The sequence below is a fragment of the Gadus macrocephalus genome, chromosome 4 (genome assembly GCF_031168955.1).
Source record: "Gadus macrocephalus chromosome 4, ASM3116895v1".
NCBI classification, from domain to species: Eukaryota; Metazoa; Chordata; class Actinopteri; order Gadiformes; family Gadidae; genus Gadus; species Gadus macrocephalus.
Genome location: NC_082385.1, coordinates 11,039,073 through 11,104,585, shown reverse-complemented (window position 1 = coordinate 11,104,585; position 65,513 = coordinate 11,039,073). Strand labels below are relative to the sequence as shown.

General features: G+C 42.1%; 3 protein-coding genes across 4 annotated transcripts; 1 reads left to right on the top strand and 2 right to left on the bottom strand.

The window, feature by feature from the left end:
• The first annotated feature begins 7,756 nt into the window (after nt 1-7,756).
• LOC132455078 (uncharacterized) lies at nt 7,757-9,752 on the top strand. Of its 2 annotated transcripts, XM_060048788.1 has the most exons (3): nt 7,757-8,497; nt 8,581-8,666; nt 8,771-9,752. In XM_060048788.1, exons 2-3 carry the CDS (start codon nt 8,608-8,610, stop codon nt 9,723-9,725), a joined length of 1,014 nt encoding a protein of 337 aa, XP_059904771.1. In that variant the 5' UTR covers nt 7,757-8,497; nt 8,581-8,607; the 3' UTR covers nt 9,726-9,752. The 2 variants fall into 2 exon arrangements, with proteins under 2 accessions (XP_059904771.1, XP_059904772.1); XM_060048789.1 differs by having other exon boundaries at nt 7,757-8,666.
• A 15,468-nt stretch (nt 9,753-25,220) lies between these two features.
• On the bottom strand, nt 25,221-36,314 carry LOC132455076 (myosin heavy chain, fast skeletal muscle-like). The gene is made up of 41 exons (XM_060048786.1): nt 36,218-36,314; nt 35,245-35,284; nt 34,932-35,150; nt 34,709-34,852; nt 34,469-34,625; nt 34,346-34,373; nt 34,108-34,219; nt 33,911-34,003; nt 33,764-33,827; nt 33,554-33,652; nt 33,308-33,411; nt 32,873-33,011; nt 32,637-32,755; nt 32,401-32,550; nt 32,140-32,310; nt 31,748-32,048; nt 31,533-31,603; nt 31,313-31,400; nt 31,090-31,207; nt 30,857-30,980; nt 30,642-30,778; nt 30,302-30,557; nt 29,963-30,205; nt 29,704-29,880; nt 29,451-29,596; nt 29,258-29,348; nt 28,780-29,169; nt 28,511-28,637; nt 28,256-28,374; nt 27,972-28,168; nt 27,703-27,886; nt 27,438-27,603; nt 27,212-27,336; nt 26,809-27,117; nt 26,516-26,719; nt 26,281-26,406; nt 26,031-26,201; nt 25,846-25,950; nt 25,651-25,746; nt 25,435-25,566; nt 25,221-25,340 (listed from the first exon to the last, which is right to left on the bottom strand). Exons 3-41 carry the CDS (start codon nt 35,136-35,138, stop codon nt 25,320-25,322), a joined length of 5,811 nt encoding a protein of 1,936 aa, XP_059904769.1. The 5' UTR covers nt 35,139-35,150; nt 35,245-35,284; nt 36,218-36,314; the 3' UTR covers nt 25,221-25,319.
• A 10,033-nt stretch (nt 36,315-46,347) lies between these two features.
• On the bottom strand, nt 46,348-56,426 carry LOC132455082 (myosin heavy chain, fast skeletal muscle-like). Its single transcript, XM_060048798.1, has 40 exons — nt 56,387-56,426; nt 56,074-56,292; nt 55,851-55,994; nt 55,603-55,759; nt 55,480-55,507; nt 55,256-55,367; nt 55,059-55,151; nt 54,912-54,975; nt 54,702-54,800; nt 54,456-54,559; nt 54,021-54,159; nt 53,780-53,898; nt 53,544-53,693; nt 53,283-53,453; nt 52,891-53,191; nt 52,677-52,747; nt 52,461-52,548; nt 52,238-52,355; nt 52,025-52,148; nt 51,809-51,945; nt 51,465-51,720; nt 51,125-51,367; nt 50,866-51,042; nt 50,613-50,758; nt 50,420-50,510; nt 49,943-50,332; nt 49,674-49,800; nt 49,360-49,478; nt 49,081-49,277; nt 48,812-48,995; nt 48,547-48,712; nt 48,321-48,445; nt 47,917-48,225; nt 47,622-47,825; nt 47,413-47,538; nt 47,163-47,333; nt 46,978-47,082; nt 46,786-46,881; nt 46,571-46,702; nt 46,348-46,472 (listed from the first exon to the last, which is right to left on the bottom strand). The coding sequence occupies exons 2-40, from the start codon at nt 56,278-56,280 to the stop codon at nt 46,452-46,454; spliced, it is 5,811 nt and encodes a 1,936-aa protein (XP_059904781.1). The 5' UTR covers nt 56,281-56,292; nt 56,387-56,426; the 3' UTR covers nt 46,348-46,451.
• Nucleotides 56,427-65,513: the final 9,087 nt, after the last annotated feature.

The window sequence follows — 65,513 nt, the reverse complement described above, 5'->3', positions numbered from 1 at the left end:
TCGGCGCCTTGGCCAGTACCGTTCAGGCCGGATGCGCTTTCACAGGCCCACGGGACGGTGCACCACCCGCCCGATGTCTCGGGACGGCTGTTGGTTTGGCTCCTGAGAGGTTGATCCTGCAGGGCAAAGGTTTGTCTGAGACGGTTATCAACACTATTCAGAGTGCTTGTGCGCCTTCTACTTCTTCCCTCTATGCGGCGAAGTGGTGCGCCTTCTCTAATTGGTGTGAGACAAACCACGCTGTCCCATCTCAATGCGAGGTGGGAAGCGTGCTTTCGTTTCTGCAAAACGTATTGGAAAAAGCCTTCTCCACTATCAAGGTCTATGCGGCAGCCGTTTCGGCCTGCCATGCAGGCTGTGATGGTCGACCGATCTTCAGCCATCCACTGGTCAAGAGATTCTTGCGTGGGGCTAGACGGGTTAGGCCTGCTTCACGCGTGCTTACACCACGCTGGGATCTCCCCACCGTGTTGCGCGGATTGTCCAGGGATCCTTTCGAGCCTCTTTCTCAGGCCCCTTTGGATGCCCTGTCATTTAAGACGGCGCTCTTGTTGGCCTTGGTTTCTGCCAAGCAGGCCGGTGAGCTAACCGCTCTGTCTGTCAGCCCGAGTTGCTTGTTGCTAAACGAGGACAGCTCCTTCGCGTTGCTCAGACCTAATCCTGCGTTCCTCCCGAAGAACATTAATAGTTATTTTCGGTCGAGGGGTTTTGTGCTTAAGGCTTTTCACCCCCCACCTCATTCTAGTGAGGCGGAGGTGGAGTTGCATCTCCTGTGCCCGGTTCGGGCGTTGGCTATGTACGTGAATCGCTCGGCCGTGTTCCGCTCCACACAACAGTTGTTTGTGTGTTATAGCGACGCTAGCAGGGGCCGCGCTCTCTCTAAGCAGCGGTTTTCTCGCTTGGTATGTGAGGGTGTTTGCTTAGCCTACTCTCGGCAGGGCTTGGCGCCACCGTTGGGCGTTAAAGCTCACTCCACACGGAGCGTGGCCGCTTCAACGGCTCTACTCAAGGGCGTTTCGGTGGAAGACATCTGCGCGGCTGCGTCTTGGTCTTCCCCCGGCCCCTTTGTCCGTTTTTACATGTTAGACATGTCCAGGGGCTCACTCGGCAACTCTGTGCTGGAGTCCGGGACCCCTTTTACGGCTTAAGAATATAGACATGTTCTTTAAAGCGGCGTGGTTGGATTTCCTCTCGCCGGCTGGCGAGTTGGACTTGATTACCAGTCTTACTCTCCCACCTTTTTTCAAATGAAAAAAACAGGCTAGGGGGTTTTCTATTGGCTCGCCAATTGTCTGGTGGTTTTGTTTACCAGTGTGGCACTCCCGCCGTTTTCTTCAAATAAGAAACGGCCGAGAGAGTCCCATTATTGGAGAGCCGGATTCCGTAGCTCCGCCCCCGGTGGTAGCGGACCTAATGGAAACCGTGTTGCTCTGGTTTTTCTTTTCCTTTTCATGGGTTCCATGAAGCACGGATTAGAGCCGGAGTCTTTACAGACTCACTTTTTTCTCCCTTGATCATTGCCTTGCTTGATCTAGGAGGAATTCGTTTTTTATTAAGCTGTTGCGTTTTACACTTCCTTGGCTTTTTGAGTCTTAATGTGCTCTGGTGACTTAGGTCGTTTTGACTGGGGTCCAGCAGGAGTACATTGATCGGGCTCCGCTCGCGGCTTCACCTTAGCCCATAAGGCGAAGCCTAGACGGTGTAGCCTACATGAAATAGAACGATAGTTATGTTATTATAACTCTAGTTCTATGATTGTAGGCGTAGCCGTCTAGTTTCCCACCTGCTGTACCCTCCAAATGCTGAAAGAAAAGCGTGGAGGATGAGCGACGGTATACACCGCGTTACATAGACACGATACCGTGGGAAATGTGGGCAGTGCCCACGCTGTTAGGTGCATAGTTTTAATTTTGCGCGCGCACGGAACAAGCCCATAAGGCGAAGCCTAGACGGCTACGCCTACAATCATAGAACTAGAGTTATAATAACATAACTATCGTTTCCCTGCCTCCAGCGTCTGCTCTTGGGGCCGCCGAAGGGACGCCATTGGCGGCGAGACGCTCTCTCACAGGCAGGGGGAGCAATCATAGATTATCCAGAGATCGGCCAGCGCTTGTGGGCCTGGCCGCTGAACGCGTGCGCCTAGAGGGTCTTGGCCTCTCCCAGGAGGTCGTACGGACCATCCAGGGTGCCAGAGCTGACTCCGCCAGAGCGTGTTACTCGGCTAAATGGGCGGCTTTCCAGAAATGGTGCACGGAGAGGGGTTGTGATCCCATCTCCTGCCCTTTGCTGCGTGTGCTCTCTTTCCTCCGCTTCCTAAAAGGTGTGAGGAGAGAGAGACCCGTGACGCGCTCTCTCACTCCACAATGGGATTTAACACTGGTGCTGTGCGCACTGGTTAAAGTCGCATTTGAGCCTCTTGACTGGGTGCCCCTCAAGTTTGTGTCAGCTAATACAGCTTTGCTGATGGCCCTGACGTCAGCTAAGAGAGTGAGCGAACTGTCTGCACTCTCTGTAGCCCCTTCTTATCTTAGAATACAAGGAGACGGCAGTTCGGCCATATTACGCCAGAACCCGGCTTTTACACCAAAGAGTATTACTAGCTCGTTCAGATTGAGAGTAATAACACTCAATGGTTCCTCTCCCTCCTCATCAATCTGAGGAAAAGGCAACCGCCCATCTCTTGTGCCCCGTACGCGCGCTTGCCTGTTATGTGAAGCGCACGGATGCTCTGCGCAAATCTCAACAGTTATTTGTCCATTACAGAGAACATTCCCAGGGCCTCCTCCTGACGATACAACGGCTGTCACATTGGCTGTGTGATGCTATCACACAGGCTTATGTGTCAGCGGGGGCAGAGCCGCCTGAGACTATCAGAGCTCACTCGACCAGAGGAATATCGTCCTCTGTTGCTCTGCAAAGAGGGATGCCTATGGAGGATATCTGCACAGCAGCCTCCTGGGCTTCCCCATGCTCTTTTATTAGGTTTTACCTAAGAGACATGTCGCGCCTCCCTATGACACACTCAGTTCTAGGTGCTTTGTCAGAGTTAGTGTGATTGTGTGACTATTCCCCTCGCATATTAACACAATGTGAGGTGGAGTCAAATATTCATGCTGAGAGCTATTGTGTCTTATCAGACACGCTAGAGCTGCTCGTTGATGACGTGCCGTTAGACGCATGACGTATGTTATGCTACGTATGACGCATGATACTAGCGCGTATGTATCTGTGTTTCTGGTACTGATCGGGACCAATGAGGCATAGACAATCGTGCTTCGCCCTTTTAACCCAATAGCAATAGCCTTAAAAGGCTGCGCCTATACTCATAGAATCTAGAGTTACAATACGTAACTATCGTTTTCCATTTTAGAAAATGGATACATGATTATTCGCTTGATTAACGCGCCCGCAACTGTGATGAGATGGCAAACGATGAAGAAAAACCAAGCCGTCTAATCATAGACTGTAAAAAAATGATTTGTTTATATATATTCAAGACGAATATTTCACATCATTTTCTAATGCATATTCGAATATCGAATAAAAAGTGACAGCCCTACAGTGTATGTCATGGCACATACATTTTTTCCTTGGCTATAAACTGTCTAGTTTGCGATCAAATTCATAGAGTGGTTCTTCGGACTTCAAAGCGCTGTTGTGTCAGTGCACGTGGTGAGGGTTTGTGTGCGTGTTAGGGTTGGGAGATCATCTACACCTTCCATTGTCCGATTGCACCCCCCAGCAATCGTCGATATGATCGGCCGAGGGGGGGGGGGGGTCGTCAATATCACAGTTTCATGAAACACCGGATGTAACTACTCCGCTCCGCTCATTCACTTTTTTTGATTTGTTACATTATAAAACTGCCGTTTTATTTTTCTCATTTTTTCTTAAAAACCATTATCAAGGGGGTTGTCAGTGTCACCATCTCATGTAACGCCAGATGCAACTACCGGTAGTCCTTTGTAATACTTTCAGTTGATTTCATTGAAGCAGTCTGGTCAACCTCTGACAATTCAACACATCGTAACCAGTGCTTGAAATGGAAATAAATAAGTGCCAGTACTAAAAAAAAAAAAAAAAAAAAAAAAGTAAGAGGTAATGCTGAGCTTCAAAAACTATTTAATCAAAGGGAAAACCATTTCAATTATTGGAGTACACTCGCTTTAGTTCACATATGGCACCATAGGCTCTGTGGTTAAACTTCAGGTTCTAGAGCTGCTGTTTCATCTGCATCTTACCTTGCCTTTGCAGGGAGAGGCTGAAAGGGATCAGAGGTAGACAATAAGTTAGCTGTGAATTTGGTAATGAATTCAGTGAGGAAACGATAAATGGTAAATTAATAAACCATAACTTGTCAACAATTGTACTTTAGTGTAACACGTCAGCAGAGTTGACAAATACTCACAGCCAAAGACATAAGTAAACAAGAAATGTAGCTTTAACAGAAATATTGAATGTCAATCTTGATTAAAAAAAAGAAAAAAGATTGTGCACAGACTACATATTATAAAACAATTAACCTAATTAAAAAAGGGTCCAGCAGGTCATGGGGTCAGCTTTGCTTGAATGGTGCGGAGCTTCACATGCTGTTTCATCTGCAGATCTTCTTTCCCTTGGCAAGCCATGACTTTACATAACGTTGTGGATTGAACTGCTGTAAAGGTGGCCCATTCTTGCCACTGATTGTGGTGGATTCGTCAATCAACACACACAATTTTCGTCTGTTTTTGATTATGTCGTCGGCTATTTTCTTCTTCATGTATGTAGCAATATGGTCAATTATATCACCACACGTCTTGTCTGTGTGCAAAACTCGCCCCATGTTTACTCTATTTAACTCTTGCAAGGTCACATCAGTTGGCATATCTGTGAATGGACGCCCATGCTTACCGATTTTGTAGGCTGTTCGGAACCCTCGGCAACTAGTATCGTGTTTAGCCTTATGCATGTCTTGGATTTTCTGGTGAATGTCATTACGTTCTGTGTTATTTTCTATCTCCACTGCTCTTAAATGGGATCTGGAATCTCTGTGTTCCTTGATTTTCTTATGCAGTGAATGCTGTTGCTTAGCCTTGTCAGTACCAAAGGCAGAGATTGAACAGCCACTCCACTCAGGTGACAGCCTCAGTCCCTGCTCTGTGTGAGCAGCAAACGATTTTACTTTGCTGCACACTTTGCAGCCTAGCTTCTTTTCTTTGGCAATGAGCCAGTTGTTTTGTGATAAAGAATACATCCTTTGGTCACTTGACCAACAGTCAGGCCATTCATCTGCAGGACTCACCGGGTTATTATTAACGTCAACGTTATCGGCGGCCGCTGGTCGGTCTGGTCGTTTGGCTGATAGCATGTCAGGCTGTGGACAGCTAGGAGCGGTGCTAACGCTCGTTCTCGTTAGCGTTGCTAAAGGTAATGTTGACGAGTCATTTGTGTTTAGAAGATCGGACGTGTCGTCTTCTGAATCTGTTCGTTTCCTTTTACTCTTGTGGAGCCAGTTTAACATTTTGGAAAGGTTATTCTCACATTCATTACATGGGGGGGGGTTGTGGTGTGGCCCTACGGACTTCAGTGAGGGTGAACTATCCCTCGCTCCCACCTTCAATTCCATTCCAAAAGCTTTATGGCACGACTACTTTTAAAACAGTATTACCAATGCATTATACATCTATATTTTTTGTACCTGATGGAAGTATGTTTTCTTTCCCTACGGGTTTTGTACTTTTTTCATGCATAATAAAAAAATAAATAAAAATAATAATAATAATAAATAATAATACATTGGTAGTCAAGGCGGGGCCCTAGTGTTGTTAATGCGGCTGCCTTAAACATACATTGCTGGGGGAAACACTGAAATGAAATATAATTGCCATTTCATCAGCATCTTGAGACGATCGACAATGGAATCCACCTATCGTCGTCAGTCGATAGAATCTACCATCGGCCCATCCCTAGTGCTTGTCATGCGTGTCATGCGTGTCGAAGCGATATAGGGGCCTCCTCCTGGTAAATAGCCCCAGGCCTCAAAATGACTGTGTGCAGCATGATAGGTAAAATATGCTTTGCCAAGTTTTGTCCTTACTATGGGAACAGTTGAAAGGCCAGGCTCTGATGACCTTAGCTGTCTAGGGGGATCCTCATCAGTGAGCAGTTCAGAGATGTATTTTCGTAAATGATTTATAGCACACAGAAATTTAGGAAAATTCTGAAGTGCATCGGAAGTCAGTGTTGGAATCTGAGTATAAGAGTAATGTAATCAGCCTTTAAAGTATTTGCTAAGGGTCTAGTTAAATCATCTTTTTTCCTATGGCTTTTCTTATTTTCTAAAAACTAAATGTATTAAATGCATCAGTAGAAAGTAACTCGGAGTGTACGGCTGTAGGTATTTGAAGTGATTCTTGGAAATAATGCCATTTCACCAGCATCTGACTAGCCATCTGTTTGTTCGGGTGAAATAGTGACTTAATGAAGCTCCAATAGAGACATTTGTCCGGCATCAAAGTCTATTTGGAACCGAATTGATGGATGTGTCTTAATTTCTGCAACATTTTGGTTGCTGTGAACATGGACTATAGGGGCAATCTGACCCTCACATGTTCGATTTTTAGTCACCATCTTCCCTTGCCAATTTACTTAGCAAGGTATAATGTACAGCAAGCCGTTCCTTATCATGAAATAAACCCTGGCAGGGTGAAGCACGATACTAATGTGCAGCGGAGGGGTATTGAATCACTCTGAAGTATAATTTGCCTCGAATATTATATTATCATTGTATAACATAATTCAGAAAACGCTCTCACCCTGAGAACTGCTATACTGAGCCCCAGACACCCCAGCGCAGGAAAATTATAAAATACAAATTATATATTAAATATTTATATTTTGACACGTGTCAACGCATCCTTCTTTGAATAGTGTGTCTTCGAAAAAGTAATGTATGTATATCGCTCAATTAATTTAATAATTTATAGATTAGTAGTTGTAGTTACATATAGCAGGGGGAAAAATGGCCTCCTTTCAAATTTGTTATTAAATATTTTACTACTTACTACTGTCATCGCAACCCAGTATCACGCGATTGCGTGCTCCTGCGCACGAACGTTAATCCATTGAAGCGTGTTCCAAAGCACGATAGTCCGACTTTTTGCGTGCTACACAGAACGAAATGTAAACCAATGCATTCTGAATGGGAGTGTTCTCAGACAATTCGCTCGGTGCAAGAAGCTACTTCCGTTCTACTTCCGCTCCCTCGATTGTGATGCTCAGTACTTCCGGCACGATGGCGATGTTTTTCACCAGATGTCTACAAGACCTGCCCAAACTGACCATATCAGACGTCCACAGACTTGTCCAAAAAGGATGCGTTGCCCCCCGGAGTAAACGGGAAAAGGGGTACAAGATGTACCTCTCGAGTTATATTGACAATTTTGAAGGTAAGTTCCAAACTGACATCAGAATACGTTCACATTGTGCCATCGCTAGGTAGCTAGCTTGGTTCAGAAAACTAGAGACAAATCGCGCAGTTACTAGTTACTTTTCGAGCATCAGGTTGTTTGATCGACTGTACTGTGTTGAAAAGAAGTCCAGTGTGTTTTGATTCACATTACATGAATGACGTTGAATTCCCACAGTGTCAAATAAAGACCCGGCTGCGGGGAGGGTGACCGTCAGGGCCGTCTGCTATAGGTCCATGCGCAAACATGAGAAGCCTCACGACGTCAGAGTAGGGTGGAATACATGTGTTTAATCAGTTCAAGATTCTGGGGTGTTTTTGTGGCTATAGTTGGCGATGTGGATGTAGAACAACAATAATTCATCTCGAGTCTGTTTATTTTACTTAAACCTGAACTATACTTGGACATGGACACCCCAGAAACCGGTTGTTATTGCTCCTGTTCTTTGGAGCATACGTTTAAGTATGCCTTTTCATGGTGGGAACATTTGTCAGTGTGAGGTAAGAGCTGATTTTGTACCCTCAGTCTAGGCTATCGTAAATCCTCAAGTAAAGACAGAGATTCAATTAGAAAACAGGCTGTGCAGCCTAAATAAATAAAACCCTCTGGCCACAATTGAGGATTTACGGTATACTAACCTGTTCAATTCTGTACTGCTCCTGTTCTTTGGAGTACAAGTTTAAGTAGGCCTTTACATGATGGGTACATTAGTCAGTGAGAGGTAAGAGCTGACTTTGTATCCTCAATCTAGGCCATACTAACCAGTTCAATGCTCTATTAATACTAAACTGTATTATTTAAATAATAATAATTATAATACTAAAATCATGTTTTATCCATAGATCACTTTTGAGGACAGCACTCAGCCACAGATTCAAATAGCTGCGGCTGAGTGTTCTTGTGTGGCTGGAACTGCTCTCTGCAATCACAGTGTTGCACTGCTGTACCAGAGCACGAAATACTCGGCATTGCAACTGAAAGCAGTTCCGCCAGTCCTCAGCTGCACTGAAACTGAGCAGCAGTGGCATAAGCCCCGAAAACTGGTTAGTACTTAAGAACTAAGCAGATTGTTAATGTTATATGGATTTTTGAAATTTGATTGAAACTTTACCCGCTTTCTTGATAGGGTGTGAAACCTGGCAGAGTGAGTAATATGGTATTTGTCTCAACCAAACCAAAGTCGAGACAGTACACAGCTGCTGATGGTGTGAGGTAATATTCATTGTTAAGTACAAATATATTCTGCAGTCATTGTCAGATTGTTTTGTTATAAGAGTTATTGTTTTTTTTTAATTATGATGTAACTGTTTCAAAAGGAGCAAGCGCTACAAAGCAGTGCGGGGGGACTTGCCAGACCCAGATGTCCTGAAGGTCGACGAGGCATACCAGGACTTCATGGCAGACCTTGCACCATTAATCACCACGCTCTCCATAAGTCCTGGTGTCCCCCTCGTCAATTCCACTTTTGGGAGCGTTCAAGATGGAAGCCCTATTTCTTATCAGCACCCTGTGCCAGTGAGTAGGGTCATCATCCACCACCCAGACGCACCCTCTCCACCCCCACTGCCGTTACATGGTCACAGGCTGGACCCAAGCACATGTTCCTTTGTGTGCACTCACCAACAACAATGTAATGCAATGGCGCTTACCATCAATTTCGACATGGCAAGATCCATTGAGAGGGCCACAAGGGAACAGAGTGGTAGCGCAGAATGGCACAGCCTGAGGAAGATGAGGCTCACCTCCTCAAGGTTCCGGGAGGTGTGCCATGTCAGAGGTCACAGCTCTGCTGAGAACCTTGCCGAACGTATCCGCAAAGGTGGGGTTCAGACAGCTCTGATGAAGAGGGGGCTTGCACTGGAGCCAGTAGCTATTCAGGAGTATGCCCACATTAAAAACATCAGCTACTGGCCATCAGGATTTGTCATCCATCCAGATGCTCCCTGGCTCGGTTCTTCTCCAGATGGGGTCGTTTTTGATCCCACGGAGGCACCACCATTTGGGCTGGTGGAGGTGAAGTGTCCTAACGTGAAGAGCTACGTGGACTGCGGGTACCTGCGCATGCAGAATGGCGCCCTCCGTCTGAAGCCAAGCCACAGCTACTACTGGCAGGTGCAAGGCCAGCTGCTTATCACAGGGATGCAGTGGTGTGATTTTGTGGTTTTTGCAGAGGATGATGTTCTTGTGCAAAGAATTTATAAAGATGCTGAGGTTGCCAGGGTCATAAGGGAGAGGGGGGATTATTTATTTTTCTATCATTTTTTAATCTGATCTTTTTTAAATGAATGTTTCATTCAAAGACCATACCTTTCGAACTGATTGAAATGAGTGTAAAACTATGTGGATTGTTGATATAGGATCATTGAAAAAGTGTTGTTCAATCTTTCCTTATTAAATTCTACATATTCTAGTGTCATCTATGATGCATCTGGTTTTCATTTCAAGTCCTTTAAAACCCAAAGCTAATGTACATACAGTGGCAAACACAGTGACAGCAAATGCAAAACACAAAATTGGCCTGTCTCAGTTTAAAGCTCACCCACCGCGACAAGGTGCAGACCATTCGGGTGAGAACACGGGACAATACAAGCAGACGTAACGCAGCACAAAATAAAACATTTACTTTATTTACTAGTTGCCCATGCCTTCACTAAAGGCCCATTCTGGTAGTTGACCAGGAAGCAGGCCACACTGAACAGTTCATCGATGTTCCCACATAAAGATAGTGGTATGGCCTTGTCAAACAGTTTGTTCTCTTTTACTCTCCTGATACACCTCTCCACATGCACTCTCAGACGTGCAATCGCCTGTGTCTGTCTAACATCCTCACGACTCATTTGTTGTTTGTTCCTGAGAAATGCAGGCCGGTAAACCTTACAAGGAACAAGGTCGTCCACACGAAACCCTTTGTCCACCATGATTGCCATACCTGGCTTCAACAGCTTCACAATCCCAGACAACTTGAAAATCTCCCGGTCACTCATAGAGCCTGCATACAGTCCAGACACAAAGGTGACAGCACCGTGGGGTGCCATGCCAACCATGGCCTTGAATGTGGCATGAGATTTGTAGGTTGAGAAAACCTCACTCTGAAGGAGCAGAGAGGATGGTGTCTGACAAAATATTTCTGTACAATCAAGGACTACCTGTGTATCTGCAAAAGCTGCAAACTCAGGTGGCAGGTGAGCTCTCACTACCTCTGGAGGAACCCAAAGGCGCTTGCTTCCCAGCAGGCAGTACAGGAAGTGGGTCCATGTAGTGATGATACGACCTGCTGTTGTGCGGTGGATGTTGAACCTCTCTGCAAGGTCCCTCAGAGGAAAACCCACTGACAGGTACATCAGGAACAGCAGAAACTCGTCAATGGGTCTCAGTTTCTGTTGAGACATATCAACAAAAACATAAAACATAAAACTAAAAACATATCAACAAAAACATACCAACAATAAACCTACCGTTGTCCTGATGCTGGCAGAGGCTGTCTTGGCGCTGGTTGTGCGAATCATTTTGTGGGTCACAGCAGGTTCAATTAGTCTCCAAAATGCCATGAAACTTCTGTAGGAGGCAAACCTGGTGTAAAAGCGCACGTCCTCATCTGATGCAGACAGACGCTCTATTCCAAAACGCTGACGAAGATTGAGATCCTCCACCTGCTGTTGAAGCTCCCTGATCTGACGACGTAGAGCTTCGTTTTCGTCTGACAAATTACTTGCCCTCGCTCCTGTTTGGGGGACGACACAGTAATCATGATCTGGAGCCATTCCAGTCTCCATCTCCGAGTCCGAGTCTGGCTCTGGGGGGGGACTCTCGGCCCGCGGACGCCGTTCCCACACACTCGGTCTGGGCGCAGGTAGCTGGTATCCGTTCCAAGAAAATAAAACTGGTATGGCTCCCTTCTTCACCCTCCTTCGTCCACCGACAGTCACATCAATATCAGTCTGCTTAAAATGTCGACTACAGACCCGGGTGTGCTTGGTCGGCATGAAGTCATCCCTACGGATTTTCTGCTTCCACTCAGCCCGTACCGCAGCGTCAACGGGGAATGAATGGAAGCTAACTGTTTTGTTGTACTTCGATGAACAGGTACACAACGGCACACAGCAATGACGTACAGTGTTTCCCACCTGTTGAAAGCTAAGTCGCTTCCCTTGGATTTTAAAAAGGCTCATTGTGAAACTGAAAAACTAACTAATTCGCTCTCTGGCTGTTTTCGTGGTCGCTGTCAAATCTGGATGTTTAGACCGGAAGTGCTCAGCATCCTATACAGATCATTTCCGCCAACGGTCGCCATATTGTGCACAGAGCGAATTAACGCTCTCCACAAAACGGTACGAGAGAGAGAGAAAGAGAGAGAGGGAGGGACAGAGAGAGAGAGAGAGCGAGAGAGAGGCTTCAGAAAGGGTGTGCGCAGATAGTAGGCTACAGTGCACCCTAGTTATGTTTATGCCAAAAACACAAATGCTATATATTGTAGCGACCCTGGGACAGTTGAATAGTTTGTGTGTTATGTGTTGCATTATATTTCGTTGTCCGTTATGCCAGTTGTTCTATGTGCATGTATTGTAATGTTCTTCTTGTCAATCAGCGTGGGGGCGAATCATTAGGTCAGCTGGGGGAGGGCCTTGGAAGAACAGGAGGGTGGGGGCCTGCACGCGAGTGAGACCGTGTTGGGGGTTGCCGGGGTAACCGGGGTTTGTTTTGTGTCGGTTTTCTGCCGTTGGTTACGACGTTACGGGTTTCAGTGACCTGGTTTTGGTTAATTTAAACTACCTTCAACTACTAATGACTCGACATCATTATGTCACCGGCGAGGTCATTACATATCCAAGTGGGTGCTACATATTGGTGGTGGTTAGTGAGGTCCCCCCCTTTCTTTTGAGTGTTATTCTGTTTTGCTATATGCTCTGTAAGGTGACCTTGGGTGTCTTGAAAGGCGCCTCTAAATTAAATGTATTATTATATTATTATTATTATTATTATATCAACTGTCATCGCAACCCGGCATCACGCGATTGCGTGCTCCTGCGCACGAACGTTAATCCATTGAAGCGTGTTCCAAAGCACGATAGTCCGACTTTTTGCGTGCTACACAGAACGAAATGTAAACCAATGCATTCTGAATGGGAGTGTTCTCAGACAATTAATGTGCTCCACAAAACGGTACGAGAGAGAGAAAGAGAGAGAGGGAGGGACAGAGAGAGAGCGAGAGAGAGGCTTCAGAAAGGGTGTGCGCAGATAGTAGGCTACAGTGCACCCTAGTGATGTTTATGCCAAAACCACAAATGCTATATATATATATATATATATATATATTGCCTAATTATATATATTGCCTACATATATGTATAGGCTATATATATAATTAGGCTATAATTATATTATTTAGCGTGTAATGAGACAATCTATAGCCAAATTGTCGAAGATGCCCGAGAATCTCCGGGGATATCAGCATGGGAAATCTGCGAATCAGAACCTATAAAGAACCTATAAAGAAAGACGTCATCTCAAGCGGGAGAGAACGTTTGCGGTGCTGGTTTGTGTCACGTAAGTACAGGGCTCTCATGTCTCATGCATTCGGCGTGAGACACACGCAATTCAACCCATGCACACGCTCGAACCTGGGCTCACGAAAATACGTGACACTGTCACGTTATTTAATCTATTGAAACGTGATCAGGGACACGTAGGCCTATTTTCTAAATGTTGTATTTCAATTGGAAGTAGGCTAGTTGTCGTGTCACTAAGCATGACTTCCAAACTAAGGTTCTGTCCGGTCGTTCTCCTAATGTCCCTTATGGAGCTCCGTACAGATAATTAATTGTTTGAAAATTGTCTGTGATAACTAACAAATGAGAGCTTTTGGCCACCCGTTTCTACTTAAAATTGTCTGTGATAACTAACAATATGACAGCTTTTGGCCACCCGTTTCTACGTTCACCTTTGATACTGAGAAATTGTGACAATACACGGATATATTAAATGCAGGTGCGCTGCTCTGTAGGCAAACCGCGAAGGAAAAAAGGGTAGCTGCTTCATCTGTTCTTTTTAGAATTGTATGTCTTGATGTTTATTTTATCTAGCCATCTATTCTCTTGTTTTTGGCTATGTGAATGAACGTCCGCGTCGATGCCTCGATCGCAAGTCCAGTGTCGCGAGCGGACGTTGCCATGACATCTAGAAATCATACCGTATTTAATGGGTTGTAGTGAGTGTAACATAATTCACCTGCGTCCCTTTAGAGATTACGAGTTTTACATGTTTACATTCAGCACGTTTTGATTTCCTGTTTCTCTCTTACTAAATAAACGAGTCACACAACTGTGTGCTCAACGTGCAAAATTGTATCCCTCACTTATTGCAATTTCCACAGGGTTATCATTAATATTGATGTGTAGGGGTTGATTATAACTCGTGAATAATATTGTTTAGACCACGGTCTGGGGGAATACTCGTATTCTGATTGGCTGCAGTGCGTGCATTAACTCCTGATATAGCCCTACAGACACCTGCTTAGTAGTTCCAGTCAATGTTTAGATTCTCTGCCCGAGCCCGAGCCCGACGCGGGCCGGGTCGGGCCGATATTTCCCACCACTATACTCGGGCCGGGCCTTTGATCGAGCGTTTTTATTTTTATTTTACCATTGGTTTATTGGCCTAATCTGAGGAGAAATCTACGCCATAAACAGAAATATTATAGGCCTTTATTACACGGGTCTTCTCAATGCCGTGGAACGCTCCATTCACTTGCTTGGGTAGTAGTCCGGTGACTTGTCTACCCCAGCGTCTTCCGTTGCTAAGCGACGTCACCGTCTTTGCGGACAAATTATTTCTCTGCTGATCAACACTACGAATGGCCAAAAGACTATCCCCCCCCCCCCCCCCCCCCCCTTAAATAAATACTATGGCGGAATTATTATTATTATTATTATTATTATTCTCATTCAACTTGAACATGTGTTTTTACAGTAGAGTGGTGGAGGGATGACGTATGTTGGCCAACCCGGAAGTGAGCGTCGCCCTGGATTCCCTCGACAAAAAGCCAACGGGTTTTGCCATTGGATTTTGGATTATTGCAGAAACATTTGCATCTTTGAAGCACCTCCTCAAAAACTGAAAATAAATAAATATATAAAAATAACCGTGCTCCAAAGAACGAAATGTAAACCAATGCATTCTGAATGGGAGTGTTAAATTTTTTTCAACGGGGCTGCATCCAGTCATTTGACCGTTATGGTTGCTATGGTGGTTGCTATCGACCCTCTAATCCTTACATGGCTCTAAAAACCATGTAAGGATTAGAGGGGGAGGTATCATATATATGAAAGAGGGCATTCAATTATACTATAATGATAAATTAGGAGGCCGAAGCCCTAAAGGAAGTGATGCAATAGGTGACTGAGGGTCAACATTTGAGACCCCCTTTTATCAAAGGGGGTCTCAAAGGACGCATACGCTTCAACCTGTGGCTCCAGCCCTACAGGAAATGACTCAGCAAGTGCTCCATCTCGTTGCACGTGCACCCAGCGGCTCGCTTGCAAGATTTTGGCCTGAAGTTCTTCCCAGACCTACACCCTAGCCATCCAACATGCATATCTGAGAATCAGGCCTCTCTTTAATAATGACAAAAAGTAATGAGAGAAATACACATTAACTTTTGTTATCTCATAAGTTGAGCTGAGTCCAATGACACCAAGCATGACACTCTAGCAAATGGTAACATGTATTTTACATGGTACACCTACATGATCTCGGTGTGGCAAGAGGGCGAGCTTGATCTCATTGGACTCAGCTTAACGTGTAGATGCTAAATAACATGTAATTTGTCAGAAATCTCCATCGGGAAGCAAATCTATAGCTGGTCATTATTGATAAAGGCCTCCAAAATCGACAGCTAATTACTACCCCGAAACATATTCAAATATGATCATGTGTGGCACTGTTGCAATCGCCTCGAAACGTAGATGTCAAAGCACACCTTGTTTGCCCCGTTAGGCCACCGGGAAGATATTTTCATACTTCTAATGGATTGATTCATGTTTTAAGGTTCTCGGAGTGAGACTTTAAGCGGCTGCAGCTGAAGTGTTGAGACGAAAGATGATATCATGACATTTATAGAATATTCCCATTCAAATTATGATTCTTCGTCATAACATCCGACCAAACATCCTTCACATTCACCAAGCGAAGATTATGAAAGTCCAGGCCCCCCCTTCCTGCACTCGGGGTCTGACTGGGCCAAGTTTCAGGCAGGAAGGGCCCCCCCTTCCTGCCCTCGGGGTCCGACCGGGCCAAGTTTCGGTGCGGGGGTCCCAGTTAGGCCCTAGAATAAGGTATTCAAATTTCAGGGCGGTAGGACCTTCCTATCTCAAAAACTGTTTTTCCACCACATTCTGAACCATTAGGTCTGGCAGGCAACACTTCTGAGGGGCTTTGTCCAAATGACAGTCCATTTGGGATTTTTTTTTTCCTTTAAGGGCTAGAACTCCAAATCTCGGATATGTCGTTCTCGGGGCCCCGGGAAATGTGTGTAAACATTTAAGTATCCCTGGCTATCTCGAAAAGGCCGGAAAAGGGGCGTGACCTCCAACAGTACAGTAAATGTAGATAAGACTCAAATGTTGACCCTCAGTCACCTATTGCATCACTTCCTTTAGGGCTTCGGCCTCCTAATTGATCATTATAGTACAATTGAATGCCCTCTTTCATATATATGATACCTCCACCACTGGGACGTGGCAACAATTCTCCAAATCCATATGGGGAGGGGGGGGGGGGATGCTTGTGGACAGTAGGGGTGTATACTCGACATAAATAGGAAGCAAACTCAGGAGAAGTAATGACATCTCACAAATATTTATTTAATAAATTGTTTCATATAACACTGCCTCGTTAAATCAATGAGCTTGGTGTTTTGCTTTAAAAAATAGGTTACAGTAGAAGTCTAAACTGCAGAAAATAAAAACATCCAAGCTGCCTTTTAAGGATACCTTGGAATATCTGCCTATTTTCTAACCATCGGACCCTAGTTTACAACAAAAACAACACAATTGACGGCAGCTCCTTTGCCGCATGGTTTTTAGAGCCATGTAAGGATTAGAGGGGGCGGTCGATAGCAACCACCATAGCAACCATAACGGTCAAGTGACTGGATGCAGCCCCGTTAAAAAAAATGAATACCACCCTACACACTCAGGATATTAATGATATTTAAATTATTACGACCATGAAGTCTTTATTTGCATGGGTTTACATTTCGTTCTGTGTAGCATGGAAAAATCGGAGAAACACTCCCATTCATAATGCATTGGTTTACATTTCGTTCTTTGGAGCACGGTTATTTTTATGTATTTATTTATTTTCAGTTTTTGAGGAGGTGCTTCAAAGATGCAAATGTTTCTGCAATAATCCAAAATCCAATGGCAAAACCCGTTGGCTTTTTGTCGAGGGAATCCAGGGCGACGCTCACTTCCGGGTTGGCCAACATACGTCATCCCTCCACCACTCTACTGTATAAACACATGTTCAAGTTGAATGAGAATAATAATAATAATAATAATAATAATAATTCTGCCATAGTATTTATTTAAGGGGGGGGGGGGGGGGGGGCTACTCGTATTGTTGATCAGCATAGAAATAATTTGTCCGCAAAGACGGTGACGCAACGGAAGAAGCTGGGGTAGACAAGTCACTGGACTACTACCCATACAAGTGAACGGAGCGTTCCACGGCATTGAGAAGACCCGTGTAATAAAGGCCTATAATATTTCTGTTTATGGCATATATTTCTCCTCAGATTAGGCCAATAAACCAATGGTAAAATAAAAATAAAAACGCTAGATCAAAGGCCCGGCCCGAGTACAGTGGTGGGAATTATCGGCCCGACCCGGCCCGCGTCGGGCTCGGGCTCGGGCAGAGAATCTAAACATTGACTGGAACTACTAAGCAGGTGTCTGTAGGGCTATATCAGGAGTTAATGCACGCACTGCAGCCAATCAGAATACGAGTATTCCCCCAGACCGTGGTCTAAACAATATTATTCACGAGTTATAATCAACCCCTACACATCAATATTAATGATAACCCTGTGGAAATTGCAATAAGTGAGGGATACAATTTTGCACGTTGAGCACACAGTTGTGTGACTCGTTTATTTAGTAAGAGAGAAACAGGAAATCAAAACGTGCTGAATGTAAACAAATCCCGCATGGGCTCTGACGTCATGAGACGCTCGTAATCTTTAAAGGGACAGCGATCCCTGAACCACCAAGACAGTAAACGACATGCCTAACGCAATTGAAAGAACAACACATAACAAAATACTGTAGGTGAATTATGTTACACTCACTACAACCCATTAAATACGGTATGATTTCTAGATGTCATGGCAACGTCCGCTCGCGACACTGGACTTGCGATCGAGGCATCGACGCGGACGTTCATTCACATAGCCAAAAACAAGAGAATAGATGGCTACATAAAATAAATATCAAGACATACAATTCTAAAAAGAACAGATGAGGCAGCTACCCTTTTTTCCTTTGCGGTTTGCCTACCGAGCAGCGCACCCATTTGATATATCCGTGTATTGTCACAATTTCTCAGTAGGCTATCAAAGGTGAAAGTAGAAACGGGTGGCCAAAAGCTGTCATATTGTTAGTTATCACAGACAATTTTAAGTAGAAACGGGTGGCCAAAAGCTGTCATTTGATAGTTATCACAGACCATTTTCAACAATGAATGATCTCTACGGAGCACCATAAGGGACATTAGGGAGAACGCTCCCGGACAGAACCTTTGTTTGGAAGTCATGCTTAATGACACGACAAATAGCCTACTTCCAATTGAAATAAAAATTTTAGAAAATAGGCCTACGTGTCCCTGATCACGTTTCAATAGATTAAATAACGTGACAGTGTCACGTATTTTCGTGAGACCAGGTTCGAGCGTGTGCATGGGTTGAATTGCGTGTGTCTCACGCCGAATGCATGAGACACGAGAGCCCTGTACTTACGTGACACAAACCAGCACCGCAAACGTTCTCTCCCGCTTGAGATGACGTCTTTCTTTATAGGTTCATGGGTCTGATTCGCCGATTTCCCATGCTGATATCCCCGGAGATTCTCGGGCATCTTCGACAATTTGGCTATAGATTGTCTCATTACTCTGTGGCATCCCGCCACGTGGTCCTCGGCCTGGACGGGCCCGGGGTACCGTAGAGGACGGGGTGTACCACCCCCACCCACCAGCCGGCGAGAGAGAGCAGCCCTTTCGGCACCCCAATCAGGGTGATTGGGGGACACCTGGCCGAAAGCACGGGAGCCATTTTAAAAGGAGGCACAGCACAGCACGGGTCGGGTGCAGGAAGGAAGGGCTCGTGGCAGAGAGAGAGCCTAGAGGCCCACGGAGGCCCTAGAGACCGTGTCTCCTTCATAGTTGGGTTGTTCTGATTTAAGTTGAGTGTAAATAAATGCCTGAAATGGCTAAAACCCGAAGGCCAAGCGAGATTTGTCAGTGGAACCCGGACCAACCGAGCTCCGGGTCACCACACTTGGTGGAGAATGCAGGCACCATGAAGGTCCCACTACGGCTCCCCGGTACAGACGCCGCCGCCGCAAGAGACGCCGCCGCCGCCGCAAGGGACGCCGCCGCCGTCGCAAGGGACGCCACCGCCGTCGCAAGGGACGCCGCCGCCGTCGCAAGGGACGCCGCCGCCGTCGCAAGGGACGCCGCCGCAGCCGCCGCCGAAAGGGACACCGCCGCCGCCGCCGCCGCAAGGGCCGCCGCCGCCGCAAGGGACGCCGCCGCCGCAAGGGACGCCGCCGCCGCAAGGGACGCCGCCGCCGCAAGGGACGCCGCCGCAAGGGACGCCGCCGCAAGGGACGCCGCCACAAGGGACGCCGCCGCAAGGGACGTCGCCGCCGCCGCCGCCGGCGCAAGGGATGCCGCCGCCGCCGCAGCGCGAGACGAGGCCGCAGCGCGAGACCGGGACGTGACAGTGCCGTCGGCCTACGCGGACGTGGGGACGGGCCGGCCCTGCATGCTGGCGACATGTTGGGCAAAGGGAGCGTCTGGGTGCCCAACCGTACCTGCGAGAGTGATGACCAAACAGATGCAGGCCATAGTGGACACTGGCAGCATGGTCACCCTCCTCCGGCCCGACCTGGCGGGGGGAAGGGAAGGGTCACCAATGGAGGTGACATGCGTACACGGGGACACACTTACTTACGAGACCTGCCACGTGGTCGTCCGGACACCACAGGGGGTGTTTACGGCTAGGGCAGGGGTCGTGCCACACCTGCCGGTGCCGTTCCTAATTGGGAGGGATTGCCCGATATTCCGTCGGCTTTGGGACCCGGCACTAGAGTCCCGGGGCAGGAGAGATGCGGTCGCCGCCGCGGCAGGAGAGGCAGCCGCCGCCGGCGCAGCGGGAGACGAGGCGGCTGGAGACGAGGCGGCTGGAGACGAGGCGGCGGGAGACGAGGCGGCGGGAGACGAGGCGGCGGGAGACGAGGCGGCGGGAGACGAGGCAGCCAGAGACGAGGCAGCCGGAGACGAGGCAGCCGGAGACGAGGCAGCCGGAGACGAGGCAGCCGGAGACGAAGCTGCCGGAGACGAGGCAGCCGGAGACGACGCTGCCGGAGACAACGCTGCCGGAGACGACGCTGCCGGCGCCGCAGGAGACACCCGGCCCCGGCGAGACACCATCCTGGCCGGGTCCCTCGGCTACCTGGGGCTTGGACAAAGGGTGGAGGAGTGTGGCATCCTGCCACGTGGTCCTCGGCCTGGACGGGCCCGGGGTACCGTAGAGGACGGGGTGTACCACCCCCACCCACCAGCCGGCGAGAGAGAGCAGCCCTTTTGGCACCCCAATCAGGGTGATTGGGGGACACCTGGCCGAAAGCACGGGAGCCATTTTAAAAGGAGGCACAGCACAGCACAGCACGGGTCGGGTGCAGGAAGGAAGGGCTCGTGGCAGAGAGAGAGCCTAGAGGCCCACGGAGGCCCTAGAGACTGTGTCTCCTTCATAGTTGGGTTGTTCTGATTTAAGTTGAGTGTAAATAAATGCCTGAAATGGCTAAAACCCGAAGGCCAAGCGAGATTTGTCAGTGGAACCCGGACCAACCGAGCTCCGGGTCACCACAACTCGCTAAATAATATAATTATAGCCTAATTATATATATAGCCTATATATATATATATATAAATAGGAAATATACATAATTAGGCAATATATGTATATATATATATAGAGCATTTGTGGTTTTGGCATAAACAAAACTAGGGTACACTGTCAAACCAGTCGGACTCAGACCAAGAGCTGATCTGAAAGAGACTCAATTCCTACGGACAGCACTTTAGTTTTTTATGCTTTACTCCAATAGAACATGTGTTTTAACCAATTTATGCGTATCAGAAATTAAATGGAAAAAAAAAGGACGACGTAAACTAAATGTCTGCATCGCGACAGCCCTATTAGAAAGTATAGCACGATGGCGTTGGAAAGGAGTATGGTGGCACAGTGCCAGTTTGGGGAGAACCCTGATATAAATATTGCACAGTTGAGCCTAAATTGATAGTCAATGTATTTCCTTAATTTCTCCATGTGATAGAAAGCAGAGCACACCGCCCCCAACATAATAGACAGGTCAGCTCAGACAGGGAGAGAGTAAATAACAACTTAATTAATTCAGTCCAGCAGCAGTGGAAAACACAGGATAAGATGAAATACAATAAAAATACAAGTACTGATGAAAACAAAATTGAAAAGCTAAAGTAAAGACAAACAGGACGAACAGGGCCAACAAAACAGAAGGTATAAACAATATGAATTATAAAGTGTATAGTGTAAAGTGTACATCATAAAAGTGACTCAGTACCAGTACAGTTTAAGTGGGCCTAAAACTATTTCTGTATGTTGCTGTGGATGAAAGAACCTGCTTTATAGTTATTTCAGAATACCTATTTCAGTGTTATTTGATTGAAAATAAATTCAAATAATAATTGTTCATACATTTTGACCTGTGTCGCAGCCAATGATGGTAGTAATGATTATATAAGTATGCAGCAACTAGTTATTTCATAAGATGATAAGAAGTAGTGTCACTAATTTTCCATATTTGGTAGTCTGAATTGGTAAGTCAGTCTTTATTCAAATACTTGATACAATACTTATTTGAAATTTGAATTAAATGACAAACTGAAAAAAACATTTTAATATATATGTATATATTGTTTACAACATGATTTATTTAAATATGTTCAATAGCACAAAATCCATCTTATTTAAATAGATATTGTGCTATACCTCCTGTACACCAGGAGGTGTAGGACCAGAGCCTGCAGGATCATGAGGGATCCCCATCACCCTATTAATGGTCTGTTCAGTCTGCTAAATTAAGGCGGACTCCTGTGATGTCACGCAACACGAATAGAGCGGCTAAACTGTGCTCCTTCCAACAGGCCATCAGGAACATCAATGCCCACCCCAGCAGTGCCCCCTTCGATTCAATCAAACATACTCTCTGACGATGACAATCACAAACAACACTACAAGTGCCTTACAGACATTGGACATTCTATACAGTCACCTCTTCATTCATTGTTACACTGTATACATGCTGCTATAGCATAGAAATCACGTTGTATATATATTATTCTCTTATATTGCACCACTTCTGCAACACTGTCACTTTTACATTTCACTGCATACTTGTATGCATGTGACAATTACAACTTTGTGAATCTTCAGCAAAGACCTTAAGCTGGGAAATGAACAAAAACAAATCGAGTAAAGGTGTGCGTTGAAACCATGAGTTGTTGTTTTTTATTAGAATTGTAATGGTTTTGGGAACTTAACTTGACACCATCACAGATCTTAACCCTCAGCTTGTTGAACTCAGTTCAGGCAATGTCATTTATTTAAATTTTTATTTTGGTAATAAACACCAACATTATAAATCCTCATTACACAGACGCATATGTACATGATTAACTTGAAATCATAGAGCACAGTCTCAGTTTCACACGGGTCTAGTATGTTCTGTGCATTAGTTTAAATAGTAATCACTTAATTGTATGAGCTGGAGTGTATATTTAAACACGTCTAACTACTCATCATCAATATTTTCAGTTATTTTCAATTTCCAATTTAAATGAGCTATAAGGTCTGGAAAAGACTACATCAAAACTTGGTAACATCTTAGATAGTCTTTGGATCCACTAGTGTTGTTTAATTATTGTTATCGATATTATTAGGGAGTCAACCAGACGCTGGTTAGGAAAGCCAGCTCTGTTGTGGGACTTGAGCTGGACAGTCTGGAGGTGGTGGTGGAGAGGAGGATGGGGGACAAATTCAAGTCCATCATGGGCAACCCCTCCCATCCCCTCCATGCTGAGCTGTGGCAGATGGGGAGCACCTTCAGTCACAGGTTGATGTTCCCCAGGTGCAAGACGGAGTGCTTCAGGTGCTCCTTTGTGCCGGCAGCCATTAGGCTGTTCAACAGTGCCTGATGATGATTGTGTTTGTGTATGTCTATGTGTTTGCATATGCATGTGTGTGTGTTTAGGTATGCGTATATATGTGTATATATGCATCACCCATCTTGATGTTGGTTCTGTTTGTCTTGTTTTTGTCCCTATTAACTATAAGCGTCTACTTATGCATTAGCACTTTGTATTTAGTTATTGTATTTATTACATTGTTATTTTGTCCTGTGTCCTTCCACTGCTGCTGCAACAAACAAATTTCTCCTACGGGGGATTAATAAAGTTATATCTCATCTTATCTTATCTTATTAATATATTAATGTATCATCAATATTAAGTAAACTCAAGCAATTTTTGTCCCACTTTGTTTTTATTAAAATGGGGTTTTATTGAGTGTCATGGCTCAGAACATTGAGACTCATTAAAAACACAATTTGATCTAAACAAATTAAGCAGCTGAAGCGAGATCAAAAACAGGTCTGGAAACTGATCTCACCACTCGTAGGACGCGTCCAAAGTCAATCAGACATTAAATGATCCCATGTTAGAGGCCCCTTGCCTCTATGAAAACATGTGCTACTCTGCCCTCAGGGAACGAATATTAAAAAGGTGCGCAGCAAATGTTTTGTCAAATTAGTGCTTTCTAAAGTCTAGATTAGTAGAGACTTAACCACTGCAACCATTGCAGGGGTTATAACATGGTGAGACATGTATTGTATGCAAGACCTCATCTAAAGATACATGAATGGAGACGTCCATAAAAGCAAGTGAAAGTCTATAAATAAAACAGGCTCACATCGAAACATCCATAGCTGGCAACCCTCATGGGATGCCATGGGATCAAGTAAGTTTTATGATACCATGCTGTGTATCTCGCTGTGGGAACCAGATATATTTCTAATGGTGTACTATTACATTTGAAAATATTTTCTTCAGGTAGCCTCTCGTCAGTGTTAAAATTAAATTCCAAGATTTATTATTTGTTGATTCTTTTTATTTAGGTATTTAAAAATGTACTGTTTCATAATCAATATTCACAACAATAAAGTAGAGTATATATGTGGTATATTTATATATTCCAAACTCACACTGATGCAAGTCTAATGTAGGGTAGCAAGAGCCAGCCCTCGCACAGAAATTATGATGCACCTTAACCTTTTGAAAATGACCTTACAATTTTGTTGAGTTATCTTTAAATCTACAGACTGCAATCAAGCGGACTACAGGGACATGAGGTGGTCTTCAATGTCCATGGGATATCTCCATCGACCTGTGGCTGTCCATCACAGTGATAAAGTCCAAAGAGAAGCATAACTACAAAGCTGTGACAGACCCTCTTCCCCTCACATCATGGCTGGGTCCTTCACTTTACTCTGTAACCATGAGGGAGATGAATTAAAAGCTTTCAAGCCCATGTGTTTTTATATACTTTGGTCCTCTTTGCCATAGGTCATGGCCAACATATACAAGCAGTTTTTAAATGACTCTTTAACAATCCAAAGTATGTCAAGGCTGTGAAGTGCCAGTTCCACGAGTCCATGCTCTTCGTTGTGTGTGGCGTATGTGCTTCACAGCCAAAAATAGGAAGTGAATGGTTAGACCATGTAAATAGGAAGATCTTGCTCCCACTTCATGTCCTTAAGAACAAACCTACATCACCATGGGGGAAAGTGATTAGCTGTTGACCTGGATGGCCAGCCGCTAATTCCATTGTGTAAGGTACACAATGGAATGCTAAAGGAGCTCAGCTCTTGTACAAACCCGGCGGGCATGTAAAACCAGAAAGACCACACCTTGCTTTCGTTCCGTGCCATCATCCCCATTCACTATATAGATCTGTCTGTTCATTTTAGACAATGTTGTATTGCACAAGTCTGTGTTCTTGTTCTAGAAGGCCAGGCTCTGATGACCTAAGCTGTCCAGGTGTTTCTTCATCATTTAGAAGTTCAGAGATGTACTTTGGCCCAGAGTTCGTAAATGATTAATAGCAGACATAATTCTAGGTAAATTCTGAAGTGCATAGGCCAGTGCTGGAATGTGAGTATAAGGGTGATGTGATGATCAGCCTTTTAAGTATTTATAAACGGTCTAGTTGCATCATCTTTTTTGCTAATGGCTCGTCTAATGTTTACAAGCAAACTTATTGCATGCATCAGTAGAAAGTAATTCAGAGGGTATTTGTGAGACAGGCCGAATCTTGCCAGTTCACCAGCATCTGACTAGCCATCTGTAAGTTCGGGAGGAATAGTAATAATTTGTAAATCTACCAACAAAAAAAGATGCTTTGTAATAATATTTTATTGCAGCTCATAATTTATTATAAACAAGAAGTCATATTTTATGACATGCCTTTATAAATGTACAATAGTGCATTACATCTCATTCAGCTGCCTCCTTTCCCTGGGGAAGAGAATAAAAGAAGGACAATAAACAACATTTTTGTTTGCATTTAATTTCTTTTTGAGTCAATTTGCTAATAGAGTGATGAACTTACCTTGCCACCATCACGGCTCTTAGACCTCAGCTTATTGACCTGAGTCTCAGCGATGTCAGCACGTTCCTCAGCCTCCTCCAGCTCATGTTGAACCTTCCTGCACTTGGACAGGTAAGAGTTGGCCTGCTCCTCCTGTCGGAACATTCAACTTTTGTTTAAATAAGAAGTCCCAAAATGTATGCAATAACCTGATTTTGTTATGTTGTTTCTACTTACCGCTTCCTCAGCCTGCCTCTTGTAAGCCTTCACCTTCAGCTGCAGCTTATCAACAAGATCCTGGAGTCTGGCACCATTCTTCTTATCCTCTTCAGTCTAAAGTAATGAAAATGGTTATGCCACAGACTGAAATTGACTGTAATCTTTTCTGATATTCATTGATTTGAATGTTATTTTCAACATAAGCTGCCATACCTGGTAGGTGAGTTCCTTTACTCTCCTCTCATATTTGCGGACACCCTTAACAGCATCTACTCCACGTCTCTGTTCACCCTCAACCTCTGTCTCCAGCTCACGTACCTTAAGAAATCAAAAATGTCAATAAATATGCTCTTATTATGCTTGAATTGTAAATACATCCATGTGTGCCAGTATCTTACTCTGGACTCCAGTTTCTGGAGCTGCTTCTTGCCACCCTTCATGGCCAGGTTCTCAGCCTCATCCAGGCGGTGCTGCAGGTCTTTCACTGTGACCTCCAGGTTCTTCTTCATCCTCTCCAGGTGAGAGCTAGTATCCTGCTCTTTCTTCAGCTCCTCAGCCATCATTGCAGCCTAATATAAAATATAACATATTAATTGAGAGTTCAAGCAATGTCAGATTCAATGAATCAACAAATAATAGCAAGCCTACATCAGTGATGGCCTTCTTGGCCTTCTCTTCAGCATTCCTGGCTTCCTGGACGGTGTCGTCTACCTCACCCTGGACTTGGACCAGGTCAGTCTCAAGCTTCTTCTTTGTGTTCAGAAGACTTGTATTCTAAAATAAATGTAAATGTTTGCATTCTTTATGACAGACGTACAATCTTGCTAAATATTTTAGGAAACGTGGGGGTAATTCTAGGAAAAAAATGTGTTTGTTTGTTCACCTGAGAGTGCAGAAGTCCAACGCGCTCACTGGCATCAATGAGCTCTTGCTCAGCCACTTTGCGGCCTCTCTCTGTCTGTTCCAGAGCTGCCCTCAGCTCTTCAATTTCAGCCACCATGAGACCGTTCCTACGGTCTACCATGGCAGCCTGCTCCTTCAGGTCTTCACCTCCTCTGACAGCATCATCAAGATGCAGTTGGGCATCCTAAAATGAACATGAAAACACCATGGAACATGTCGCAACAGGAAACAAATGTCCATATATTATGTCCTGGACACTAGTTTGTGTCATACCTTCAGTTGTCCTTGAACATTCCTCAGCTGCTTCTGGGCCTCAGCAGCCTGGCGGTTGGCATGGCTCAGCTGGATCTCCATCTCATTCAAGTCTCCCTCCATCTTCTTCTTGATTCTCAGGGCATCATTCCTGCTCCTGACCTCAGAGTCCAGTGTGCTCTGCATGGAGTCAGTGATCCTCAGGCTGTTCCTCTTGATCTGCTCCATCTCTTCATCCTTCTCAGCCAGCTTCCTGTCAACCTCACCCTTAATCTGGTTGAGCTCCAGCTGGACACGCAGAATCTTGGACTCTTCATGCTCCAGAGTACCCTAAATTATAAACCAATGTTGGCATATTCATGACATATTCAATTTCAAAATAACGAAGGTATTTCCCAATTTATTTCTATTTTATTATAATCACCTCAGCTTCCTCTAGGGCAGTCTGGATCTCACTCTTCTCTGTCTCCACTTGCTTCTTGGATTTCTCCAGCTCATGGATGCTCTTTCCAGTCTCACCAATTTGTTCAGTCAGGTCCGAAATCTCCTCTGTTGCGAGGGTTAGGTATTTTTGTTCTCATAAATTCCATTAAAGTTATAGATAGAGTAATCTTGGAAACATTGCTGCCGAAATGAACAGTTTAACTCACGTTGCAGGTTCTTGTTTTCGCGCTTCAGGGTCTCCAGCTGATCCAGTGCTTCTTCATAGGAGTTCTTCATCTTGAAAAGCTCAGTGCTGAGAGAACGGGCCTCTTTCTGAGTTCCTTCAAGCTCTGCCTGGCCCTCCTCATATTTCTGCTTCCAGTCAGCCAAAACCTGCACAATATTGTTAATAAAGCGGTACATGTTAATCACTTGAAGAAAAATCATAGAATAATACCATTTAAACTGCCATCTCAATGAATGACAGCACACCTTATCAAAGTTCCTCTGCTTCTTGTCAAGATTGGCAGCCAGTCCATTGGCCCTCTCCACATCAACCATGAGGTCCTCCACCTCACCCTGGAGTCTCTGTTTGGTCTTCTCCAGAGAGGCACACTTTGAGTTCACAGCCTCAATCTGTTCCTCAGCCTCTTGAAGGCGCTGGGCAAGCTTTTTCCTGTTAAAGTATCACATGTTTTCATTTGTAGACATTCATCAAAGATAATGTGCTCTTTAGCGAAAGTATTAAATGTTTGACTCACTTGGACTCCTCAAGCTCCTCAGTGCGCTGGATAGCATCAGTTTCATACTTGCTCCTCCACTGAGCCACCTCACCGTTGGCCTTGGACATTCCACGCTGCAGCTCAGCCTTGGCCTCCTGCTCCTCCTCAAACTGCTCCCTCAGAAGGTCACAGTCATGGCGGGCTGATTGCACACCATGCGCAAGAGCATTCTTGGCCTGCAAAAGGGGAAACAGAGATCCAGTAAATTGAAAACATTTCCTGTTCTTTGAACCCTACCGCCTTTATGAATAAATAGTTCTTACCTTAACTTCCTCCTCATTTTGTCTCTTCAGCTCCTCAACCTGCTGAGTATAGGCCTGCTTGCCTCTGGTCAGCTGGGAGACAAGAGCTTCCTTCTCCTCAAGCTGTCGACCAAACTCACCTAGTTGGAGGAGGTACATCAAATAAAAAATACACTTAGAATTTGTGAGACAGAAATTGTATGTCAAATTATGTTCCCTAAATGGCCCACCAAGACATTCAAATGAATCAAATGACTGAATGAAAGAAGTTCCAACCGTTTTCTGTCAGCAGTCTTGCTCTCTGGGCACTGATGTCATTGATCTGGCGAGCATTCTCATCACTCTTGGCCTTGATTTCACTCAGCTGGTCCTCAAGGGTACGGCAAATCTTCTCCAGATTTCCCTGGTGATTAAATTTGTCTTCAGCATAAATGGTTTGTGATAATTATTTGTATATGATGTATGATTATATTTGATTAAATATATTGAAATTGTACTTATTGTGTTTGTATTTCAAACATTAATTGTATTTAAACATCCTTCACCTTGGCCTTAGCAACTGCTTCCATGTTGCTGGAGAGGTCGTCAATCTCCATCTTGTACTCGCTCTTCTCCTTCTCAAGCTTCTGCTTGACACGCTGGAGGTTGTCAATCTGCTCTCCCAGCTCTGCTACACTGTCAGCCTGCTTCTTACGCAGAGCAGCAGCAGTGGCTTCATGCTGCAGGGTGGACTCCTCAAGGTCACGACGCAGCTTCTGGAACTCAGCCTCACGCTTCTTGTTCATCTCAATCTGAGCAGAAGTGGCTCCACCAGCCTCCTCAAGCCTCTCACTGATCTCTTCAAGTTCTCTGGCGAGATCAGCTCTCTGCTTCTCAACCTTGGCACGAGCAGCACGCTCAGCCTCAATCTCTTCCTCCAGCTCTTCAATACGGGCCTAATAAGTAAGGAATACATCACATTTTGTAATAATGTACCATTATTTATGGTTAATTGATGTGGGATTGTCATATAAATTGTCTTACCTGAAGCTCCTTGATCTTCTTCTGAAGCTGAGCACCCAGGGACTGCTCATCCTCAATCTTGCTTAGAAGCTGACTGGTCTCAAAGTCCTTCCTGATAATGAAACAATAACACACAAATTAATAACATACAAATCATATACTTATGAACGTATGAATCTTTAAAAACAAAGCATGATTTGCTTGATGACATTACTTTTTGATTTTCTCGTCAGACTGCTGTTTGTCGTTCTCAAGATCCATGATGGATTCCTGAGCCAATTTCAGATCACCCTCAAGCTTTCTCTTGGATCTCTCAAGGTCCATACGGAGCTTCTTCTCTTGCTCCAGAGAACCTTCAAGCTGGATGTCAATAATTGAAAATAATTAAGAACAATCAAATGTAATATTGAATATTCACTCAACTCCATTACTAATATTCATTGAAAGTTTCCATGAGCTTTTCTCACATCATCAACTTGCTGCTCAAGCTTGGTCTTGGCCTTGGTCAGAGTGTTGACTTTGTCTTCCTCTGCTTGCAGGTCATCAAGAGTCTGCTGATGTGACTCTTGGAGGGCTTTCTTCTCCTTTGTCAGCTTAGCAACACTCTCATCCTGAGAGGCCATCTCCTCAGTCAGGTTCTTCACCTAAACAAAACAAAATTATGTTTAATACCTCCTTATTTGTATTGAATTGTATTTAATCGCCTTTCAAAGAATCTTGACAAACCTTGTTCTCAGTGGCATGCTTTTCCTTCTCCACTTTGGCCAAGGTAAGCTCCAGGTCATCAATGTCCTTCTTGAGCTCAGAGCACTCATCCTCCAGTTTCCTCTTCTTGGCAGTAAGCTCAGCATTCATTTCCTCTTCATCCTCTAGTCTCTCGGTTGTCTCCTTGAGTTTAGCCTCCAGCTGGATCTTACTCTTGATGAGTCCCTCACACCTCTCTTCAGTATCATTCAAATTTTCTCCGTCCTGTTTAAATTGTGTCGTCATATCATTCATATCAAATGTCATATCACAGGTATCTCATTGTGTGTACATGTTGAGTTAATAAACATTTTTACTTACAGAGGCCACTTGGAGTGCAAGATCATTCTTCTCCTGCAGCAGAGCAACCATCTTCTCCTCAAGTTCCTTCTTCTTTGTGAGGGCAGTGGTCAGGTCTGTCTTCATCTTCTCATAGTTCTCCTTCATCGCAGAGAGCTCTTTCTCAGTTTCAGCACTCTTAAGAAGAGGCTTGATCTTGTAGTACACCTTCATCCATGGCCAGTGTTTGACATTCATGAATGAGCGAACGTTGTACTGAATAGTGTAGATTGCTTCCCTATCAAATAAAATAAACCAGTCATATTTTGCACCCAGTATCTTAAAACCTGCATGACTATTGAGCACTATGTTTAAATCATACCTCCTCTCTGTCATCTTCACATACTCCTTTCTCATGACATAACCTCTGCAGAGAGCCTGAATCATTCCGACCAGAGCAGCCAGCTTCTCATCTCGCATCTCCTCAAGAGTACCCAGAAGACCAGCTTTGAAGAACACCTAAGGTAAGAAAAACATCTCGTCAGAGAGTATCTTTCAATCAAGTACATATATACTTTTTGACAACAATAAACAGACCTTGGTGTGTCCAAATTTGTACTCGTCGTGAGGCACATCAATGGACCCAAGCAGTTTCTCAGAAGCCTTCTTGTTGTCAATGAACTGACCCTCGGGAATGACACTGGCATTCAGTACTTTGTATCTGTGGGAGTGCAATGTTAAGTGTTTAAAAGTAAGGGGTATATAAACAAGTTTAAAATATGTAACTGTATAATCGTGACAATTGAATAGTTCTGTTAAAGCGTTAACACCTCTGCTTGAAGTCAGCATAGAGGATCCTGCTGGGGAAGCCCTTTCTGCAGATTCTGATGCCCTCCAGCACACCGTTACACCTCAGCTGGTGGATAACCAGGTGGTTCTCCATCATTCCTGTGAAGTGTGATATATCTTTTAATTTTAAAATATGACATTCATTTTGCTACATCCTACTGAAACACCAACCTCGATTGTAGAGATTATTTGAAGAAATATTACCTGGTACTTTAATTTCATTGGGAATGAGACAACGCACAAAGTGAGGATGGGTGCTCCTCAGGTTGGTCATCAGTTTGCCCAAGTTCTCCTAAAGACACATCACAAAATAAAATATGAAATATATACAAATTAACTGATAAAGAACAAATTCAGAGAATACATATGAAATATGGCATCAAATTACATGTATTTCTACATTTATTTGCTTGTTTAACCTTACCCTGAATTGTGAAGACACAGTCTGCATGGAGCCACCCTTCTTCTTGCCTCCCTTCTTTGCACCCCCGACCTCTGTTTTAGAGTATTGTTAATTAGTAAAAAATGTTCCCGTTTTGGTTTATAAAATAGAGGCAATAAATGGCTTCAAAATAAATGGGTATTACAATATAATGGATGAACAGTTATAAACTATGGTTGCATGGTATGAATATGTACCTTCAACTACAGGTGGGTACAGGACAGGGAGCAGTTTGTTTGAGGACTTTTGGTACAGCTGAATGACAGAATCGTTTAGGGGATCCTTGTTCTTGTCCAGCCAGCCAGTGACGCTGTAGGCCACGGTACCAGCATAATGCACCATGGCGAAGTCAGCGTCAGCCTTGCCCTTTGCAGGCTTGGGCTTCTCAAATGCTTTGTTTTTGCCAAGATGCTGTTCATACAACTTGTTCTTGAAGGAAGTGTCTGAGGCTTTGGGGAACATGCACTCCTCTTCAAGGATGGAGAAGATGCCCATTGGCTATTTAGAAAGAAATATCAGGAAACATTATGTCAAGGTGGTATTGAATCAGTATTACAATCGTGATATTTAGTTATACAATGCTGTTTACCTTCTCAATAAGCTCAATGCAGGCAGCCAAGTCCATGCCGAAGTCAATGAACTCCCAGATGATACCCTCCTTCTTGTACTCCTCTTGCTCCAGGACGAACATGTGGTGGTTGAAGAACTGTTGCAGTTTCTCATTGGTGAAGTTGATGCACAGCTGCTCCATGCTGTTGTACTGATAGAGAACATTAGTTTAGCAAATGTTAATCCAGGTAGACACTGCTTTTAGCCGGGGAAATTGTTATATTAAGAAATGCAATCTTACATCAAAGATCTCAAAACCAGCAATATCCAGCACACCAATATAGGATGATCTTGCTTGCTTGGTGTCCAGCATCTGGTTGATACGGATGACCATCCACAAGAACATCCTCTCATAGATAGACTTGCCCAGGGCACTCACTGAGTTGTATACCTAGAGCGTGGTGGAAGATTAGATATACATACAAATTACAACTATTGCAATAACTTTTTGAAAGGTATTCCATGGTATTTCCATACCTGGGGTACTGTCTGTCCCTTAGTGACAAACTCATTTCCGACCTTCACTCTGGGGTAGCACAAACCCTTGAGCATGTCAGCAGAGTTGAGACCAAGCAGGTAGGAGATTTTGTCGGCCTCTGCATTTTTTATATGATGAATGATGACAAATTCGTACAGATAGTGAATACATTTAATTACAGCAAACCTGGACTTTCGAAATGTTCAGTGGTTGTTTTAAAACATTTTTAACTCACCCTCATTGCCGTCAGGCTCAGCCTGCTCCTCACGCTGCTTCTGCTTGAACTTCATGTTACCGTGGTGAAGCACAGCACCAGTGAACTTGTAGATGCCCATCTTCTCCTCACCATTGAAACCCAAAATATCAATAGCATCCTGTAGGAAAATAAAGTATATAATATGAAATTAAATTCAAAGAGTATTCAAAGAGTCTCTATTAACTCTACCTTGGTTTGTAATGTACAGAGATTTCCTGATTCTGCTGTACGCGAACAGAGCAGAGCGCACTGAGATCGGGCTGAAACCATTCTGAGTAGATTCCGCAGGCTGTAACACTGAGTTAAAGTCCTCCTAGTTTTTTGATCGGCCCAAAGTCCCAAGACATTTTCTGGTCCCGGTTAGTCCCTGCCGATTAAAATACCTACTTAAGGTAGTTATAAACATTGACTCACATCAGTAGCATCCAGCTCCTCTTTGTCATCAATGCTGGCCACAGTGATATGACCCTGACTGCACATGGGGAAGTCGTAGGGGTTGGTGGTGATTAGGGACATTTCTGCAGAAAATAGAAAATGGTCACTTTAATGATTCTAATTGTTATTTTTCTACTTCAGAATCCTGAATGATAAGTTAAAGGCAACCCTATATAACAATACATCTTACTGCAACATTTATTTCTCACTACTAAACCATCTCACCAACAATCTCAGGTTTGTGGTTGGTCATCATCTGGTAGAATATGTGATAGCCTCTCTCATCGGGAAGCTGGAATGTCACTCGGGACTTCTCGAGCAGATCTTCAAGGTTTTAAAATAATAGCATAATGTTTTGATTCACATTATTCGATCAAAACCAATTCCCCCCATGATGAGAGTTAATTCAGTGTTATTTGGCTTCAAGATACTTACACGTCTCAATGTCAGCACTGGCCAGTTTACCAGTTGCACCGAAATGGATTCTGATGAATTTACCCTGTTTAGAAAAGTCTCTTTTCAGTTTTTGTCAAAGATCAAGTATGTCATTGCATTTGTTTGACATACTAAATTTGTACTTACGAAACGAGATGAGTTGTCATTTCTCACAGTTTTGGCATTACCGTAGGCCTCCAGCAGGGGATTGGCAGCAATAATCTGGTCCTCCAGTGACCCCTATGAGGAAAGTTCCAGCATTGATACTCAGTTCTCAGGGCATCCTACATCCTTTGTGTTTTTTCTATATATAGTGTACTGATTTTATGTTTTTTGAAGCATACCTGAATCTTTCCAGGGGCTTGGTCCTTCTTCTTGTCACTACTCACTGCGATGGTAGCAAAGTACTGGATGACACGCTTGGTGTTCACAGTCTTTCCAGCACCGGATTCTCCACTGGGTGGGAAAAGGAGGTAATATCGACTTTTTTACATTGTCTGATTCCTTGTGAGATTTTTGTGAGGTAATCTTGTACTTGTAAATTTAATTCATCCAACTAAACATCAACAGGTATAAACTTACGTGATCAAGACAGACTGATTCTGTCGATCTGCAAAATAAATCAATTAAAGATACATTACATTTTTTCTGAAATTTTGACCATGCATCATTACATTTATTTTTGCCAGATTTCCTTATACATACCAGTAAGCATGTTCTGGATGGCATTGTCAGAGACAGAGAAGATGTGGGGTGGTGCCTCCATACGCTTCTTGCCTCTGTAGGCATTGACAACCTCCTGATCGTACACTGGGAGCCACTTGTAGGGGTTTACAGTGGCACAGAACAGCCCGGAGTAGGTCTGAAGGAGATCATTCAGAGATGATCATTAATATGATCTTTGATATTGTTAAGTATTATCTTATAGTTGGTAAAATATCTTACGTAGATCATCCATGCTGCATAACGCTCTTTGAGGTTATACAACACAGAGGCTTCATTGAGATGGGTCATCATGGCCATGTCCTCAATTTTGTCGTACTTGGGAGGATTCATGGGTGTGACATCATCCTCTTTTACGGTCCTCTCCTAAAAATGGCACAAAAAAAAGTGACATTTGGAAATTGCAAAAATAATTCTGCATGGCAATAAATAAATAGCAGCCTACCTCCTCTGTAGCCAAGACTTTAACAGTGACTTTGCCACCATCCTTCTTAAGGATGGTACACTTGACGTACAGCTCCTTAGCATCAGTCACATATGCAGCACTCTTGGCATCAAAGGGTGCGCTCTGGGACTCAAGCCTCTCCTTTTCTGGCTTACGGAGGTAAATTGCAGCCTTGCCATAATAGGCCATCTCTGCGTCCGTACTCATGGTGGCCGCTTACTGTCAGACAAAGATGATGATATGTTTTGATGGATCTCACATGCTCAAATTGTTCTTATACAGATCAGTGTGGCTTGGGTGAAATAACTCTTACCTTGTTCTTCTTCCCAATGAGAAATCTTAGAGTGTCAGCTCTTAAATTGAGAAAGACATGTTAATTGCACAATTTCACATGGCACAAAAAAGTTGTAGCACCATGGCGAGGTGCAGTGTATTGTAAAATGCTGGTTCATATTTCTTAAAATGCAATCACACTGCATGACATGCATTGGTCATTCAATGCATGTGGTCAATAGATTATATTTGTTTAAAGGTCCAGTGTGTAGGATTAAGTGGCAACTAGTGGAACGTACTTGGCAGAAATGGACTATAACATTTATGAGTATGTTTCAATACTATTTAATCCCATTGAAATAAGCATCATGTCATCAAAAGCAACCATATTCATGTGCCGCATTGCAAGGAAACATTTGCTTGTAGTGCCGACTGCTATCGAGATAAATGATCAATACATAAAACAGATAGCTATATTTATAGGTCTATGAATGCAGTTTACCAATATGGATGCAATAAAAGGTGTATAAACCTGCTACCTCTGCCATATCCTTCAACATGTGCAGTGTCCATGGTGACTATGACAAAGATACCAGAGTGTGATTGGTTAGGCTGATTCATAGGCTAAAAAAACATGAAAATGTGATCCTGTTGCTCGTACAAGTAAAGCCCTTTTCCTCAAAGGAGACAATATAGTTCATTCAGCTCCATTATTTGTTATTGTTTTTTTGATGTGGAAAAAGACGTAATGAACAATTACATTCAATATAAAATTACCTTTACTTGTACATAGGCCTATAGTTTTACACTTACATACTAATTAAGCAAATACAATTAATTAATCTATCAAAGAACCTCATCAATTGTCTCTTGGCTACTCAGTGCTGTCGTAGGTGATAACATCATTTTTGCATAACTATAATAATCTCTAAATTACACAAGAATATTAAGTGAATGTCAAACAGAGCATTAAAGTTTTAATGCATGAGAGTTGGATCTACATTCTGACTTACCACTCGTTGTTACTTCCTCAACTGCCCTGAAAGCTGTTCATCCCTCTGGGTCCTCTTATATACTAGTCCACAGGGTAAGCCCATCCTCAATATGGGCATTATGGGTAAACCCTCTTATAGCTTTGGTTTACATTTCATATGGGGTTTATTACCTACTTACTTAATATTTCCATGCGTACATGAGTACAAATTCTAATGCATTGCTTATTCTGTCTTAAATTATAGCACACCGCACAGTTTTATGTGTAGAGATTTGTTACCTTTCAGGATAAAGGAAAAATAATTATTTTCCACAAATTAATATTAAATATTTTGTAATTCACATTACACTTTGAGCTGCCTATTTAACTCCCTTTTCAATGCTGGGATATCACATAAAATAAAGTCAAAATTGATGAAGAATACATAAACAGAAAACAGTAATCAGATTTACATTATTAGAACAATAACTGGCAGCCTTAAGGCAATGCTTAGTGCTACTACACACCAGACATTATATGAAACACGATATTAATATGGGTGTAGTGTTGAGATATATATCATTTTCGAACGTTCATCACTTTGTGTTACAGTCTTGTCAATAGACTTCAAAAAAGTGCATTCATTTGTAGAAGCCCTGAAGGGAGATCTGTATGGCAATTAACTAACTGTGGTTATGTTTAGTTATGAAAGTTTCATAAAATTATGTGTCAAATTTAGGAAATTATTGACCTAGTGGCAGAGTGTAAGGAACAATATTCTGCATGTCACAAAGAGTTCTGTGTGGCTTCCTAACCTATGGAGTAACTGCTTTTACTGTCGAAACATGTGTTGACAAGGAGGCCCACCACTATCATCAGCCTCCAAAGAAGGCCTGCCTTTCCTGTGGCACTTAAATAGCCTTCTCAAATCACTATGATAGACTCTATACTATTGTGAAAATGTATATGTAGAACAAACAAAAACAAATAAGTAAATAAATGATTTTCTTTGCACAATGTACAAAATACCTTTTTAGCTAAATGATCATTTGAAGAAGGCTAGGCTATTCAATGGGGTCCGTCTTAACAGGAACATCCGTGGCACTTGTTTCCATTGAGCGCTCACAACGGTACAACCACGTCATAAATTCCAACCCGTCTGTACTCGGACCAAGAGCTGAAAGATTCTTGTTTCAGATATTAAATGGAAAAAATTGATGACGTAAACTAAATGTCAGCATCGCGAAAGCGCTATCAGGAAGTGTAGCACGGTGGCGTTGGAAAGGAGTATGCAGGCACAGAGCCACTTTAGCCTACATTTTTGGAGGAGAACCCTGGTATAAATATTGCACGGTTGAGCCTAAATTGATAGTCAATATATTTCCTTAATTTCTCAATATGAAAGAAAGCAGAGCGCACTTCCCCGACAAAATAGACAGGCTCAGACAGGGAGAGAGTAGATTAACAGCCCAGCAGCAGTGGAAAAGACAGGAAAAGATGAAATACAATAAAAATACAAAGAACTAAAATGTAAATGCAAAGTAAAGACAAACAGAACAAACAGGGCCAACAGAACAGACGGTATAAACAATATTAATTATAAAGTGCATAGTGTAAAGTGTAAATTATAAAGTGACTTAGTACCAGTACTTCAAAGTATATTAAAGTGTATAAATGCAAATTTCAACAAATAGAGGTGGCCCAGTGATGAAGTATGTATGTATATATATATATATATATATATATATATATATATATATCAGGAATATCAATGCCCAGCCCACCAGTGCCCCCTTCGATATATATATGTATAAAGTATATATGTGTAGGTATATATATATATATATATATATATATATATATGTCAGACAATGACGGTAGTAATGAATATATAAGTATGCAGCAACCAGTTATTTCATAGGATGATAACAAGATTAGTCACTCATGTGCAGTATTTGGTCGTGTGAATTAGTTAGTAAATCTTCATTCAAATAATAGAATTTCAAATTTCAAATAAATGACAAACGAAAAAAAACATTTGAATATAAATTGTTTACGACATTGATGTATTTTAATATGTTCAGTAGCACAATATCCATCTTAACCCACAGGCCATCAGGAATATCAATGCCCAGCCCACCAGTGCCCCCTTTCACTCAAACACACTCTCTGACAATGACAATGACAATCACAAACAACACTACAAGTGCCTGACAGACACTGGATATTGTATATCGTCACCTCTTCATTCATTGTTACACTGTATACATGCTGCTATAGCATAGAAATCACGTTGTGTATTTTATCTTTTTGTTTTATATTGTACCGCTTCTGCAGTACAGTGCAATATAAATTTTACATTTCACTGCATACTTGTTTGCATGTGACAAATACAACTTTGTGAATCTTCAGCAGAGACCTTAACCTGGGGAATGAACCAAAAAAATCAATTAAAGGTGTGTGTGGAATCCATTAGTTGTTGTTTTTTAATGGAATTGTAATGGTTTTGGGACTTAACTTGTCACCATCACAGATCTTAACCAGCTTGTTGAACTCAGTCTTAGCAATGTCATTTATTTACATTTTTATTTTGGTAATAAACACCAAAATTATAAATAGTCAGTACACAAAGGCATATGTATAAGATTTAGTTTCAATTAACATGAAATCATAGAGTGCATTTCCTACCAAAATTGGACATATTACAACAGTGCAGTCCCAGTTGCACATGGCTCTAGTATGTAGTATTTTTTTATTGAGCCATAAAGTCTGGAAAAGACTACATCAAAACTTGTTAACATCTTAGATAATCTTTAGTTTTGTTTAATTATTGTTATCGCCATTATTAGTATATTAATGTATTATCAATCTTAAAACAATTCAAGCAATTCTTGCCCCACTTTGGTCTTATTAAATTTGGTTTTGATTGAGTCTCAAGGCTCAGAACATGGAGACTCATTGAAAACACAATTTGATCTAATCAAATTAAGCAGACGAAGCAAGATCTAAAACAGGTCTGTAAACTGGTCTCTCCACTTGTAGGACTCATCCACAGTCAATCATACATTAATTGATCCCATGTTAGAGACCCCTTACCTCTTGGAAAACCTGTGGAACTCTTCCCTCAGAGAACAAATATTTTCAAACAAAGCTGTGCAACAAATGTTTTGCCAAATGAGGGCTTCATAAAGTCTGCATAAGTATAGACTTAGCCGGTTGTAACGTACCTGTATAATATGTAAGACCTCATCTAAAGATACATAAATTGAGAATGTCCATAAAAGCAAGTGAAAGTCTATAAATAACGCAGGCTTACATCGTAACATTCATAGCTGGCAATCCTCATGGGATGCCGAGGACTCAAGTCAGTTTTATGACACCATGTCAGGCTATGCATCTCCATGTGGGAACCAGATCTATTTTAATGGTGAACCCTTACATTTGAAAATATTTTCTTCAGGTTTCCTCTTCAATGTGTTACAATTTAATTCCAAGATTTTTTATTGCTTGATTATTGTTATCCAGGTGATTATAGATATACTGTTTCATAATCGGTATTCACAACAATACAGTATAGTATATATGTGGTATATTAGGATATTCCAAACACATACTGATGCAAGTCTAATATATGCTAGCAAGAGCAAGCCCTCGCACAGAAATGATGATGCACATTAACCTTTTGCAAATGAGATTACCATTTTGTTAAATTATCTATAAATCTCCAGACTACAATTCAGCGGACTAGAGGGACTTGAAGGAGGTCTTCAATGTCCCTGGGATTGCTCCATTGACATGTGGCTGGGGTATTTGATGTAGTTGCCTCTATATCTCGTCCATCACAGTGATAAAGTCCAAAGAGGAGCATAACCACAAAGCTGTGAAGATGTGACAGACCCTCTTCCTCTCATATCAAGGCTGGGTTCTTCACTTTACTCTGTAACCATGAGGGGGATACATTAAAAGCTTTCAAGCCCATGTGTTTGGATACATTGGTCCACTTTGCCGTATGTCATGGCTAACATATAAATGACTCTTTAACAATCCAAAGTATGTCAAGGCTGTGAAGTGCCAGTTCCACCAGTCCATGCTCTTCGTTGTGTGTCATCTGTGCTTCACAGCCAAAAATAGGAAGTGAATGCATAGACCATGCAAAGAGGAAGATCTTGCTCCCACTTCATGTCATGAAGATCGCACCTACATCACCATTAGGGAAAGTGATTAGTTGCTGACCTGGATGGCCAGCCGCTAATTCCAGTGTGTGAGGTAAACACTGGAATGCTAAAGGAGCTCAGCTCTTGTACAACCCCGGTAAGCCATGTCCTGGGAGCTGCAATCCTGGAGCCCCAATGTGGTCCGGGATGCATCTGGCGGGCATGTAAAACCAGATAGACCACACCTTGCTTTCGTTGCCATGCCATCATCCCCCTTCACTTTATGAATCTGTCTGGTCATTTTAGACAATGTTGTATTGCACAATCCTGTTTTCTTGTTCTAGAAGGCAAGGCTCTGATGACCAAAGCTGTTGAGGGGGTTGTTCATCAGCAAGCAGTTCAGAGATGTACTTTGGCCCAGTGTTCGTAAATGATTAATAGCAGACATAATTTGAGGTAAATTCTGAAGTGCATAGGACGCCAGTGGTGGAATCTGAGTGTAAGGGTTATATTATCAGCCTTTGAAGCCCCTGTCCACACTAACCCGGGTAAATCTACAAACGCATAAAGAAAACGATGCTTTTCAAAAAACGATCGCTGAGGTGGATAAATGTGAAAACGCTGGGTTTGTGTTGTAGTTTGGTCAGGTAGAGGGAGGCTTTCAGAAACAATGACGTTCGGTTGCCATGATGCTGCCACAAGCTTGCGCTCGTGAGCGAGACGCTCATCAAAAAATGGCAGGTGAAATTATGTTTTCTCTGTGCAATACTTATCGTTAGCCTCATATCAAAGGCGACATACTGTCTCATACATATTCTTTACTCCAACGCCGAAGGCAAGCGCTGTACTTGTTGTGCCTAAGCGATGGGGAAAAAATGAAGTCGCCATTCCAAACCGTAGGCCTACTTGGAGTGGCGTTTCTAAAAAAACAACTTTGTACTTTTGGTTTGGGCCATATTTTTGCTTGTGAGTGAAAATGATTAGCCAGCTGTTCAACTGCAACTATCACAGCTAATCGCGCGCCTGTTATCTAAACAGAGAGGCTTGGCGGGAGTCGCGTAACCTTGGCAACAAATGTTTATCAAAATCATTTCAATGTGGAACGTGGATGCAAAACATTCTGTAAACGATATGAAAAAGATAGTGTGGACGGAGATCGTTTTCATTGCGAATGTGCATTTTTATATTTACCCGGGTTAGTGTGGACAGGGCCTAAATATTTATTAACAGTCTAGTTGCATCATCATTTTTGCTAATGGCTTGTCTAATGTTTACAAGCATACTTATAACATGCATCAGTAGAAAGTAAATCAGAGGGTATGGATGAGACTGGCCAAATCTTGCGGCTGTAGGTGATTGATTCATGGAAATAATGCCAATTCACCAGCATCTGACTCACTGTCATGGAAATATCAATCGTAACTATAATATACAATTATATACAAATTATATGAACCTTGTTTACTATTCACATTAAAATGAATTGTATATGTAGTTGTAGTTACATATTGCAGGGGGGAAAATTGCCTTCTTTCAAATTTGTTTATAAATATCTTACTACTTACTACTATCTACTTACTACTATCTACAAATTATATGAACCTTGTTTACTATTCACATTAAAATGAATTGTATATGTAGTTGTAGTTACATATTGCAGGGGGGAAAATTGCCTTCTTTCAAATTTGTTAATAAATATCTTACTACTTACTACTATCTACTGAGTACAATTGCATTGTAGTCTGGCTACACCGTAGGCCAGGGCGTAGCGGAGGTGCGTCATGGTCTCACTGTATGGATAATGAGGCATCCCCATATCCTATAAAATGAAATAACCGTAGTTCTAGGCCCCCCATAAAACTAGAACCCTGTGTCCGTCCACAGACTATGAACCTCTTGATTACTTTGCATATTCTTACTCTTTTCCATTTGCGATCATGGAAGAGGTGCGGTTGATGGTTGAGGTAGAGAAATACAGCGAGTTGTATGACCCCAGACACTGTTTATATGAGGACAATTAAAAAAAAAATACAACATTTGGAGGACAATTGGTGCCGTCATTGGAGCTTCAGGCTAGTTCGGATGGAAGATCGCCACTGAAAACATTGGTCTGTTAAATGACATTACCGTATGCAAAATCTACTTTTGATTGTTCACAACGATGACACTAATGACACTACATAAATTCCTTATTCATCATTAACACCATTAGTAAATGATAACTAGACATGAGGTTACTTTTAATTAACACTGGGTGAATGCTTATTTCTGCATTAACTAATATTAATTAATGGTGAATGACTGTACCGTCATTCTAAGTGTCAAACTCATGAAAGGTTAACAATATAAGGTAGGTCCTTTATGGATACAGGACCTGTTGATTTCAAGTTAAAGGATTACCACCCCATTTAACATGGGTGCATTTTCTGGGCCAGCGTGAATCAGGAAGTCTAAAGTAACGTTATTGAGTTTCTGGGACATTTTGGGGGTTGTTTGTTCCCAAGTATGGATTGTTATCTCATCTCTTAAATTTAAACCTTCCGCACGGCACAACTTTGAATCATTAAACAACTAATGAATGTATGTACATATAATATTTCAGTGATCATTTTCTGTTATAATATATTTCACAGTACCCCTTCCAGAGTTGTGAATATTTGTACAATTCTGTATTCATTTGAGTTTTATTAATACTAGAGTTATTAAACCCATAGCAATAATGTGGAAACACCAGTCGATAATGTAACAGATTTCTGAGCGCAAAATATAATAACATTTTGCCTATAATGTTACAACGTATAACATTCATTCACCAAAAATGACTCTTGCAAGCGGTGCTATCATTTAAATATTTTTTAACCATTCAGCGATCTAAAGGCAACAGGCTGATTATCATTTAGGGGGCCACTCAATGACATGCAGAAGTGTCATCAACATGCCCACTAAAGTGGTGTGAGAAATACTGACTTTCTACTCCTCATTCACATATCAGGTCATTTACATTTCCTACGGAGAAAAAACTACGTCACGGGTAGTATTATTCAGGAGATTTTCAGGGTACAAATGTCACCAAAGTTGTTCACACATACGGCCCATCAGGAGAATATCAGGATTTACGCGTGTGTCTGAAAGCAGCTAGTGTGTGAGCATTTGATGGCATCATAAAATTAGTCAATTTATGGTAAGGGGTAATTGTTTAATGGAAAGTGTAGTATACTATGCATGCAAATCAATTATTAAATAGCTTTTATTGTTATTCAGGGCTGAAAAGTGCCTTGATATTTTAAAATTCAAGGCAACTACTATTGGTTAGTTGAAAATAATAATCATCATTGAGATTAAACATCTCTTCCAGTGACCGGCAGCAGTAGCCTACAGTCACACATACCATACACACAAAACATAAGAAAACTAAAAAAACTAAAACAGTCCGCAGGGGGGAAGGGGGATATCAATATCGCAAGACATTTCGGGAGGCTCAAGGAGGAGGGTAATATTAAGTTTCAGCAACAAAGTGTAACGACATTTCGGGAGGCTCAAGGAGGAGAGTGATATTACATTTGAGCGTATAGTCTTGTGGTGGACTCTATAGACATAATTCACCATACTGAGTTATTCAAATATTTTCGTTGTGTTATAGGGACACTGTCTCTTTAAGACCACGTGACTTGTGTGTTGATATGCCGGTCGGCGCAATGTTTGAAAATAACGACCTGCCGTTGCTTGTCGAGGTGAGAAATTGTGTCTTCTTTTATTGCAATTTCTAAAGTCTTTAGACAGAACGTCTTACCTGGGCGAGTTTGTAGACAGTGGAGCCATTATTTTTAAAAACATAACGTCTTTCCTGGGCGAGTGTGTCGCTGCGGTGTGTGCGTGTGTGTTTTTACCTAGGCACATGTGTCGATGGCGGAGCCGTTATGTTTAAAAACATAACGTCTTACCTAGGCGAGGGTCGCTGCGGTGTGTGCGCGTGCGTGTGTTCTAACCTGCACGTGTGTCGATGGCAGAGCCGTTATGTTTAAGGGTGAGTGTCGCCGCGGTGTCTGAGCGTGCGTGTGTGTTCATACCTGCGCTTGTGTCGATGGCGGAGCCCTTATGTTTAAAAACGTAGAGTCTTACCTGCGCGTGTGTCGATGGCGGAGCCATTATGTTTTAAAACATAACTTCTTAGCTCGGCGAGTGTGTCGCTGCCTGTCTTGACGTACGGTGTGTGCGCGTGTGTGTGTGCTCTTCCGTGTATGTGTCGCTGCCTTTGTCTTGACGTGCGGTGTGTGTGCGTGCGTGTGTGTGTGTGCATTTCCATGTATGTTCGTGCGCATGTGCTTGTGTGTGCTATGTGTGTATCAGGGATTAAAATTAACGACGTCCCGTCGTCCCGAGGACGTAATTAATTGTCATCGGGAGGATTTTTATTCTCTCTCGGGTCGACTTCGGGACGAAGAGAATTTTGCGGGCACTGACTTAATTTTTCTGTTTAAGTTTTCAACACTTATTTAATGGAAAGGGCTTCCGCAATTGGTTGGCGCGCTCGCGTTTGTGTTGTTCAGTGAGACAGCGGGTGTAAAATCCCCCGTTCGTCAGGCTTTCTTGGTTCACTGGGGAAGGCGGGGCTGCGCACGTTCGCCCTTGCTGTGTGTGTGTGTGTGTGTGTGTGTGTGTGTGTGTGTGTGTGTGTGTGTGTGTGTGTGTGTGTGTGTGTGTGTGTGTGTGTGTGTGAGTGTGTGTGTGTGTGTGTGTGTGTGTGTGTGTGTGTGTGTGTGTGAACTGCAGGCTGTTTGGCACATGCGCACATGAGTAACTTGAGTAACTGGCGCGACAGGCCTGCTATTATAACTTTATTCAAGACACAGGAAGGTCCACATAGACAGCACACTACATATATACACATATACATATATATACACATATAAACACACACACACACACACACACACACACACACACACACACACACACACACACACACACACACACATATATAAAACATTTAAGAAGGAATGCAAATGAGGCATTATCAATTATAATACAAACATAATTAAAACACATAATTAAAACACATACAAGCTTCGGGTCCAATGTTTCCAGAAGCAAGATGAGAACCTTGTGTCACTCTGAGAGATATCAATTAGAGACACAATAATCGTATTCAATGACCCAGTCAATCTGCCCATGAATCTATACATAAAATTTCTCAGAACAGCATTGAAAGTGGGCACATTGTTTGTCACGAACATTTCACTGGCACTACCCCCCCTGGGAGTTTTAAGCAAAATTCTCAGAGCATCATTATATGCCACATGAAGTTTTTTCATTTTCGCTTTACTGTAATTACACCACAGGTGGGCAGTATACATTGGAGTGCAATACGCTTTGAAGAGCGATATTTTAACATCAGTAGTACACATGTAGAATTTGCGCGCCAGCATGTTTGCCTGCCCATACAGTATACCACACTGACGCTGCACATCATCATCATCACAGAGGTCATCTCTTATCACGTGTCCCAGATATTTAACCTTCTTTACAACCACTAGCGGTTCAGCTGCCAGTGAGAAAGAAGGAAAAGACAAGCTTCCTATCCTCCTTGGTTCTAGCAATCAGTACCACACTCTTCGTTGAGTTAAATTTGATGTCATACATTAAGCCATATTGAGAGCATATTCTAAGAAGCTGCTGCAGGCCAGCACTGGAGGGAGACAGTACCACCAAATCATCAGCGTATAGCATATGATTAATGAGGTTATCCCCCACCAAACAGCCAGTTCTACACTCCTTTAGCTCTTCAGATAGATGATCCATGTACAGATTGAATAGTAGCGGGGACAGAATTCCGCCCTGCCGCACTCCATTGGAGACATAGAAGGGTGTGGATATACTCATCCCCCACCTAACTTGCATAGTAGTAAGATTGACTGATCAGATTCAGTCAAAAAACTACTTCAAAAGTTGGTGAAATGATGATGAATGGCCCATTGTTACTCAAAATAATAAAGTAATTAGTGAAACTACCACCACATTTTTTTCTTTGTAATAATATTTTATTGCAGCTCATTATTTATTATGAACAAGATGTCATATTTTATGACATGCCTTTATGACTGTACAATGATGCATCACATCTTATTCAGCTGCCTCCTTTCCCTGGGGAAGAAAACAAAAGGAAGACATTAAACAACCAACATTTTTGTTTGCATTTAATTTCTTTCTGAGTCAATGGGCTAATAGAGTGATGAACTTACCTTGCCACCATCACGGCTCTTAGACCTCAGCTTGTTGACCTGAGTCTCAGCGATGTCAGCACGTTCCTCAGCCTCCTCCAGCTCATGTTGAACCTTCCTGCACTTGGACAGGTAAGAGTTGGCCTGCTCCTCCTGTAGGAACATTCATGTTTTGTTTAAATAAGAAGTACAAAATTGATGCAACAACCTGATTTTGTTACATCGTTTCTACTTACCGCTTCCTCAGCCTGCCTCTTGTAAGCCTTCACCTTCAGCTGCAGCTTATCAACAAGATCCTGGAGTCTGGCACCATTCTTCTTATCCTCTTCAGTCTAAAGTAATGAAAATGGTTACGCCCAAAACTCTTGAATGTAATCTTTTCTGATATTCATTGATTTAAATGTTATTTTCAATGTAAGCTGGCATACCTGGTAGGTGAGTTCCTTCACTCTCCTCTCATATTTCCGGACACCCTTAACAGCATCTACTCCACGTCTCTGTTCACCCTCAACCTCTGTTTCCAACTCACGCACCTTAAGAAATCAAAATGTTCAATAAATATACTCTTATTATGCTGGAAATGTAAATACATCCATGTTTGCCAGTATCTTACTCTGGACTCCAGTTTCTGGAGCTGCTTCTTGCCACCCTTCATGGCCAGGTTCTCAGCTTCATCCAGGCGGTGCTGCAGGTCTTTCACTGTGACCTCCAGGTTCTTCTTCATCCTCTCCAGGTGAGAGCTAGTATCCTGCTCTTTTTTCAGCTCCTCAGCCATCATTGCAGCCTAATATAAAACATAAAATATTAATCGAGAGTTCAAGCAATTTCCAAATCAATGAATTAACAAATAATAGCAAACCTACATCAGTGATGGCCTTCTTGGCCTTCTCTTCAGCATTCCTGGCTTCCTGGACGGTGTCGTCCACCTCACCCTGGACTTGGACCAGGTCAGTTTCAAGCTTCTTCTTTGTGTTCAGAAGACTTGTGTTCTAAAAAAATATATAAATATAAATATATAAATATTCTAGGAAACTTGGGAGCCTTTCTTGGAAGAATATGTTTATTTGTTTACCTGAGAGTGCAGAAGTCCAACGCGCTCACTGGCATCAATGAGCTCTTGCTCAGCCACTTTGCGGCCTCTCTCTGTCTGTTCCAGAGCTGCCCTCAGCTCCTCAATTTCAGCCACCATGAGACCGTTCCTACGGTCCACCATGGCAGCCTGCTCCTTCAGGTCTTCACCTCCTCTGACAGCATCATCAAGATGCAGTTGGGCATCCTAAAATGAACATGAAAACACCATGGAAGATGTCACAAAAGGATATCAATGTCCTTATATTTTATGTCCTGGGCATTAGTTTCTGTCATACCTTCAGTTGTCCCTGAACATTTCTCAGCTGCTTCTGAGCTTCAGCAGCCTGGCGGTTGGCATGGCTCAGCTGGATCTCCATCTCATTCAGGTCTCCCTCCATCTTCTTCTTGATTCTCAGGGCATCATTCCTGCTCCTGACTTCAGAGTCCAGTGTGCTCTGCATGGAGTCAGTGATCCTCAGGCTGTTCCTCTTGATCTGTTCCATCTCTTCATCCTTCTCAGCCAGCTTCCTGTCAACCTCACCCTTAATCTGGTTGAGCTCCAGCTGGACACGCAGAATCTTGGACTCTTCATGCTCCAGAGTACCCTAAATTATAAACCAATGTTGGCATATTCATGACATATTAAATTTCATAATAACAATGGTCTGTCCCAATTTATTTATATTTTTATCATAATCACCTCAGCTTCCTCTAGGGCTGTCTGGATCTCACTCTTCTCTGTCTCCACCTGCTTCTTGGATTTCTCCAGCTCATGGATGCTCTTTCCAGTCTCACCAATTTGTTCAGTCAGGTCCGAAATCTCCTCTGTTGTGAGGGGTACATATGTTTGTTGTCATAAATTTCAGTAAAGTTATGTATGTAGCAATCTTGGAAACATTGCTTTCAAAATGAACAGTTGAACTCACGTTGGAGGTTCTTGTTTTCGCGCTTCAGGGTCTCCAGCTGATCCAGAGCTTCTTCATAGGAGTTCTTCATCTTGAAAAGCTCAGTGCTGAGAGAACGAGCCTCTTTCTGAGTTCCTTCAAGCTCTGCTTGACCCTCCTCATATTTCTGCTTCCAGTCAGCCAAAACCTGCACAATATTGTTAATAAAGCGGTAAATGTTAATCACTTGAAGAAAAATCATAGAATAATACTGTTTAAACTGCCATTTCAATGAATGACAGCAAACCTTATCAAAGTTCCTCTGCTTCTTGTCAAGATTGGCAGCCAGTCCGTTGGCCCTCTCCACATCAACCATGAGGTCCTCCACCTCACCCTGGAGTCTCTGTTTGGTCTTCTCCAGAGAGGCACACTTTGAGTTCACAGCCTCAATCTGTTCCTCAGCCTCTTGAAGGCGCTGGGCAAGCTTTTTCCTGTTAAAGTATCACATGTTTTCATTTGTAGACATTCATCAAAGATAATGTGCTCTTTATCGAAAGTATTTAATGTTTGACTCACTTGGACTCCTCAAGCTCCTCAGTGCGCTGGATAGCATCAGTTTCATACTTGCTCCTCCACTGAGCCACCTCACCGTTGGCCTTGGACATTCCGCGCTGCAGCTCAGCCTTGGCCTCCTGTTCCTCCTCAAACTGCTCCCTCAGAAGGTCACAGTCATGGCGGGCTGATTGCACCCCATGAGCAAGAGCATTCTTGGCCTGCAAAGGGGGAACAATTTAGATTGAACCTGCCGCAAAATATTGAATCAATTTAGTCAGATGATTTGAAATAAATGTATACCTTGACTTCCTCCTCATTTAGCCTCTTCAGATCCTCAATCTGCTGAGTGAAGGCCTGCTTGCCTCTGGTAAGCTGGGAGACGAGACCCTCTTTCTCTTCAAGCAGACGGCCAAACTCACCTATGTCATGACATACATATTCATGCAAATATGTCAATAACACAGATATACCACATCCTTGAACAGGCTTTATTTTCAATATTTGGGGATAGTGCGTGGGGTGTATTGGGTTATGGTGAGAGCTATTCATACATATATATAGGGTATTTTTTTAATTATTCTGTATGCTAAAGGAAGTCTGAAGGAAGTACGTACCATTTTCTGTCAGTAGTCTTGCTCTCTGAGCACTGATGTCATTGATCTGGCGAGCATTCTCATCACTCTTCGCCTTGATTTCACTCAGCTGGTCCTCAAGGGTACGGCATATCTTCTCCAGATTTCCCTGGTGATTAAATTTGTCTTCAGCATAAATGGTTTGTGATAATTATTTGTATATGATGTATGATTATATTTGATTAAATATATTGAAATTGTACTTATTGTATTTGTATTTCAAACATTAATTGTATTTAAACATCCTTCACCTTGGCCTTAGCAACTGCTTCCATGTTGCTGGAGAGGTCATCAATCTCCATCTTGTACTCGCTCTTCTCCTTCTCAAGCTTCTGCTTGACACGCTGGAGGTTGTCAATCTGCTCTCCCAGCTCTGCTACACTGTCAGCCTGCTTCTTACGCAGAGCAGCAGCAGTGGCTTCATGCTGCAGGGTGGACTCCTCAAGGTCACGACGCAGCTTCTGGAACTCAGCCTCCCGCTTCTTGTTCATCTCAATCTGAGCAGAAGTGGCTCCACCAGCCTCCTCAAGCCTCTCACTGATCTCTTCAAGTTCCCTGGAGAGATCAGCTCTCTGCTTCTCAACCTTGGCACGAGCAGCACGCTCAGCCTCAATCTCTTCCTCCAGCTCTTCAATACGTGCCTAATGAGTAAGGAATACATAATATCTTATAAAAATGTACCATATTTATGGTTAATTGATGTGGGATTGTCATATAAATTGTCTTACCTGAAGCTCCTTGATCTTCTTCTGAAGCTGAGCACCCAGGGACTGCTCATCCTCAATCTTGCTTAGAAGCTGACTGGTCTCAAAGTCCTTCCTGATAATGAAACAATAACACACAAGTAAATAACATAAAAATCATATACTTATGAACGTATGAATCTTTAAAAACAAAGCATGATTTGCTTGATGACATTACTTTTTGAGTTTCTCGTCAGACTGCTGTTTGTCGTTCTCAAGATCCATGATGGATTCCTGAGCCAATTTCAGATCACCCTCAAGCTTTCTCTTGGATCTCTCAAGGTCCATACGGAGCTTCTTCTCTTGCTCCAGAGAACCTTCAAGCTGGATGTCAATAATTGAAAATAATTAAGAACAATCAAATGTAATATTGAATATTCACTCAACTCCATTGCTAATATTCATTGAAAGTTTCCATGAGCTTTTCTCACATCATCAACTTGCTGTTCAAGCTTGGTCTTGGCCTTGGTCAGAGTGTTGACTTTGTCTTCCTCTGCTTGCAGGTCATCAAGAGTCTGCTGATGTGACTCTTGGAGGGCTTTCTTCTCCTTTGTCAACTTCGCAACACTCTCATCCTGAGAGGCCATCTCCTCAGTCAGGTTCTTCACCTAAACAAAACAAAATTATGTTTAATACATCCTTATTTGTATTTTATTTTATTTGATCGCCTTTCAAAGAATCTGGACAAACCTTGTTCTCAGTGGCATGCTTTTCCTTCTCCACTTTGGCCAAGGTAAGCTCCAGGTCATCAATGTCCTTCTTGAGCTCAGAGCACTCATCCTCCAGTTTCCTCTTCTTGGCAGTAAGCTCAGCATTCATTTCCTCTTCATCCTCGAGTCTCTCGGTTGTCTCCTTGAGTTTAGCCTCCAGCTGGATCTTACTCTTGATGAGTCCCTCACACCTCTCTTCAGTATCATTCAAATTTTCTCCGTCCTGTTTAAATTGTGTAGTCATATCATTCATATCAAATGTCATATCACAGGTATCTCATTGTGTGTACATGTTGAGATAAATAAACATTTTTACTTACAGAGGCCACTTGCAGTGCAAGATCATTCTTCTCCTGCAGGAGAGAAACCATCTTCTGCTCAAGTTCCTTCTTCTTGGCCAGGGCAGCTGCCAGGTCAGTCTTCATCTTTTCATAGTTATCCTTCATATTGGCAAGCTCCTTCTCAGTTTCAGCACTCTTCAGAAGCGGCTTGATCTTGTAGTACACCTTCATCCATGGCCAGTGTTTGACATTCATGAATGAGCGGATGTTGTACTGAATAGTGTAGATGGCTTCCCTATAGAATAAAACAAACCATTATTTTGGGCTTGTACTTGGCAGCTAAAAAGCTTTATGAGTTTTGAGCCCTATGACTAAAAACATACCTCCTCTCTGTCATCTTCACATACTCCTTTCTCATGACATAACCTCTGCATGCAGACTGAATCATTCCGACAAGAGCAGCCAGCTTCTCATCTCGCATCTCCTCAAGAGTACCCAGAAGACCAGCTTTGAAGAACACCTTAATGTAAGAAAAGACTTTTGTCAGCTAGTGACTTACAATGGAGTATAAAAATAGTTTTTGACAACAATAAACAGACCTTGGTGTGTCCAAATTTGTACTCATCGTGAGGCACATCAATGGACCCAAGCAGTTTCTCAGAAGCCTTCTTGTTGTCAATAAACTGTCCGTCAGGGATGACACTGGCATTCAGTACTTTGTACCTGAAGAAGACCATTATAATGTTTTTAACATTCATTAAATGTCCAAAGGTATTTGCAAAGTTGTCCTTGAAAAAGCAATTAGTTAATACCTCTGCTTGAAGTCAGCATAGAGGATTCTGCTGGGGAAGCCCTTTCTGCAGATTCTGATGCCCTCCAGCACACCGTTACACCTCAGCTGGTGGATAACCAGGTGGTTCTCCATCATTCCTGTGAAGTGTGATAGATTTTTTACTTTTAAAATATGACGTTCATTTTGCTATATCCTACTAAAACACCAACCTCAAATGTAGAGATTATTTGAAGTAATATTACCTGGTACTTTTGATTCATTGGGAATGAGACAACGCACAAAGTGAGGATGGGTGCTCCTCAGGTTGGTCATCAGTTTGCCCAAGTTCTCCTAAAGAGAACAGAATAAAATATGAAATATATACAAATTAACTGATAAAGAACAAATTCAGAGAATACATATGAAATATGGCATCAAATTACATGTATTTCTACATTTATTTGCTTGTTTAACCTTACCCTGAATTGTGAAGACACAGTCTGCATGGAGCCACCCTTCTTTTTGCCTCCTTTCTTTGCACCCCCGACCTCTGTTTTAGAGTATTGTTAATTAGTAAAAAATTTCCCGTTTTGGTTTATAAAATAGAGGCAATAAATGGCTTCAAAATAAATGGGTATTACAATATAATGGATGAACAGTTATAAACTATGGTTACATGGTATGAATATGTACCTTCAACTACAGGTGGGTACAGGACAGGGAGCAGTTTGTTTGAGGACTTTTGGTACAGCTGAATGACAGAATCGTTTAGGGGATCCTTGTTCTTGTCCAGCCAGCCAGTGACGCTGTAGGCCACGGTACCAGCATAATGCACCATGGCGAAGTCAGCGTCAGCCTTGCCCTTTGCAGGCTTGGGCTTCTCAAATGCTTTGTTTTTGCCAAGATGCTGTTCATACAACTTGTTCTTGAAGGAAGTGTCTGAGGCTTTGGGGAACATGCACTCCTCTTCAAGGATGGAGAAGATGCCCATTGGCTATTTATAAAGAAATATCAGGAAACATTATGTTAAGGTGGGATTGAATCAGTATTACAATCGTGATATTTAGTTATACAATGCTGTTTACCTTCTCAATAAGCTCAATGCAGGCAGCCAAGTCCATGCCGAAGTCAATGAACTCCCAGATGATACCCTCCTTCTTGTACTCCTCTTGCTCCAGGACGAACATGTGGTGGTTGAAGAACTGTTGCAGTTTCTCATTGGTGAAGTTGATGCACAGCTGCTCCATGCTGTTGTACTGATAGAGAACATTAGTTTAGCCAATGTTAATCCAGGTAGACACTGCTTTTAGCCGGGGAAATTGTTATAATAAGAAATGCAATCTTACATCAAAGATCTCAAAACCAGCAATATCCAGCACACCAATATAGGATGATCTTGCTTGCTTGGTGTCCAGCATCTGGTTGATACGGATGACCATCCACAAGAACATCCTCTCATAGATAGACTTGCCCAGGGCACTCACTGAGTTGTATACCTAGAGCGTGGTGGAAGATTAGATATACATACAAATTACAACTATTGCAATTACTTTTTGAAAGGTATTCCTTGGTATTTCCATACCTGAGGTACTGTCTGTCCCTTAGTGACAAACTCATTTCCGACCTTCACTCTGGGGTAGCACAAACCCTTGAGCATGTCAGCAGAGTTGAGACCAAGCAGGTAGGAGATTTTGTCGGCCTCTGCATTTTTTATATGAAAGAAAGAATGATGACAAATTCGTACAGATAGTGAATACATTTAATTACAGCAAACCTGGACTTTGGAAATTTTCAGTGGTTGTTTTAAAACATTTTTAACTCACCCTCATTGCCGTCAGGCTCAGCCTGCTCCTCACGCTGCTTCTGCTTGAACTTCATGTTACCGTGGTGAAGCACAGCACCAGTGAACTTGTAGATGCCCATCTTCTCCTCACCATTGAAACCCAAAATATCAATAGCATCCTGTAGGAAAATAAAGTATATAATATGAAATTAAATTCAAAGAGTATTCAAAGAGTCTCTATTAACTCTACCTTGGTTTGTAATGTACAGAGATTTCCTGATTCTGCTGTATGCGGACAGAGCAGAGCGCACTGAGCTCGGGCTGAAACCATTCTGAGTAGATTCCGCAGGCTGTAACGCTGAGTTAAAGTCCTCCTAGTTTTTTGATCGGCCCAAAGTCCCAAGACATTTTCTGGTCCCGGTTAGTCCCTGCCGATTAAAATACCTACCTAAGGTAGTTGTAAACATTGACTCACATCAGTAGCATCCAGCTCTTCTTTGTCATCAATGCTGGCCACAGTGATATGACCCTGACTGCACATGGGGAAGTCATAGGGGTTGGTGGTGATTAGGGACATTTCTGCAGAAAATAGAAAATGGTCACTTTGATGATTCTAATTGTTATTTTTCTACTTCAGAATCCTGAATGATAAGTTAAAGGCAACCCTATATAACAATACATTTTACTGCAACATTTATTTCTCACTACTAAACCATCTCACCAACAATCTCAGGTTTGTGGTTGGTCATCATCTGGTAGAAGATGTGATAGCCTCTCTCATCGGGAAGCTGGAATGTCACTCGGGACTTCTCGAGCAGATCTTCAAAGTTTTAAAATAATAGCATAAAGTTTTGATTCACATTACTAGATCAAAACCTATTCCCCCCATGATGAGAGTTAATTCAGTGTTATTTGGGTACAAGATACTTACACGTCTCAATGTCAGCACTGGCCAGTTTACCAGTTGCACCGAAATGGATTCTGATGAATTTACCCTGTTTAGAAAAGCCTCTTTTCAGTTTTTGTCAAAGATCAAGTATGTCACTGCATTTGTTTGACATACTAAATTTGTACTTACGAAACGAGATGAGTTGTCATTTCTCACAGTTTTGGCATTACCGTAGGCCTCCAGCAGGGGATTGGCAGCAATAATCTGGTCCTCCAGTGACCCCTATGAGGAAAGTTCCAGCATTGATACTCACTTCTCAGGGCATCCTACATCCTTTGTGTTTTTTCTATATATAGTGTACGGATTTTATGCTTTTTGAAGCATACCTGAATCTTTCCAGGGGCTTGGTCCTTCTTCTTGTCACTACTCACTGCGATGGTAGCAAAGTACTGGATGACACGCTTGGTGTTCACAGTCTTTCCAGCACCGGATTCTCCGCTGGGTGGGAAAAGGAGGTAATATCGACTTTTTTACATTGTCTGATTCCTCGTGAGATTTTGTACTTGTAAATTTAATTCATCCAACTAAACATCAACAGGTATAAACTTACGTGATCAAGACAGACTGATTCTGTCGATCTGCAAAATAAATCAATTAAAGTTACATTACATTTTTTCAGACATTTCGACCACACATCATTACATTTATTTTTGCCAGATTTCCTTATACATACCAGTAAGCATGTTCTGGATTGCATTGTCAGAGACAGAGAAGATGTGGGGTGGAGCCTCCATACGCTTCTTGCCTCTGTAGGCATTGACAACCTCCTGATCGTACACTGGGAGCCACTTGTAGGGGTTTACAGTGGCACAGAACAGCCCGGAGTAGGTCTGAAGGAGATCATTCAGAGATGATCATTAATATGATCTGTGATATTTGATAAGTATTATCTTACTTCATTTAGTTGGTAAAATATCTTACGTAGATCATCCATGCTGCATAACGCTCTTTGAGGTTATACAACACAGCGGCTTCATTGAGATGGGTCATCATGGCCATGTCCTCAATTTTGTCATACTTGGGAGGATTCATGGGTGTGACATCATCCTCTTTTACGGTCCTCTCCTAAAAATGGCACAAAAAAAAGTGACATTTGGAAATTGCAAAAAGAATTCTGCATGGCAATAAATAAATTGCAGCCTACCTCCTCTGTAGCCAAGACTTTAACAGTGACTTTGCCACCATCCTTCTTAAGGATGGTACACTTGACGTACAGCTCCTTAGCATCAGTCACATATGCAGCACTCTTGGCATCAAAGGGCGCGCTCTGGGACTCAAGCCTCTCCTTTTCTGGCTTACGGAGGTAAATTGCAGCCTTGCCATAATAGGCCATCTCTGCGTCCGTACTCATGGTGGCAGCTTACTGTCAGACAAAGATGATGATATGTTTTGATGTATCTCACATGCTCAAATTGTTCTTATACAGATCAGTGTGGCTTGGGTGAAATAACTCTTACCTTGTTCTTCTTCCCAATGAGAAATCTTAAAGTATTAGCCCTTAAATTGAAAGACATGTTATTTGCACTATTTCACCTGACAAAGGAAAGTTGTAGCACCATGATGACGTTCAGTGTATTGTAAATGCTGGTTCATATTTCTTCAAATACAATCATACTGCATGACGTAAATTGTTCATTCAATGCATGTGGTCAATAGATTATATTTGTTTAAAGGCCCAGTGTATAGGATTTAGTGGCACTATTGGAATGGACTTGGCAGAAACGGACTGTAACATTCATGAGTATGATTTAATTAGTGTATAATCCCATAAAAATAAGAATCATGTTATTGAAAGCAACCTATATTCACGTGCCGCAGTGCAAGGAAACATTTGCTTTAGAGCCGACCGCTATCGAGAGAAATTATCAATACATAAAACAGATAGCTATAATTATATGTCTATGAATGCAGTTTACCACTATGGATGCAATAAGAGGACTTTGTGAAATTTTTAAAAAACCTGCTACCTCCGCCATTTCCTACAAAATGTACAGTGTCCATGGTGACTATGACAATGTTATCTGAGTGTGATTAGTTAATCTGATTTGTAGGCTAAAAAGCCATGAAATGTGATCCTGGTGCTCGTACATTTAAATCCCCTTTTCCTCAAAGGAGACGGTATAGTCCCATTCAGCTCCATGATTTGTTATTATTTATTGACATGGGAAAAGACGTAACGAACAATCACATTCAACATAAAAGGACCTTTACTTGTACGCCATGACGTATCGTTTTATATTTACACACTAATTTAGCAAATATAATAAATTATAAAATAACCTCATCAATTGACTCTTGGCTACTCAATGCTGACATTGGTGAGAACATCATTTTTGCATAACTATAATAATCTCTAAATTACACAAGAATATTAAGTGAATGTCAAACAGAGAATTAACATTTTAAATGCATGAGAGTTGTATCTTCATTCTGACTTACCACTTGTTGTTACTTCCTCAACTGCCCTGAGAGCTGTTCATCCCTCTGGGTCCTCTTATATACTAGGCCGCAGAGTTAGACAACACTCAATATGGGCATGATGGGTAAACCCTCTTATAGCTTTGGTTTATATTTCATATGTGGTTTATTACCTACTTACTTACTATTTCCATGGGTACATGAGTTGAATTCTAATGTATTGCTTATTCTGTCTTAAATTATAGCACATTGCACAGTTGTATGTGTACAGATGTGTTACCTCTCAGGATAAAGCAAATCCAGAATGTCACTAATAGTTTTCCATCAATCAATATTTAATATTTTTTAATTCACAATTCACTTTGAGATGCCTTATTTCGATACTGCACATCAGGAATATCACATAAAATAAAGTCAAAATGTCTGAAGAATACATGTAAACAGATTAACGTTATTATAACCGTAACTGGCAGCCTTAAGGCAATGCTTAGTGCTTACAACACACCAGACTTTATATGAAACATGATACTATTATGGGTGTAGTGTTGCATATATATATATATATATATATCATTTTCCAGAACTCATCACTTTGATGTACAGTTCCAAAATGTTCATTCAATTTAAAAGCCCTGAAGGGAGATCTGTATGCAATCAACTAACTGTGGTTATGTTTGGGCATAAAAGTTTCATAAAATGAGGTAACTGGAAGTTATGTGTCAACCTTTGGAAGTGGTTGACCTAGTGGCAGAATGTAAGAAACAAGATTCTATGTGTCACAAAGAGTTCTGTGTGGCTTTCTAACCTATGGAGTAACCGCTTATACTGTCGTATACTGTCCTGTGTTGACAAGGCGGCCCACCACTATCATCAGCCTCCAAAGAAGGCCTGCCTTTCCTAGGGCACTTAAATAGCCTTCTCAAATCACTATGATAGACTCTATACTATTGTTCAAATGTGTATGTAGAACAAGCAAAAACAAATAAATAAATACATAATTATCTTTGCACAAGGTACAAACCACCTTTTAGTTCCATGATAATTTGTTAAAGGCTAGCACTTTCAAAGGGGTCTTTCTTAACGGGAACATCGATGGCACGTGTGTCATCGATGTTACCATACATCGATGTTACTCACATCGGCGCTACCATACGACCGCGTCCAAGAGGGCTGATCCGAAAGTGACTCAATTCCTACACACTTTTTTTTTGGACTCAATTCCTACACACTTTTTTAAGCTTTATTCCAATAAAGCATATTTTCATTCGTCTCAGAAATGTAATGGAAAAAAGGGACGACGTAAACTAAATGTCTGCATCGCGACAGCCCTATTAGGAAGTGTAGCCTGGTTGCGTTGGAAAGGAGTATGGTGGCACAGAGCCACTTTAGCCTAAATGGTTTGGGGAGAACCCTGATATAAATATTGCTCGGTTGAGTCTAAATACATGGTCAATATATTTCCTTAATTTCTCCATGTGTTAGAAAGCAGAGCACACCGCCCCGACATAATAGACAGCTCAGACAGGGAGAGAGTAGATGACAATTTATTAATCCCCGGAGAGGAGAAATTCCTTTGTAACAACAGCCCAGCAGCAGTGGAAAACACAGGATAAGATGAAATACAATAAAAATACAAGTAATGATGAAAACAAAGATTTAAATGCTAAAGTAAAGACAAAAATAACAAACCGGGCCAACAAAACAGATGGTATAAACAATGTGAATTATAAAGTGTATAGTGTGAAGTGTAAATTATAAAGTGACTAAGTACCAGTACTACACAGTGTATTGAAGTGTATAAATGCTAATTTAAAAAAAAATGAGAAGTGGCCCAATGGTCAAGTATGTATACATATATATATATATATATATATATATATATATATATATATATATATATATATATATATATATATATATATACATACTTTGGCCTAAAATTATTTCTGTATGTTGATGTGATACCTACTTCATAGTTATTACAGTATGCAGCAACCAGGAACAATATTAGTCACTCATGTACAGTTTTTGGTAGTTTTGAATTGGTTAGTCCATTTTTATCAAAATAATATGATTTGAAATTTGAAATAAATGACAATCTTGAACAAAAACATTTTAATATATATTGTTTACTACATTTACTATTTTTTTCTTATTTTAATAGATATTGGGCTATACCTCCTGTACACCAGGAGGTGTAGGACCAGAGCTTGCAGGATCATGAGGGATCCCCATCAACCTATAAATGTTCAGTCTGCTAGAGTCAGGCAGACTCCTTTGCTGTCACGCAACACAAATAGAACGGCTGAACTGAGCTTCCTCCAACAGGCCATCAGGAATATCAATGCCCACCCCACCAGTGGCCCCTTCGATTCACTCAAACAAACTCTCTGACAATGACAATCACAAACAACTCTACACGTGCCTTACAGACATTGGACATCCTATACAGTCACCTCTTAATTCATTGTTTAAATGTATACATGCTTTTTATCTTTTAGTCTTATATTGCACCGCCTCTGCAACACTGTCACTTTTATATTTCACTGCATACTTGTATGCATGTGACAAATACAACTTTGTGAATATTCAGCAGAGAACTTAACCTGAAAAAAAAAAAAAGATTAAGGTGTGTGTTGAAACCATTAGTTTTTTTTTTTTTTTATTAGAATTGTAATGCTATTGGGAACTTAACTTGGCAGAATCACAGATCCTAACCCTCAGCTTATTGAACTCAGTTTTAGCAATGTGATTTATTGACATTATTATTTTGGTAATAAAAAAAAACATTATTAACATTCAGTACACAAAGACAAAGACAGTGCAGTCCCAGTTTCACATGGGTCCAGTATTTTCAGGGCATTAGTTTGAATTGTAACCACTTAAATTGTATGAGCTGTAGTTTATATTTAAACACATCTGTGACAACTCCTCATCATCAATATTTTCAGCAAGATACATTTTCCATTTAATTTAGCAGTAAAGTCTAGAAGTTTCTACATCAAAACGTGGTAACATCTGAGATGTCTTTGGATCCACTAGGGTTGTTTAATTATTGTTATAGGTTTTATTAATATATTAATGTATTATCAATATTAAGTAAACTCAAAGCAATTTTCCCCACTTTATTTTTATTAAATTTGGTTTTGATTGAGTCTCATGGATCAGAAAATTGAGACTCAATGAAAACACAATTTGATTTAAACAAATAATCAGCTGAGATCAAAAACAGGTCTGGAAACTGTTCTCACCACTCGTAGGACTCGTTCAAAGTCAATAAGACATGAAATGATGCCAAGTGGTTAGAGACCGCCTTGCCTCTCTGACAACATGTGCGACTCTGCCCGCAGGGAACGAATATTAAAAAGATGTGCAACAAACGTTTTGCCAAATGAGGGCTTTATAAAGTCTACATTAGTACCGACATAACATGGGGAGACCTGTATAGTATGTAAGACCTCATCTAAAGATACATGAATGGAGAACGTCCATAAAAGCAAGTGAAAGTCTATAAATAAAGCAGGCTTATGTCGTTACATCCATAGCTGGCAATCCTCATGGGATGCCAAAGATGCAAGTCCGTTTTATGACACCATGTCAGGCTATGCATCTCCATGTGGGAACCAGATATATTTCTAATGGTGTATTATTACATTTGAAAATATTTTCTTCAGGTTGCCTCTCGTCACTGTGTTAAAATGTAATTCCAAGATTTCTTATTTGTTTATTCATTTTATTCAGGTGAATAGATTTACTGTTTCATAATCGGTATTCACAACAATACAGTACATTATATATGTGGTATATTTAGATGTTCCAAACAAATAATGATTCAAGTCTAATGTAGGCTAGTAGGAGTCAGCCCTCGCACTGAAATTAAGATGCACCTTAACCCTTTGCAAATGAGATGACCATTTGGTTGAATTATCTATAAATCAGACAGCAATCCAGGGACTTGAAGGAGGTCTTCAATGTCCCTGGGATTGCTCCATAGACCTGTGGCTGTGGTATTCTATGTAATTGCCTCAATATCTTGTCCATCACAGTGATGAAGTCCAAAGAGAAGCTGACCACAAAGCTGTGAAGATGTGCCAGACCCTCTTCCTCTCACATCAAGTTGGGTTCTTCACTTCTTCACACTACTCTGTAACCATGAGGGGGAATAATTAAAAGCTTGCCAGCCCAGGTGTTTGTAGTCTGTAAGGTACACAATGGAATGCTAAAGGAGCTCAGCACTTGTACAACCCCGGTAACTCATGTCCAAGGAGCTGCAATCCTGGAGCCCCAATGTGGCCCGGGATTGGCGGGAATGCAAAACCAGATATACCACACGTTCCTTTTCGTCCCATGCCATCATCCCCATTCACTATATAATTAGTGAAGTCTGTTCACATTAGACAATGTTGTATTGCACAATTCTGTGTTCTTGACGAACACATATTCCCTTTAGACTTCATTGGATATCTCTAGGATGTTGCTAGACCTTTAATAAATAACATCAACTATCTTGCACCTTTACCCTGCTATCCTAGAATGTATTTACAATGGGTAGCTGAAGAAAACAAGTGTTCTATTCGTAAATATGTTATTGGTGATACGAAGTGGTTAATTAATATCCAACAGAGCCATTGCAATACTATTAAACATTTGACAACATTATTAAAGAAGAAATTGGTTGCTTCTGTCCCTTATAACAACTGTTATAAAGGATTTTGTTTGCTCTATTAATTTAAAACGATGGTCAAAATGTCCAGCCACAATGCAAATAGACTACCACAAGACACTATTTCTAAATTCTAACCAGCGGATTGACTTTTTACCGGGGCAATTTATCCGACCCATTTCAACTATATTCTTGACAAAATTCAATAACCTAATAAAAGGGATTAGGATCTAGTGGTACTCTGATTATAAGAATGGGCAAAGGAAGAAAGGCCAAACAAAAAGCTGCAAACAAGATGGAAAGTAAATGTTTTTTCAATACATTTATTGTATGGTCTTTCATAACAGTGTCATCATATTTGACTTTGAGGTTTCGATTGGTGGTAAAAAGCTACAAACAAGATGGAAAAATATAAATTTTTCAATACATTTATTGTATTGTCTTTCATAATAGTGTCATCATATTTGACTTTGAGGTTTCGATTGGAGGTAATTATTTAGCATTGTCCATTCCCTAAAGAAAAAATTGTAGGGTTGAGATGCATACTTTTTTTTCATAATTAGATAACTAGTGACTCTTGTTCAAACTATACTACTACCCTATTACCTTGCCACCATCATGGCTCTTGGCCCTCAGTTTGTTGACCTGAGTCTCAGCGATGTCAGCGCATTCCTCAGCCTCCTCCAGCTCATGTTTAACCTTCCTGCACTTGGACAGGTAAGAGTTGGCCTGCTCCTCCTGTAGTAACATTAATATTTTGCCCATTTAAATATGCTGCTGCAAAGTTTACTTCAGATAGTATCCCTTGTAATATCAAACTTACTGCTTCCTCAGACTGCCCCTTGTAAGCCTTCACCTTCAGATGCAGCTTGTCCACAACATCCTGGAGTCTGGCACCATTCTTCTTATCTTCCTCAGTCTGAACCACATTTGAAAGTGAAAGATCAACATTATGTGGCCTTTAGATATGATCAAAATGCCATTGCATTAGAAACATATTTGGAGCTGTAAGTTGGCTGTAAGCTGTAAACTCACGCCCGATCCATGCTGAGGCTGAACAAGCTAAAGACACTTGGTTACGAGGTAATTCTCAGTTATACTCGGATACGAAGAAGCAAATCTTAACTTTTGTTTTGATTTGGCTCGATTCACAGTTATACTCGGATACAAAGAAGCAAATCTTAGTCTTAGATCTATTCCTTATTTTATCTTGTTAATCTTACATTTCTCTTTATTTTCTTTATCTTATCTATGGAGTCAGTTTCCTGCCATAATTCAAACCTGAAAAAAAAAGTTTCAAAGGCTTGTAAGTCTGGGTTTGAAAACTCAACACCTTGTAAAAAAGGTTTTGCAACACTGAAAAAAGAGATTATAACCTGAAAAAAACTAAAACTAAAATTCAAACATCTGTAAACATGATTTTGTGTTCTATTTTATCTTCTTCATCATTTTCACCAACACATTTTCAAAGTTCAAACAATTTCACCAGTGCATTTGCAGAGTTTCAAATCTGGCACTGTTCTAAAGGTACGGCCACACCAACCGCGTTGCTCGCGTTAGGGGCGTTGAAAATCGGCATTTTTGCATAGGGAACCATTGGTCTAGGCGCGGTACACGCGTTGAAGCGTTGCGTTGGGGGCGTTGGGCGCGGCAGTTGCACGTAATTACGCACGTAAACGCAGTAACGCGCCCAACGCACCAACGCCCGGAGTTCAGAAAATTGAACTTTCAACGCTCCAACGCGTGACGCTTAGCCGCGGTAGCCAATCAGCGTGGAGCTTGACCCGACGTCACTGGCAGAGAGTAGTGAGCTTGCACAGAAGCATACGGCCGACATCTTTCTTTATTCTGGGTGGAAATAGTGACATAGTTACGCCATTAAATGCGTTTATGGAAAAAAAATTAGCGAGAAATGTGCATTTTACTTTCATAATGTTCGCTCGGTGAATGTGAAGGATGTTTGGTTTGATAGTTATGACGAAGAGGGAACGCTCCGTTCACTTGCATGGACAGAGTCTCTGGTTGCTAAGCAACCTCAACGTCTTGGCGGACTATATCTCTGCTGATCAAGACTACGAATGCTGGAAACACACCAGACACACCATGTGAAGTTATTTAACCCGATTATTGTTTTTTATATCAGAGATTATTTAATCTAAACCGATCTAAACTCTATCACCCAAACACGGCGGCGTTTGGGTTTCCTACCTCGGACTCCAGCGCAGCCACGGCCGACAACTATCTTTATTCTGGGTGGAAATAGTAACATAGTTACGCCATTAAATGCGTTTATGGAAAAACATTTAGCGAGAAATGTGCATTTTACTTTCATAATGTTCGCTCGGTGAATGTGAAGGATGTTTGGTTTGATAGTTATGACGAAGAGGGAACGCTCCGTTCACTTGCATGGACAGAGTCTCTGGATGCTAAGCAACCTCAACGTCTTGGCGGACAATTTCTCTCCTGATCAACACTACGAATGCTGGAAACACACCAGACACACCATGTGAAGTTATTTAACCCGATTATTGTTATTTTTATCAGAGATTATTTAATCGAACCCGATCTAAACTCTATCACCCAAACACGGCGGTGTTTGGGTTTCCTACCTCGGACTCCAGCGCAGCCACGGCCGACAACTATCTTTATTCTGGGTGGAAATAGTAACATAGTTACGCCATTAAATTTTTAGCGAGAAATGTGCATTTTACTTTCATAATGTTCGCTCGGTGAATGTGAAGGATGTTTGGTTTGATAGTTATGACGAAGAGGGAACGCTCCGTTCACTTGCATGGACATGGACTCATCTAGCTGCGTTGGCGCGTTGACGCGTTGGAAGCGTTGAACCACCACACAATGATCAAGCGTCAGGTTAGGCGCGTTACTCGCGTTATCCAACGCGAGTAACGCGTTTGGTGTGGCCGCACCTGTTGCCCGGTTTTGAAACCTTGTAAATGGGATTCTGCAAACAGGTGTTCATACATTGAGAAATACGTTTTGAAAGGTTGAATATTTAGTTTTAAAAACTTGTAAAGGTGTACGTTTACGACATTGCAACGTATTTTTTCAGAACTGACTTTTCAGCTCTGACTTTTCAGAGATTTGACCACACAGGCGCAAGCTTTGAGTCACGTGAATATTGGCAGTGTTCTGACGCCACTCGTTTTGAAACTCCTGACAGTCGAATCTGAAAAAAAAAAAAACGTTCCTGGGGGCGGGACCATTTAGCTCTAAACCTATTGGTTGCTCTCGGCTGACGTACATTCCAATCACATGTGCCGTTCACCGGACTGTGCGTGATTGACAGTGCTCTGCCGATGACACGAATAACAAGCGACTTTCACGGTTGATTTTGATTTCCATTTTCTGGAACCATAGGCCGTTTCTCAATTCGCGTACTTGTGCGTGCTCGTGTGCTTGTGGACTCGTGAAACGTCATCAGTCGTTGCCCGAGCACTGTTCCAATTCGAAGCACGCATCAAGCGAGTACTGTCGTAAAACCC

Bases quoted from the DNA above. Each gene is read 5' to 3' on its own strand.
- LOC132455078 (XM_060048788.1), top strand. From the start codon at position 8,608: ATGGTATTTGTCTCAACCAAACCAAAGTCGAGACAGTACACAGCTGCT. The intron at 8,667-8,770 runs GTAATATTCATT...CTGTTTCAAAAG, and splicing joins ACAGCTGCTGATGGTGTGAG to GAGCAAGCGCTACAAAGCAG.
- LOC132455076 (XM_060048786.1), bottom strand. From the start codon at position 35,138: ATGAGTACGGACGCAGAGATGGCCTATTATGGCAAGGCTGCAATTTAC. The intron at 30,981-31,089 runs GTGTTAACGCTT...GCACTCCCACAG, and splicing joins TATGCTGACTTCAAGCAGAG to ATACAAAGTACTGAATGCCA. The intron at 27,887-27,971 runs GTGAGTCAAACA...ATACTTTAACAG, and splicing joins GAGGAGCTTGAGGAGTCCAA to GAAAAAGCTTGCCCAGCGCC.
- LOC132455082 (XM_060048798.1), bottom strand. From the start codon at position 56,280: ATGAGTACGGACGCAGAGATGGCCTATTATGGCAAGGCTGCAATTTAC. The intron at 55,152-55,255 runs GTATGCTTCAAA...CTTTCCTCATAG, and splicing joins AAGCCCCTGGAAAGATTCAG to GGGTCACTGGAGGACCAGAT. The intron at 48,226-48,320 runs GTGATTATGATA...TTTATAATTTAG, and splicing joins CAGCCCTAGAGGAAGCTGAG to GGTACTCTGGAGCATGAAGA.